Source organism: Hippopotamus amphibius, chromosome 16, assembly GCF_030028045.1.
Source record: "Hippopotamus amphibius kiboko isolate mHipAmp2 chromosome 16, mHipAmp2.hap2, whole genome shotgun sequence".
In the NCBI taxonomy this organism is placed as follows: domain Eukaryota; kingdom Metazoa; phylum Chordata; class Mammalia; order Artiodactyla; family Hippopotamidae; genus Hippopotamus; species Hippopotamus amphibius.
The window spans coordinates 60,731,094-60,802,628 of NC_080201.1; the positions used below are offsets into that span (position 1 = coordinate 60,731,094).

The 71,535-nt window shown below is 45.2% G+C and overlaps 2 protein-coding genes across 2 annotated transcripts; both read left to right on the top strand.

The window, feature by feature from the left end:
* Positions 1 to 7,515: 7,515 nt before the first annotated feature.
* LOC130838441 (vomeronasal type-1 receptor 4-like) lies at positions 7,516 to 8,535 on the top strand. The gene has a single exon (XM_057711524.1). It carries the CDS (start codon positions 7,594 to 7,596, stop codon positions 8,533 to 8,535), a length of 942 nt encoding a protein of 313 aa, XP_057567507.1. The 5' UTR covers positions 7,516 to 7,593.
* Positions 8,536 to 17,502: 8,967 nt separating this feature from the next.
* PPP2R1A (protein phosphatase 2 scaffold subunit Aalpha) lies at positions 17,503 to 52,293 on the top strand. The gene is made up of 15 exons (XM_057711508.1): positions 17,503 to 17,773; positions 30,561 to 30,651; positions 33,524 to 33,624; positions 38,440 to 38,672; positions 39,668 to 39,815; positions 39,933 to 40,088; positions 42,260 to 42,374; positions 42,484 to 42,554; positions 42,986 to 43,120; positions 46,793 to 46,966; positions 47,307 to 47,367; positions 48,083 to 48,237; positions 49,076 to 49,218; positions 51,597 to 51,688; positions 51,844 to 52,293. Exons 1-15 carry the CDS (start codon positions 17,696 to 17,698, stop codon positions 51,858 to 51,860), a joined length of 1,770 nt encoding a protein of 589 aa, XP_057567491.1. The 5' UTR covers positions 17,503 to 17,695; the 3' UTR covers positions 51,861 to 52,293.
* Positions 52,294 to 71,535: the final 19,242 nt, after the last annotated feature.

Genomic DNA, 71,535 nt, shown 5'->3' on the forward strand with positions numbered 1-71,535 from the left:
ACAAAAATAAACTCCAAATGGATTAAAGACCTACATGTAAGGCCAGACACTGTAAAACTCCTAGAGGAAAACATAGGCAGAACACTCTATGACATCCATCAAAGCAAGATCCTTTTTGACCCACCTCCTAGAATCATGGAAATAAAATCAAGAATAAACAAATGGGACCTCATGAAACTTCAAAGCTTTTGCACAGTGAAAGAAAACATAAACAAGACTAGAAGGCAACCCTCAGAATGGGAAAAAATAGTTGCCAACGAAACAATGGACAAAGGCTTAACCTCCACAATATACAAGCAGCTCATGCAGCTTAATACCAAAAAGGCAAATAACCCAATCCACAAATGAGTGGAAGACCTAAATAGACATTTCTCCAAAGAAGACATACAGATGGCCAACACACACATGAAAAGATGCTCAACATCACTAATCATCAGAGAAATGCAAGTCAAAGCCACAATGAGGTATCACCTCACACCGATCAGAATGGCCATCATCACAAAATCTGGAAACCACAAATGTTGGAGAGGGTGTGGAGAAAAGGGAACTCTCCTGCACTGTTGGTGGGAATGTAAGTTGGTACAGCCACTATGGAAAACAGTTTGGAGGTTCCTTAAAAAACTACAAATAGAACTACCATATGATCCAGTAATCCCACTACTGGGCATGTACCCAGAGAAAACCATAATTCCAAAAGAAAAATGTACCATAATGTTTATTGCAGCACTATTTACAATAGCCAGAACATGGAATCAACCTAAATGTTCTATTGTTTTAGGTTGCACATTGAAGTGCTATCATATAGTATTTATTTTTCTCTGTTTGATTGATTTCACTACACATAACCTCCAGGTCCATCCATGTTCTTTCTTTTTTTTTTATATAAATTTATTTATTTATTTATTTTATTGGCTGTGTTGGGTCTTTTTTGCTGTGCGCAGGCTTTCTTTTTAGTTGTGGTGAGTGGGGGCTGCTCTTCATTGTGGTGCACAGGCTCTTCATTGCCATGGCTTCTTTTGTTGCAGAGCATGGGCTCTAGGTACGTGGGCTTCAGTAGTTGCAGCATGTCGGCTCAATAGTTGTGGCTCACGGGCTCTAGAGAGCAGGCTCAATAGCTGTGGCGCACGGGTTTAGCTGTTCCACGGCATGTGGGATCTTCCTGGAGCAGGGATCAAACCCATGTTCCCTGCGTTGGCAGGCAGATTCTCAACCACTGCACCACCTAGGAAGCCCCATGCATGTTCTTTCAGTGGGAAAATTTCTTTCTGTTTAATGGCTGAATGGTAGTCTATTGTACATATGCCACCTTTTCTTTATCCATTCATCTGTTGGTAACTCAGTTTGTGTCTATATCTTGGTTATTATCGAAAATGCTGCTGTGAGCATTGGGGTGCATGTTACATTTTGTTGTTGTTCCAGCCAGTGGGTTCCTTAGTTGTGGCTCATGGGCTCCCTAGTTGCCGCTCGCCAGCTCCTTAGTTGTGGCATGCAGGCTCTTAGCTACGGCACGCACATGAGATCTAGCTTCCTGACCAGGGATCAAACCTGGGCCCCATGCATTGGGAGCTTGGAGGCTTAACCACTGTGCCATCAGGCAAGTCCCTCTGCATGTTAATTTTTGAATTAGTGTTGGTTTTTGTTGTTGTTTTGTTTTTGGTTTTTGGTTTTTATTTTGCTTTTTTTTTTAGATGTATATTCAGATGTGGAATTGCTGAATCATATAGTAGTTCCATTTTGAGTGCTTTTAAAGAACTTACATACTGTTTTCCATAGTGGCTACACCAATTTACATTCCCACCAACAGTGTAGAAGGGTTCCCTTTTCTGTACAAACTGGCCAGCATTTCTGTTTGCCAGTTTTTTGATGATAGCCATTCTGACAGGTATGAGGTGATATCTCATTGTTTTGATCTGCATTATTGATGATTAGTGAGGCTGAGTGTCTTTTCATGTGCTTGTTATCCATAGGTAGGTCTTTGGAAAAACATCTACTCAGGTCTTCTGCTGATTTTTTGTTTCAGCTGTTTGTTTTTTTGACATTGAGTTATATGAGCTGCTCATATCTTTTGGATAGTAATCCCTCATCAGTCATATCATTTGCAAATATTTTCTTTCATTGCATAGGTTGTCTTTTATTTTGTCAGTGATTTCCTTTGCTGTGCGATAGTTTTTAAGTTTAATTAGCTGTCCTGTATGTTTATCGTTGCTTTTATTACTTTTGCCTTAGGAGATACATCCCCCCAAAAAAAATTGCTGCCATTGATGTCAGAGAAAGTTCTTCCTATGATCTCTTCTAGGTGCTGGGTTTTTTTTTTCCCTTGCTATTCATTCTCTTTGTCCACAGAAATATAAGCTACACAAGGGTAGGAAACATGTGTGCCTTGTCTGTAGGGTTCTCTCCACCGGCAGCGAAGTGCTTGACACAGCAAGTAAAATATGTTCAGTGTATTTTATGGAAGAAATAGATTAACTCCTCCAGTGCTTGTTGAGGTTCTTTGTACCATCTTAGTGTCACTGTGATGTACTTTCTCGTTCGCCTTCTCCGTTTTCTAGTCATCTTTGTAAATATTACAGTCTGTTTTGTAGTTGTTATTTTCCTACCATTGTTTCAATGAAGTGTTTTTATTGAGGGGTTTTTATGGTGGTTTCATCACGTGGGATCATTGATTAAGTCATTGGCCATTGGGGATTAAACTCAATCTCCAGCCCCTCCTCCCTCTCTGGAGCGCAGAGGGTAAGCCTGAAAATTTGAACCCTCTAGTCACATGGTTGGTTTCTCTGGCAACCGGTTCCCATCCTGAAGCTCTCTAGGGGCGCACCAAGAGTCATCTCATTAACAAAAACTCAGGTATGGTTGAAAGGGGCTTGTGATAAGTAACAAAAGGTGCTCCTTTCACCTGTATCACTCAGTAACTTCCAGGAGTTTTAGCAGGTCTATGTCAGAAACCAGACACAAAATCCAAATGTATATTTCTTACTGTATCACAGCTTCCATGACGAAAGTATATTTCGGTTTATCCTTTTATGTTCTGTTTTGTGTGTGTGCAGTACCTTAGACTTCAGCAAGCTGACTTTCCCTGGACCTCAGACTTTTCCCTCCTCCTACCCTCTCCTGCACCATGGAGAACCTTGCTTAAAACCAGCAATGCTGTGGGGACAGGATGCTCTGAACCCACACCAGGTCCTCTGTAGGTCGTGGTCATTGGAAATACCACTTGAAACTGTTTCTTGTCCCTTTCTGGGGCTGAGACAGGCAGGGCCAGCAGTTCTGTCTAGGTGATGGTGTCCAAGTCCCTGTTTCTCCCCTTGGGGGCCCTTGCTGAGTCTGTACTTGCCCATCCTTCTTCATGCACCAGCTCTAGTCCATGTTCAGGGAACTTCAGCAGGGCCTCCTAGGTAGACCTCCTAGGTTGTGGGAGGGTGCCTGACAGGCTGGTCCCTCCCACTGACTGATAGGAACAGTACTTATTTCTCAGAGTCACATGATATTGTTACTGACCGCGTTCACAGACAGAATGGTGCTGACACACCGATTTTCGAAGTCTTACGTTGTTTATATTGACAGGCGCCCCACAGAAAACCATATCTCAAGTGCCCTGTGCGTCCTAAATGTAGCTCTTTGTGTCTGTGTGCGCATGTGCGTGCGTGTATTTTTTAAGCCCCTACGGGGTAGAATACATTCATTGTTGGCTTTCCTTAGCCTGGGCTCCTACACTCGGTAACAGAGCTTGTTACCAAAGGATGACATTTCTAAAAATGTTTAATTACTATTCGTAGTATTTTTTTGTTGTTGCATCATACAGCATACGGGGTCTTTGTTCCCCAACCAGGGATCGAACCCGTGCCCTCGCAGTGAAAGCACAGAGTCCTAACCAGTGGACCACCAGGGAATTCCCTGTTTTTGTCTTCCAAAGCCAGGTTTCCAAGGCCATCCTCGAGGTCAGTGATTCATAGAAGCACTCCCAAGAGTCCTTCAGAAACAGTTAGACTCAAGGTTACACTTTATTACAGTGACAGGGTGCGGTGTAGAATCAGCAAAGGGAAAAGGTGCCTGGGGCGCAGTCCACAAGAAACCAGGCTTAACATTCTACATGTCCTTACCCAGGGGAGTGAGCTGGAGATGTTCACAGCACATTTTAGGTGCTGGGCATTATAGTAAACATGGTGCGTGTGATTGTTGCAGCATTGAAAGGACTGTAAAGTGTGGCAAGGCTAGTGTTTTTAGGCATCTAAAAGTTTGAAGATAAAACTGTTCTTCCGTGTAAGATTAGGTCATTGATGTCCATGCATGGTGACTGCTTTTATGAAACAGTGTAATTCACAGTTGATGTGAGTGTGTATATTTATGAGTGTTTGTATATATGAGAGGGAGTTTTCACATGTTCAGTGTGTGCATTAATGGTTGTGAGTGTGCAGCTGTAATTGTAGGAGTTCGTGAGTGATTGTGTATGTGCTTACGGATGTGAATGTGTGGGAATATGTGTTTGAGTGGGTGACAGTCCCTGCATGTATGTTTGTATGTGCAGGTAAATGAGTGTGTGTGTGTGCGTGTGCGTGTGTATGTGTGTACATAGGATGGTTTGTCCTGCATTAAGGCTCTAACAACTAACTTGACAATTGGGAGTAACGTATAGTGAATCTCAATCAAAGAGTTGATTTGTGTGTAGGAAAACCTGAAGAATTAAGTTCAATTCATATAAATGTTTTTTTCTTGACCCATTGGAAATGTATTTCTAAATTAAAAACACAATCTTGATTACTTAATGAAAAATTTGAACAAAAGTAAGTGTACAGGGCTGTGTTGACCTCTTGATAGTGTTGGATTAAATGCATAGCATAGGCTTATCTGACACAGGAATAGTATAATCTCCTTGTTAAACCATCTGATCCTGCGGCTTTGATTTGCAAGGGTCTCTTTTAACCTTCTCTCTTTCTTCTATCCATAGTATCTACTTCTGCTTCCAAAACTACTGAAGGTCAATATCAGTAAAGTTTATTTTCCTAACAATTTAGATATTCGCTGATACTGAGTTGTACAAATGAGTGCAGTGATATCTAATGTAGATTGTTGACATCATGTTCTTCTTGTTACTTGTATGTGTTTCGAAAACCTTCTCAGATATTTGGGCAAATTCCATTTCTTTGCTCTTTGCTTAATTGATGGTGCAGCTCCGTGTATGATATTAGGAAAGAACTGTCCTGGGTAGCATTTCTCAGTGAGGCAGACCCTCCATTGAGACACACACTTGCAGCCAGTCCCTCATGTGTCAATCCTGAGTTCTTCCTGCTCCCTGCACATGAGCCCTGTCTGCCCCAAGGGATCATGGAAAAGTAAGCATCTCTCACAAACACTCAAATAGTCTCTTAAGACATATTATCCAGAAACTTATAATTGTCCTTGGTAATTAGTAACTGTTTTTTCAAAAATAATCACAGCTGCCAAGCCTGTTCCTGCCAGGTGACTTGATAATTGCAGTTTTTTCGGGAGGTGAGGTCACAGGATCACAAACTCATATCTCAGGGTAGGGCTACCCCTCTTGCACATGTTCTCATTGCTTTGACCTTGACATTGAGCCCACCATTCAGGCAGCAGCAAAAACTCAATTGTTTTCTCTGTATTCTTTGGTGAAGTAGAATCTATAAAGGAAGGATTTGTATCAGAAATCTGGTAAGTGAACATATTGGGCGAAGGAATTTCTCATGTATGAACCTGGTCCAGCACCATGCAGGAGGGTGGGGTAAGTCCTGAGGCCTGAGCTGAGATAGTAAATTGAGACGGGGTCCTAGACCTTCACCAACCCTGATGTCTCCTGATGGAGTGTATGTAATCCTGGCTGAGTGATGGTTGTGGTTTAATACAGTGATAATGAAATCAGATTTTTTCATGTGCTTAAGGACTGTAGTTCCCCAGTTAATATTATGTTCATGAACCTGGTGTACCCCCCAAAAAAATAAAAAAAAAATATTATGTTCAGTCTACTTTGCAGGAATCATAGACATGAATTTCAGGTTTCAGTGCTGAGCACATAATAAATACTCCATACTTGTAACAGAGAGTAGGATGAATCTACAGGAATCATCTGACCCTGTGCAGTAACACTGTCTGGCAGCCATTGCTGGAAGAAAATATTTCCTCTAACTCTCAGTGTATGAAGTGCTGAGACGATTTAATATTTGTGGCTCTGTTGATTATGGAGAGAGTCTTCGCGCTTAAAGATAGGGAACCAGCATGTAAGAAAAATAGAACTTCATACATTTCAGATACCATTTTTAGGCTCAAATGTATCTTATGACATTTCTGCTGCTTTTAAATAGTATAATTCGCATCCAGAAAATGTATGTCTTTTATACAGTACACAAGTTGTTCGCCTTAACATTCTATTCTACGTGTGTCTTGTATTTTCATATCTTACAAATCTTGGTCACTGCTAATACGTTCATTTGACTCAGGTCTTTATGATCTGAAAGTAGTAATAATTTCATTTCTACGTGCACTATTAATCAAGCCTCAGTGTTTCCTGTCCCATAGTTCCTGTGACTTGTGCCATTGTACTTTTGTCCTTGAATGAAAGTAAATGAGTCTCTCGGTTTCCATCCTAATATCAAGACATTCTTGTATTCATTAAATCCAACTTGATAAGGGTAGGTACCAGCAGTTTTATATTGCAGGCAGTACATTTATATATATATTTTTTAATTTTTATTTTTTTGGCACACGGGCTTAGTTGCTCCGTGGCACGTGGGATCTTCCTGGAGCTGGGATCGAACCCGTGACCTCTGCATTGTCAGGCGGATTCTTAACCACTGCACCACCTAGGAAGCCCCACATTTATATTTTTTTAAAAATTTTGGCTGCACTTCAAAGCATGTGAGATTTTAGTTCTTCAGGGATCGAACCTGCCCCCCTGCGGTGGAAGCTTGGAGTTTAAACACTAGGACACCAGGGGAGTCCTAAGTGCATCTACATCTAATTAAGATCTCTAAAGCTTTATTTGAAATTTGTATTTGTGTATAGAATAAGTCTTCATAAATAAGTGGAAATTTGCCAGTACCTACATTTTAAAATAAAACACCAGCAATCTAAATTAAAATTAGAAGGTACAGAAGCAAAACTAAATTTTGATCTGGTCTATTGGAAGAACCCAGGTGACTAGCATTTGAGTATATTCTGGATTAAGTGCACTGTTGTCATTACCAAGCCCAGCCGGGTTCAAATCCCCACTAGCCATCTGCCCCCAACCGCTGAGTGAATTTAGACCAAACATTCATGTCTCTGTGTTGATGTCGTCCTCATCTTTATAAGGAAAATAATAGTGTCTGCTGCATGAATTTGTGAGGAATAAAGGTGTTAACACATGTGAGGCTTTCATAGCAGGGATTCAAACATTCCAAGTGTTCTTTACTGGTTATGCGTGCAACCCTTGGAAGCCTTGACATGACAGGAAAACTTTAAATAATTATTTCAAAGTAGGAAGTATTGGTAAGGGGAGAATGTTGTATTTCTGTTGACCTGATATCTGTGGTCCACGCCTCATCTTCCCATTCAGGATCCTCTAGCTCAGAAGACAACCATCCGTCATTAAGCCCTGATAGCATGGCTGCCGGAAATTTAGCAATCAGAACAGTCTTCTTATCACAGACTCTTCTTGGAATCCTGGGGAATTTCTCTCTTCTTTACCATTATCTCTTCCTGTATTGCACTGGGTATAGGCTGAAGACCATAGATTTGATTGTCAAGAACCTGATTGTAGCCAACATCTTGGTGCTGTTCTCTAGCAGATTTCACACTACAATGACAAATTTGGGGTGCTACCACATGGACAGTGGATTTGTATGCAGGTTTTTCCAGAATGTTCGTGGAGTGGGCAGGGGAGTGTCCATTGGCACCACCTGCCTCTTGAGTGTCTTCCAGGCCATCACCATCAGTCCCCGGACCTCCAGGTGTGCAGAGCTCAAAGTGAAAGCTCTGCAGTTGGTTTTCCCTTCAGTCATCCTGTGCTGGATGGTGAACATGCTGCTAAATGTCGTGTATCCTCTGTACATGACCGGGAATTTGAACAACAAAAACATCACAAACAGAAAAGCTTTTGGACACTGTTCTGCTGTTCGTCATGACCAAACCAGAGACTCATTATATGCAGCGTTGATATCATTCCCTGATGTCTTATGTTTTGTGGTCATGATCTTGGCCAGTGGATGCACAGTTTTCACCCTGTACAGACACAAGCAGAGGGTCCAAAACATTCACAGGATCAACGTCTCCTCCATCTCCTCCCCTGAGTCCAGAGCTGCCAAAACTGTCCTTCTTGTGGTGAGCACCTTTATCTACTTCAACACCCTTTCCTCCACCTGCTATATTATTTTGGGTCTTGTGAACAATCCTAGTTTGTTCATTTCAAACATGTCTTCAGTAATCACTTCATGTTTCCCAACTATCAGCCCCTTTCTGATTATGAGTCATGACTCCAGAATAGCCAGGCTCTGCTTTGCTTGGAAAAGGAATACAAACTCCCATACCCTTAGGAGAAAGATGTAAATTGTATATATTTTCACTATATTTATTTGCTTATTCACTCACTTACCTCAGAGTCCTAGGTAAAATTGGGAGTGGCTTACCTGAGGGTGGTAAACAGGTCACGGTATCATCTTCACTAAAGTAAACTATATTATAATAGTAACTGTAGTGAAATACATATAATTATCATGTAAATTCTTATGCAATGGAAGTTTTACTAGTTCTTGCATTGGAGAAGTTCAGAATTTATGCAATAATTAACGAGTTCCTGGAACAATCCGAATATTATGGAGAAGTGTAGGAGTATGTAACTTAAATGTATCACGTATATTTCTGAAAAATGATGTTGACGTGGAATATTACAAAAAGGTCTGTGAAAATGGAACAGCATGTGGCAGGTCACTACTGAAGCTGAAGACAATAGGGCTGGAGGGGAAGTTCAGTCCTTGAGTAAAGCTTCTGGGAATTGGTCCTAAGTTTTGTCCATTATGTTCTTAGACGGCACCAATGTATTTGAAATGCGATGCTATATAGGGAGATAAGCATGTTTAAACATTTTCAGGTAGAAATGGCCAGACTGAACTGGAGTCAGGCAAAGGAGAGCATAAAATTACATTTTACCATATTTTGAAACAATATCAGGTGATTGTGACGATTGAAAAAGATGCAAATTGCATGGAATTGGAATCTGTAGAAGGCATATTTTTCTCTTTTTGAAGATGACTTGGGCAAGTTGTCAAGAAAAAGGTTCAGAGGTTTTGCTCATTTCCCTAATGCGATGAAATTAGTTTGCGGTGGAGACTTCCATTAAATCCAGAGTCCCACAGGAAGAGCCAGTTGAAAGGGAAAGACATGGATCCATTCTGTGTATGTGGAGTTTGGAGTTTGGAGCTCCTTGATTTTTTTTTTTTTCTGGCTGTGCCACAGTTTGTGGGATCTTTGTTCTCTAGCCAGGTATTGAACCCAGGCCCCGTGCAGTGGACATGAGGAGTCCTAACCACAGAGTCGCCAGGGAATTCCCTGGGTTTCCTTAATTTTCAATGAACAATGTGGATATGCCTCAAATTTAGCAGAGAGTTTTATATGGTTTTCTCTGTAATGACATTCTGAAGCCAATGAAAGTATTGAGAACTCCACAGTTTGAAAAGCAAAAAATTTATTTTCACCCAGTTGATATATAGATTGATTCTTGTATCACAAAGAGAAATCAATGTTTTTATCTCACATGAGACACTTAAATAGTTGCCAGAAACTAGATCACAAAGGAAGAAGAAGAAAAAAATATAGGTACACACATACTTACAAATGTGTATATATGTCTGTGTGATCCGTGTGTATATATGTAATATCTTATGGAAAATCCTGAACGAACTTTTTGGCCAACCCTATATATATTTATACATATAAAGTCAGTCATGTTTGTCATCCATCAGTCACTGTATTAGAAAGTTATACGCTAAGAAAAATTTACAATAGCATTAATTACAAGTCTCAAAGTGTATATTATCTGAGGAGTATATTGCCATGCTAGTTGCTTCTTAAAACTCCATGAAATGTTTTTTCATTTTCCTACTTTAATTCTATTATTAGAATTATGGCCATATTTCTTGAAAAAACATTCAATGAATATAGTAAAAATTTTCAATTAAAAAAATTAATCTATGTAAATTTAATATAATATTGATACATTTGCTATTAGTAGAGCATTTTCTTATTTTATCTATGTTAACTTCTTTTCTATTTTTAAATATAATTTAGATTATAATTCATATCTTTTCTTTGAAAAGTTGTGTACTCATTATTTGTTAGCTTTTACCTAGAAATTACAGCATATATTTAAAAGCTAATCACAGCATCATTGTATCTAATACTATTAAACCCCATCTTTACAATATGAGGATGTTGCGATAATAATCTATGTTCTGTATCCCATCTTTTTTTTCCCACAAGGCTCTAAAGAAGGATTTATTTATTTACTCATTATTTGTGTATTTACTTGTTTACTTTTGTTTCCACTTTTAATTTTTACTTTTTAATTTTAATTTTTTAAAATTGAGATATACCTGTTCACAATATCATGTAAGTTTCAGGTCTACAACATAATGATGCACAATATTTAAAGGTTATACTCCAGTTATCACTATTATAAAATATTGGCTATATTTCCTGTGCTGTACAATATATCCCTGTACCTTATTTATTTTATACAAAATTGTATGTAACTCTTAATCCCCGACCCTATGTCCCCTTACCTCTCCCCATTGGTAACCTCTAGTTTGTTTTCTATATCTTTTGAGTTGTTTCTTTTTGCTATATTCACTAGTTTGTTCTATAGTTTAGATTCCAAATATGCAATCTCATGTAGTATTTGTCTTTCTCTAACATATTTACTAAGCATAATAACCTCCAAGTCCATCCACATTGTTGCAAATGGCAAAATTTCGTTATTTTTTATTGCTGAGTAGTATTCCATTGTGTGTGTGTGTACACATATGTATCTGTATACATATCACATATTCATTATCCTTTCATCTGTTGGTGACTCAATTTGCTTCCGTATCTTGGCTATTATAAATAATGCTCCTATGAACATTGAGGTGCATGTATCTTTTTTGTTTTGGTTGCATCGGGTGTTAGTTATGGCATATGGGATCTTTGTTGAGGCATACAGGATCTTTTGTTGCGGCATGCAGGCTTCTCTCTAGTTGTGGCGTGTGGGTTTTTTTTTTTTTTCTCTTCTCTAGTTGTGGTGCGCAGGCTCCAGGGCACAAGGGCTCTGTAGTTTGTGGCACACAGCTTCTCTAGTTGAGGTCCACAAGCTCAGTAGTTGTGGAGCATAGGCTTAGTGGCCCTGCAGCAGTGGGATCTTAGTTCCCCCACCAGATATTGAACCCGCCTCCCCTCCTTTGGATGGCAGATTCTGTTCTACTGGACCATCAGGGAAGAATCAAGGGCATGTATCTTTTTAAATTAGTGTTTTCATTTTCTTCAGATATGTACCCAGGAGTGGTCTTTTTGTTGATGGTCATTCTGACAGTGTATCCCATCTTTTTGATTGGCGATATGTATTTAAAAAATTTAAAGGCACATGCACAAGTTATACTTCAGAGCTCAATGAAAATTCACAGAGTGAACGCATTTCTGTTCTAAATACCTAGGTCAGTAAATTGAATATTGTCAGGCCCCCAGGATCCCCCTGCTGTTTCTTCCTATTCAGCATTCCTCAGGGTAACCACTGCTCTGACATCCAACATCATAAATCACTTTAGCCTGTTTGAATTTTATGTAAAGTAAGTAATGGAGCATGAACTTTTTTTGTATTTGGCTTTTGTCATTTCTCATGTTGTTTGTGAATTTCTTGCCTGGTGTTGTTATTGATCATTTGTTTGCATTGCTTTGTAGGATTCTATCATGTGAATATAAAACAATTACTTTAATCATTCCACTGTCAGTTGGCATATGGGTTATTTTCAGTTTGGGACTATTAGGAATAGTTCTGGTATGTAAATTAAGAACATGTTTTGATGAGACACATACTAATTTCCTTTTTTTAAAAAATATTTTTTTAAAAAATTTATTTGGCTGCACTGGGTCTTAGTTGTGGCATGTGGGATCTTAGTTGTGGCATGTGGGATCTTAGTTGCGGCATGTGGGATCCTGACCAGGGGTAGAACCCAGGCCCCCTGCATTGGGAGCATGGAGTTTTAACCACTGGACCGCCAGGGGAGTTCCAACACGTATTAATTTCTGTTGGCTATATATGTAATAACAGAATTGTTGGGTGACAGATTTACATCTTTACCTTTTAGAGACAGTGCCAGAGGTTTGGAGAGTGTTTGCACTGATGTCCGCACTCACCAGCAGTGCAGGAGAGTCTTGGTTTACCCACATCCTTGTCAACACTTTCATTTTTTTTTTTTAATTTTTATTTTGGACTTCTGATTCGTATGTGATGGTATCAAGTAGTGATTTCTTTGATTATTATGGAAGTTGAGCATATTTTCACATATTTATCTTTATTGGGAAACCACTTTTTGAGGTATGTATTTATTTTATCTATTTTTTTCTATTGTACTGCCTTTTTCCTATTGATTTGTATTAGTTCTATATATCTGCTGAACATGATGCCATTCTTGGTTTCCTTTATCTCATGCTTTGTCTGTCTCTGTCTTTGTGTGTGTGTGAGAGAGAGAGAGGAGAAACTGTTAATTTTAATGTCACTTAATATTTCCTCCTTTATAGATGTTTATTCTGTTTAAGAAATATTTCCCCATTCTAAGAATGTAGAGATGTTTGCCTTTGTTTTATTTTAAAATTTTTATTTAGCTTTAAAATTTAGATCAGCAATAAATCAGCTTGATTTAATAGGTATCTATAGGACATTACATCCAAAAACATCAGATTACACGTTCTTCTCAAGTGCACATGGAACATTCTCCAGGACAGATCACATTTTGGGTCATAAATCAAGCGTTGGTAAATTCAAGAAAATTGAAATCGTATCAAGCATCTTTTCCCACTACAACGCTATGAGATTAGAAATCAATTACTGGAAAAAAACTAAAAAACACAAACACATGGAGGCTAAACAATATACTACTAAGTAACCAAGAGATCACTGAAGAAATCAAAGAGGAAATCAACAAATACCTAGAGACAAATGACAATGAAAACACAATCCAAAACCTATGGGATGCAGCAAAGGCAGTTCTAAGAGAGACGTTTATAGCAATACAATCCTACCTCAAGAAACAAGAAAAATCCCAAATAAACAATCTAACCTTACACCTAAAGAAACTAGAGAAAGAAGAGCAAACAAAACCCAAAGTTAGTAGACGGGGAGAAATCATAAAGATCAGAGCAGAAATAAATGAAATAGAAACAAAGAAAACAATAGCAAAAATCAATAAAACTAAAAGCTGGTTCTTTGAAACTGGGACATTTGTAGAGACATGGATGGACCTAGAGACTGTCATACAGAGTGAACTGAGAAAGAGAAAAACAAATATCGTATATTAACACATATATGTGGAGAAAAATGGTACAAATCAACTAGTTTGCAAGGCAGAAATAGAGACACAGATGTAGAGAACAAACATATGGACACCAAGTGGGGAAAGCAGGGAGGGTTGGAGGGGAATGAATTGGGAGATTGGGATACCAAATTGTATACTCTAAATATATGCTGTTTATTGTCTGTTAACCATATCTCGATAAAAGTTCTTAAAAAAAAATTTAGATCAGGAACCCACCCAAAATTGACTTGTATGTGTGCATAGTGAATTATATATTTTTTTGATAAGCTAACAAATTTCAGTCATTGAGAATATGTGACATTATTCTTTTTTTTCATTTGCTCTCACCTCTCACTGCTCTCCCAGGTTAATATCACCTCACTCATGAAGTCTCCTGATAAATCTGTCTCTTCCTGCCTCCTCCAGTCTTTTAACAATCACACAGCACCACACACCAATGTTAGTTTGGTAGCAAAAATCTTAAATGTATCTTTTTACTCAGTTACTCCCAAAAGTTGAAGGGATAGGTGTACCTTATTGGGAGACAGTTCTCCATGAGCCTCTCAGTTTTTGTGTTTTTTTTTTCATGACTTATATCAGCTTCTGTTCTGGACTACTTTGAAAGGATTTTTGTATAACTTCCTTGGAAGATGGCAATTGTGTCTGTTTTGGGGACAAGGGTAGATTCATTATCTAACAAATATAATAAAGAGAATGCCTTCCTTGGAGGCAAAGGTTGGTAAATTTATAATCCACATTAAAAGATAAGGATTTCTTAAGCATAATGTTCTCCATCTGTGACACAAACCCCACTATGTGTGCGGCGTCCACCTGGACCTGTTTGCATGGCACCTGTGGGGCTTGTGGGAGCAATGGGAGCAGGTGTGAACCTGAAGCTCTTGCTGCCTGTTGTGCCACAAATAATAATGTCTTCTATCTCAATCCTAGGCGTCTCACGTCTTGTGCCAGCATCCGTGAAACTGGCAAGGTAACTTGGTTTGCAAATGGGGTAAAATCTTACACCCTTTACATTTCTTGACAGTCTTGGCAATGAAGATGGGGTAGTGACTGAACCATACTCTGAAGAGCCTTCGTGTGTTATCACAATAGCAGAGGGAAGCTACAGTGATGAGGTACTTGGGGGCCTCAGTCTGTTTGGGCTGCTATAAAAAGGTCCACAGACTGGGTCGCTCATAAACATCAATTTATATCTCCTAGGGGCTAGAAGTCTGAGATCAGGGTGCCAGCATGGTCAGGTGAGGGCCCTTTTCTGGGTTGCATACTTCTTGTTGTATCTTCACAAGGCAGAAGGCGGCAAGGGAGATCACTCAGGCCTCTTTTGAAAGGTTATTATAATCCCACTAATCACCTCCCAAAGGCTCCACCTCCTAATACCATCACCTTGGGGGTTAGGTTTCAGTGTATGAATTTTGAGTACAAACAGACCATAGTAGGATCCTTTGGAAAAATGCAACATGCTACATCAGAATATATCAGGAATTGTTGTGTTATATGCTTATGTTTCCCCATCCCACAAGGGCCAGAGGTGAGTATTCCAATAAGGGTGAGATGCAGGTAGACAGTGTTAGTGAGACAAACTACCTGTTACTTGCCACCAGAGAGTGGGTAAGGATTTTGATCAAGTGTCACTAACCTCTGATGTGTAGTTTTCATTATATAAATGATTTTCTCTTTGTTGGCAAGTTAGAGGCCCTAGTGTCCATAGCCCTGTCTAACTTGTCATCACATCTCTGCCAGTTGGGGCAGCTGATATAACCTGACCAAATTCAAGTCCTGTTTTCCAGCAAAAGTTTGGGACTTTATGGGCAGATTACAATACTCAATCCTTCCAGCAGTGAAGGAAAAACTGTTGTCTCTTTGACTCCCCATTACCCAAAGGAGGCTCAGCCCTTACTAAACTCCAGGGACAATGTCCTAATGATTTTATCAGTTAGAGCCTCTGACAAAGAGATGCAGCCTCCACCTGAAAGTCCCCATTGCTTTATGAACTCATAGCCGCCCTGTCACTTCTAAGAGGTGCACTGCTTTTAAAAAGCAGTAATTAGCTTTCTAGTCAGTGTACCTCAAAACTGAAGCCTGACCCATAGAAGTCTTGTGACCCTCTGGCTTGATATTCCAGATTTGGGGATGAATCAATTTGGACCCCACTACCAACAAGGTAGGATGGGCCCCCAACGTCCTGCACCTCATGGAAAGCACTTGTTCAAGAATGAACCCAGACTGGCTCCAGCAACATCCTGGCTTTACAGGAATAAGTGGTACCTATCCCTTTGGGGGAGATTTTAAGCTCTACACTGTGGCCAGAGCCACTGGCACTGCACTACCAACCCTCAGCCCTCTGAGACTTCCCTAAATGCATGGTCTGCTGACACTAATGGTTTAGGTAAGCTGAAACCTAATGGTGTCCCCTGGGCTACTGTGGCTGCTCCGTCTTAGTGCCAGCTCTGCAAAAATAGAAAGCAGATGTGCTTGTTCTCATCCCTGGTCAGATACCTGGACTGCTGCCAGTGTGTCCAAGTGGCACACGAGTGTTTAGTGCACCACTTGGACATCCCTCTTTTAGGATGTGAACTGTGGAAACAGACTGCAGTGCTGAGAGAAGTGTCTGGGTCACTCATTTAGATGCTCATGGTCAGGGCCTGCTCTTTGAAGAGCCTGACTGGAACCGAGCTGCTGACTGCATCTGTCCCATGCACAGACTATCTCTGCCTGACACACGTGGGACTCTTTTTTTTGGGGGGGGGGGGGCGGGGAGAGGGGTGCTTTATTGAAGTATAACTGACAAATAAAAGTATAACATATTTAAAGTGCATCCTGGGACTTCCTGGGGGTCCAGCGGTTAAGACTTCCCCTTCCAGTGCAAGGGGTGTGGGTTTGATCCCTGGTCAGGGAGCTAAGATCCCACATGCCTTGCGGCCAAAAAACCAAAAAGACATAAAACAGAAGCAGTATTGTAAGAAATTCAATAAAGACTTTTAAAAAATGGTCGACATCAAAAAAATAAAGTGCATCCTTAGCTGAGGAGATCCTGGGGATACGGAGGGCAAGGATTGAAATACGCAACGTCCCCCCCCTCCACCCCCTTTCATAGGGAGTAGCTTCCTAACTGGAGCGGGTAAGCGGTTTTTGGAAAGGATGCTTGGGCCTGTCCACGAGCCCTAGTTCAGCTGTGCCCTTGATGTGGCACAATAAAGGGGGAAAGTGCATCCCAGCCCTCCCCATCCCCCAAATCTGTTAGCGTGGTTCTAAAACTGCGGGTGAGGGGCAGTATTGAGGCTGGGAATAGATGACCCCGATGAGAGGGAGAGGCGCATTCTCTGGCTGTGGGGGCTTGGGGCTTGAGGACGGAGCCTTAGAGAGGACGGGAAAGGAGGATATTTACGTAGAGATCTGACAATTTAATAGGAACTGCTCTCCAAATAGAAGGTACGGTTTTGGCATGGGAAAAGCTTGATGTACTCAGGCAGCTAATTTTCCAGAATTGCTGAAGAGTAAAAAGGGGAGGTGGGAGGACGTGCGTTCAGTAAGGAGATCCCATACCAGCCCGAGGGGCGTCGGTCTTATCCAGAAAGTAAGGCAAGTCGCCACCCTTCTCTGGGCCTCGGCATAATAAGGCATAAATCAGACTCTCTCCTCCTCCCGCACAAAGGCTTTGGGAGTCCCCCCCGCCAGCCAGAGGGGCCACTGCCTCGCAAGCCAAAACCTACAGGCTATTCTGGTGCCCCCTCCATGACGTAATGCATTCCTAGCGACGCACGCGCAGAAGCTTCACCTCAACCCTGCCCCTCATTGGCTAGAAATAACGGCTCATCTAGGCCGTTGTTAGCAGCGACGTAGGCGGGCACAATCTTGGTCGCTAAGATACTACGTACTTCCGTTTCCTCCTCCCCCCTCTCCTAGGCTCCGGCAAACTTAATCTCGTCCCTTCGACCAATGGCAAATGGGCGATAGGCGGGACCTCATTCGTTCGGACCAAAGAAACGCAGGCTTGGCCCGGCGTAGCGCGGCCAATGACTGTGGGGCAGCCCCTGTAAAGTGGCTTGGGCGCCCCCACGCCCTCCTTTTCTCCTCCCAGCCCAGCCCCTCCCTACCCCTGTTTTAGCACCGCGCTGGCCGCAGTCTGACAGAAAGAGGACGGAGTCAAGATGGCGGCGGCCGACGGTGACGACTCGCTCTATCCCATCGCGGTGCTCATAGACGAGCTCCGCAACGAGGATGTTCAGGTCTGGAGGCAACGGGGGACTCGGGGAAGACGGGAAGGGGGACCTGGGGGCACGGGCGTCCCTCGCGGAGAAGGTTCAGTGTTCGCAGGGAGTGGCGGAAGGGGGCGGCGGCCAATCAGTGTTCCGCTCTCATCTCTCCGGGTCCCTGGACTCGATGGGACAGCGCCCGGGATTGGGTGTCGGCTCAGCGGAGGGCGGGAGCGAGGGCGAGCTTGGTGGGTCCCGGGCCTGCCAAGTGCACGCGGCGGCCGCGGGTCTCGGAGGCAGCGGCCCGGGAATGGGTCGGCCGGCCGGGCTGGGGAGAGGCGAGGGCAGGGCTCGGTGATTGGCGGCGGACCTTGAATGGCCCTTGGGGATGGGGTGGGTGGGGGAGGGGCCGCCTGGTTGATGGGGACCCGGGTAGGTTTTCTCCTTGCTGGTGCTCAGCGCCGCGGGGTAAACTCCCCAAATGGGGGCTGAGGTGTGAAAGCTGACTCTGATTCCTGCCCTCCCACCCCGCCTCTAGTTGTGTAGACCTCCATAGGGGAGGGAAGGCGAAAAGCCCATTCCCAGCGGGGGACCTGGCTACATTCAGGAGCGAATTATGAGGTGGAAACTAGCCCCTCTTCTGGACCCTCCTTTTGCCGGGGCGGGGGGGGGGTGTGTTGGGCAGTGTACTAAACGGGTTAACATTTCTGATAAGGGGAAGCGAGGGATTCAGGGCCCTGAGGCCGGCTGGCGAGGAATTGAGAAGAGCTAGGATTCTGGGATTTGCCCATCCCAGCCCCACCTCTCACCCACCGAGTGACCTTGTGCCGATTTCTACACGGATCTGGGCCTCTGTTTTCCATAAACTGTGGTCTAATAATAGTCCCGGTCTCATTGGGTGGTTGTGAGGGACTGAACGAGTTAATAATAGGAGGTCTATGGAACGGCGCCTGGTCCGTTGTAAGGGCCCAATAAATGTTAGCTGTAATTATGGGGAGTGGTGATTGAAGAGTTCCCGTCCTCCCTGTGGGCCTCAATTTCCCCATTTATAAAATTAAGCGGGTTGCATTGGCCCAGTCTCTGAGGTTGCGGCTCTGTGACTCTGGTTCAGGAGTCAGACAGGCTGCGGGTGTGCTGGCTCTTCCACTTCTTGCAGATTGACATAGGCAAGTTTAAGTTAATCTCCCGAAGCCTCGGTTTCCTCTTCTCAAATAGGGCTGTTGTAAGAATTCATTTGTTCAGTAGACACCTGCCACATGCCAGGTATGGTGCTGAGGATGTGATGATGATGCCAGTTGTTATACGAGAGACAGATGTGAAACAGAACCGAATACATTAACACAAAAGATGTGGGCAGGAAACAGCAGGATGTGATAGTGAGTCAGTAAATATTATTGGGCCTCTGCTATGCGTTGGGCACTATTCTAGGCACAGGTATACAACAGGGAACAAGTCAAACAAGACCTGGCCTTGTGGAGCTTACCTTGTAGTGAGGGGAAGGAGACAATAAACAAGACAATAAGAATATATACTATGTTAGATGGGAATAAGTACTATGGAGAAAATTAAAGGAAGAGAGGTGGAGGATGCGGTTTCAGAGTGGTCATTGCAGGCCTTACTTAGAAAGTGATGTTTGAGCAAAGATCTGAAGGAGGCAGGGGAAAGAGCCTTGCGGCTCTCTGGGCAGAGTACCTAGCCAGCGTGGAGCGGGGTGGGGAAGATTCATTTTAAGAAGGTCAGTCAGGGAAAGCCCCTGTGAGGATGCAGAGTTTAAGACCAGAAGAAGGAGAGTGAGCTCCCAAAAGAAGATGGGGAAGTGCCTTCCAGGAAGAGAGAGGAGACAAATAATGGCAGTAGTTCTCAATGCAGGGTGATTGTTGCCCACGAGGGCACATTGGCAATGTCTGGAGACATTTTTGGTTGTCACAGCTGGGGAAGTGCTACTGGCATCTAGTGGGTGGAGGTCAGGGATCTGCTAAACCTGCAATGCATAGGACAGCACGCACAGCAAAGGATTATCCACCCAAAGTGTCCATCGCGATGAGATTGCAAGAAGCTCTCTGTGGGAAAGTCCTGAGCTAAATGTAGTGGTTTAAAAGAACACAAATTTATTATCTTACAGTTTTGGAGGTCAGTGGTCTGACACGCGTCTCACTGGGCTAAAATCACAGTGTTGGCAGGATTATAGTCCTTTCTGGAGTCTGGAAGAGAATCCGTGTCTTTACTCTTTTTCCAGGTTCTGGAGGCTGCCCTCATTTCTTGGTTTGTGGTACCTTTGTCCATCTCTAAAACCAGCAGTGTTGCATCTCTGTGACCATTCTACTATAGTCACATCGGCCTCTGAACAGCCGGAGACGGTCTCTGATGTTAAGGATCCGTGTGATTAAATTGGGTCCACCTAGGTAATCCAGGTTACACTCCCCATCTCGAGGTCCTTAACCTGATCACACCTGTGAAGTGTCTGTTGCCATGTAAGGTGACACATCTTCTAGGGCTCAGGATATGGACATCTTTGGGAGGCCATTCTGCATACCATAGTTGCTGGGTTGGAAGGTAGAGATTGAGAGGGAAAGTGGTAGGTTTTTGAGGATGGTGGTGAAGTGCGTTGTTTGGTTTTGGTTTTTTAATATTTTCAAGTAATTTAATTTTTCTTTTTGTTTGTTACTTTTATAGTATTGAAGTCTGAAGGAGAATTATTTCTTCAAGAAATATCTAAGGAGTGCCAGGTGTGTGCTGGCTCCCTGAGATGGGAGCTTGCTCATTGAGTTTAGAGAACAGCAGGGCCATTGTGGTGGCTGCAGCACAGTGAATGGCAAAGTGGTGGCAGGTGAGGACTAATCCAGGCCTACATCACATGAGGCCTGTGGACCAGCAGGGCAAAGGCTTTAGTTGGTGAGGCGGGGGGAGCCAGTGCAAGGCTTTGAGTAAAGGAATGACACATTCTGACTTGTGGCTGTCAAGTAGAGGCTGGGCAGGAGCAGGTAGACCTATCAGCTTGCCATTGCAGAGCAGCCAGGTAGGGGAAAGTGGTGAGATTGGGGGTATCTTGAAAAGGAGGGTTGTTGAGATTTGCTGATGGACTGGATGCACTGTGGTGAGTGATGTAGAAGAAGGAGTCTGGAGGATGGAGGTTTGAATCCACCCACCTCTGCTGGTTTGCTCCCTGTGTGCCCTGGAGCAGAGCCTTCCCCCTTTTGGGGTCCAGATTCCTCATCTGAAGAAATAATGATGAGGAAGCAGCATCTACCTGGTTGGAAAGTTGTGGTGGAATTGGCATGTTAAGTGGCTGCCTCAGAGAAGGTGTACAGTAAGACATGACCTCTTTCAGTTGTCATGGTAGCTTATGGTTTTATACTTAGGTAAGTGAGATGGAAAGAGATTGCCTCCCCAGCCAGTATGAGGCAGCGGCTGGATTGCATTATCTAAGGGGTGTTTCGGGCACCATATTTTTTAAAATGTGGTCTACTGGTTGAGAGGCCAGGTTTCTTTGTTACTATAAAATGTGAATAGGGGATTCCCTGGTGGTCCAGTGATTGGGACTCAAAACTTTCACTGCCGTGGGCCCGGATTCAATCTCTGGTTGGGGAACTAGGATCCTGCAAGCTGTCTGACATGGCCAAACAAAAAAAAGAAAGAAAAAAAAATGGGAATAATTTTTAATTTAGCAGTTCAGGATTAAATAGGTTAGTACATGGAAAATGCTTAACAGTGCTTGACGTAAGTGTTCGTTCAATGTCTGCCAGTGGTGGTGGTGAAATAGTGGGGGCTTCAGTTGTCAAAGGTGAGGTGCTTCAGGCACTTTTAAAAACTTCTTTTAATAGTTACTCTAGAGCAGCGGTTTTTACCAGGGGACAAATGTCTGGTGGTATTTTGGTTGTCACGACTGGGTGACAACCAAAGGGTGGGGGGAGTGCTGCTGGCAGCTAGTGGGGGAGAGACCAGGGATGCTGCCCAACATTGTGCACAGCCCAGGCCCTTCCCTGCCACAGAGGATGGCCCAGCCCCAGAGGTCAGTGGTGCCAAGGTTGAGGAACCCTGCTGTGTGCCAGCCTGCTGAGTGCTTTGTGTGTGTTCGTTGAGTCCTCACAAAAGATATCTGAGATAGGTGCTAGTTTTCTTCCCATTAAACATTTTTGATTGTCGAAATTCAAGAGAAAATAGTACCAAATCCAGATTCAGCAATTTTTAAAAAAAAATTGCCACATTTTTTCACCTGTTTCTTCTCCTCCTCCTCCTTTTTTTTTTTTGCTGAAGTATTTAAAAAATAAATCCCAGGCCCCAGATATCTTCTGCTACATACTTCATTATGCACCTCTAAACAACGGACATTTTAATAACCACAATGCCATTATTATACTTAACAGAGTTTTTACAGTGATCCTTTGGTATCATCTAATTGTCAGTTAATAATCAGATTTCCCTGATTGTTCCAGAAGTGTCCTTTTACAAATAGCTTGTTTAACTCAGGTTTTGAATTTGACTGAATCTTCAGTCTAAAATTCTTCCCATTTTTTACATAAGGATACTCAATCATTGTCACACCACCCAGGAAGTACTGAGACTAGGACTTAGCCAAGGGCGCTGGGTTTCAGGGCAGTACTCTTCACCACCAGGCTGGGCCCCATGTGGGGAGAGAGTGTAGGCCCAGAGGTGACGCAGAGGAGGGCGTGCCATGGGGGGAGGCAGACCAGGGTTTCAAATCCTGGTCTGGCCACTTTATGAGTTACTCAACTCTTCTGGGCCTTGATTTTCTTGTTAAATGAGAAAAAGGGTGGAAGACACATCTGGCAGGGCTGTTGTGAGGATTAAATGAGATAAAACTATGTCGAGACAGCAGGTACTCGCTACAGTCTAAGACATTGTGGCAACATGCCCATATGTCCTCATCTTAGAAGTATGACAGCACAGGCTCTGACTTCTTTTCACAGCGTACGTGGGGATTTGATGCAGAATTTAGAAATAAGGTTGCCCTCTGAGAGGCTGGTACAGGGTGACGGTGAAGAACATGAGTTCAAGTTCCACGCTCTGCCATGCCTTCACTGGGTGACCTGCATTTTTAAAAACGTGAAAAATATTCATGTTTGCTTTTTGACGTGCCCATCCCTGTACCAGGTTCAGGAGTCACCAGTTGGTAGCAGTCATTACCCTTCTTCACCCCAGAAACAAGTCACCTTCCAAATATGGGAACAGGCACACCCATAAGTTATAACACCAGGCGGACTGCTCCAGAAGTATTCATTTGTGCTGCAGGTTCCAAGGAGGCGGGGAGATGACTTTTCTTTCTGTTTCAGTTTACCTTTTTCTTTCCCCTGCTCAAGAACTACAAATACATGAGAAATAATGATAAGAATGGTGGTTAGCACTTGCGTGCTTGCTATGTGCCAGGCTCCGACTCTGTGTCTTCCTTATTTGATTATCCCAGCAATCCTGTGAGATAGACATTGTTGTAATAACCATCCTACAGTGAGGAAACTGAAGCTCTGAGGTGTCCAGAATTTACCTGGGGACCCTTAGCTAATTGGTGAAGCCAGAATACATGCTCATTCATTACTTAAAAAAAAAAAAAATCAGATACTCCCGAAACAGTGATTGTGGTGCCCATTTCACTCTGGTGATGCACAGCTTTTCACACCCATGCACACCCACACAAATCATGTTCATTTAAAAACATGCTTCTTCATGGAATGTGGTGGAAGGATGTTTAGGGCTTTATAGGCGGTGAAGAGGCACCTGTGTCACTCATCAGGCATTTTCCTGGGCTGAGGCTCGCTGTTACAGCACCCATGTTGCAGACCCCACCACCCAGCTCATTATCAGCCACCAGCTCTTCCAAACAGTAGCAGTTTGGAGCATATTCCTCCAGATTCTTTTTTTCTCTGCCTATACTAACATTTGTATAATCTTCACTTAGAAAAATTAATCCAGCAGATATTTTATCACACTCTTTCTGTGCCAGGTGCTGTCCTAGGATTTTGGGGCACAGAAGACAGAGTCCCTGCCTTTGTGAAGCCCACATTCTAGTGGGGAAGGAGAAACAGTGAACAAAGAAGTACAGCTGACCCTTGAACAACATGGGTTTGAACTGTGCGGGCCCACTTCTGTGTGGATTGTTTTCAGTGGTAAATAAGTACTATGGTACTACATGGTCTGCGGTTGGTTGTAGCCACAGACGGGAAACTTCAGATACAGAGGGCCGACTATAAGTTATACTCAGTTTTCAACTGCACGGAGGGTAGCCACCCCCAGCCTCAGTTGTTCAAGGGTCAGCTACCTACGTCAGAAGTGATAGGAGTTAAGATGTCTAGAGAGTGATGGGGGCGTGCTGGTTTGCCCAGGGTAGTCATTGGTGAGGGTTGAGCAGGGGCCTGAATGCAGTGAGGGGGTATCTAGGGGGAAGGGTGTCTCAGGCTGAGGAAACAGCAGGTCAGCAAGTATGAAGGCCTGGGCTGACAGTGGCGTTTGCATTTTAGTTACGGTCAAGGGAGCCACTGTGACAGGAACCCAGGAAGCAAGGGGAGGGCGTGGGAAGTGAGAATGGATCCGTGGGCAGGAGCCAGGTCACGTTAGGCCTCGTAGTCCATAGGAGGCCCTTTGGGTTTTACTCAGCTTGTGAAGGGAAGATGTACCAACGTAGGATCATACTTTACGTGGTCATGTCAGGGGAGCTCTGTGGATTAAACGTGAAGTGGGTTTCAAAAAGTGAGTAGCATTTCTATGTGGATTTAGTAGTGGGAAGGGAGATTTTATTATTTATTTTGTCTCATATACTAGGCTGAGGGCTGCTGTGGATGCAGACAGCCCCAGCCCATGGTGATAAGTGTGGCCTTGGAACCATAGGTGAGCAGTGTGGTAGGTCTTGGTGGGGACACGCTTGGGAACAGTGCACAGTGAAGTCTTATAGCTATGATGTGATGAAGGGACAGTCAAGGTTTCTTATTGATTTTAATAGTTGCACTCTCAGGAATGTTCCAGAGAACTCAGCCAACAGTCTCTTAAATAGGGTTCATTTTTTCCTCATATAACAAGTTCAGCAACTCAAGAATAACACAAAATTGGGTCAGAGTGTGCCATTCTTTTTACCTGCTTTGTGTGGTCATGAGATTGCTGCATCATTTGCTGTCTCTATGTCCTCGCGGAACCAAACCAAAAGCAGGGGCCGACCTGGGACAGAGAGGTGGTTCTTGTTCTCCCTTTTATCAAAGAAGAAAATCTTTCCTGGAAGCTCCTTGGCGGACTTGTTTTTATGTCTTTGTGTCCAGAACTAGGTCATTACTGGGTTAGTTGAGATTAAGGTTGGCTGTAAATAATAGGAAAACTCTATAAAGAAATGAGACTTAAGTGAGCTTGAAGCTTATTTCTGACTTACAGTCAAAAAGTCTGGTGGCAGTCCAAGCTGGTGTGGCACTCTGTGGTGTTAGGGTCCCAGGCTGTTACACACTCAACTGTTTGCATGTCCTCCATCCTGCCCTCCCCATTCCCAGGTTACCTCGAGGCCCCAAGATGGCTGCTGAAGCCCCAGCTATCATAGCCCCATTCCAAACAGGAAGGAAGGATGAAGGGTGTGACCCCCATCTCCCCATAAGGACACTGCCTAGAAGTCACACACCATTCCCACTTGTATTTCACTGTCCAGAAATTAGTCTCATGGTCATATCAAATGCGAAGGTGATTCAGAAATGTCTTTACCAGGGGTTCACATGCATAGATGAGTGGCAGTATAGCCCAGGGCAGGAGCTCTTAATCTAGGGCCCATCTAGAATTTGGGACAGGTCCATGAATTTGGTCAGGAAAAGTAACATCTTTATTTTCACCAGTCCCTAACTCAAAGTTAATTTTTCTTCTATTACGAATTATAGTATTACAATAGTATATTATAACTAGTATTAGCAAAACCTGTGACTGTCACCTTTGGTAATCATGACTCTCTTTGGAGCTTATTTCAGCTGTCATAGATACTTCGTGGTGTTTGTGCTCACGTCTATTTCAAAATTGTCATTTTTTTTAAAATTAATTTTTAAAATAAATTTATTTATTTATGTATTTATTTACTGACTGCATTGTGTCTTGTTGCATGCAGGCTTTCTTTAGTTGCGGCAAGTGGGGACTACTCTTCCTTGCGGTGCACATGCTTCTCATTGCGGTGGCTTCTCTTGTTTTGGAGCACCGGCTCTAGGTGCTCGGGCTTCAGTAGTTGTGGCACATGGGCTTAGTTGCTTCTTGGCCTGTGGGATCTTCCCAGACCAGTGGTCAAACCCGTGTCCCCTGCATTGTCAGGTGGATTCTTTTTTTTTTTTTTTTTTTTTTTTTTTTTTTTTTTTTTTTTTTGGGGGGGGGGGTACACCAGGTTCAATCAACTGCTTTTACACACATATCCCCATATTCCCTCCCTTCCTTGACGCCCCCCCCTCGAGTCCCCCCCACCCTCCCTGCCCCAGTCCTCTAAGGCATCCTCCATCCTCGAGTTGGGCTCCCTTTGTTATACAACAACTTCCCACTGACTATTTTACAGTTGGTACTATATATATGTCTGTGCTACTCTCTCGCTTCTTCTCAGTTTCCCCTTCACCCCCCGCCCCCTCCCATACCTCGAGTTCTCCAGTCCATTCTCTGTATCTGCTTCCTTGTTCTTGTCACTGAGTTCATCAGTACCATTTTTAGATTCCGTATATGTGAGTTAGCATACAATATTTGTCCTTCTCTTTCTGACTTACTTCACTATGTATGACAGATTGTAGTTCTATCCAGTCAGGTGGATTCTTAACCACTGTACCACCAGGGAAGTTCCTGTGGTCATTTTTAAACCTGCTATGGGGTCCATGGTGCACCCCCAAACTGCGATAAAATGGGTGATCCTATATTTACCTCACAAAGTTGTTGTGAGGATCAAATGAGTGAAAACATTAAAGCACCTAGAACACTGCCTGGCACATAGTAAGTACCATGGAAATGTTTGTAGTTATTATTCTGTCACTGTGAGAGAAAGGAAAAGAGACATCGGTGGATAGCTAGCTCGCTGCCACACGTGTCCTTGATACTAGAACAAAATCAGGATGCCTGTCAACCAAGTGAGGTTGCCACAGCTGCCATTACTGGTGTGAGAGCGTTCCCAGTATCATGTCACTTTGTACTCACATTAACCTTTTGAGGTTAGGTAGTAGAGTCCCCCATTCCACAGATGAGAAAATTGAGACTCAAAAAGGTACAAAGTGTGGCCCAGGATCCCACAGCTAATATGTAGAGCAGCTTAGCCTTGAACCCAGATTGTGCACCTAAAGCACCACCCTGTGCTGCCTTTCTCAAGTGTTCATGGTGCCATTTGTGCTGAAGCAACCAGCAGATATTCTTAAAAAAAACCAAAACCACAATCTCCAAAGACAGTAGTGGAAGGAAGGGGGCTCTCCACCGTGGCAGAGTTGGCCTGATTCTCCTGGGCCAGTTCCCTGGGCATTGTTGCTAAATGACGATGTGATGTTGAGATTAATAAGTCAGGGCACCTGGTTTCTGGAGACGGCACTGCACCTTCCCATTAAGTGATTTTTCTGCACATCCGCATTCTCACCTTTAAAAGGGAGGATTCTAGTACTAATACCAACCTCAGAGCCCAGGTCTAAGGAGTAAATGTGTTAATTATCCATGTCAAGCGCTTGAATGCTGCCAAGCACGTAGTAAGCGATTAATGTTAGCGGCTGGTGTTATTGCCATTGTGATTCTCCCCTGCCCTGCATCCTGCGCCCTGGCCCAGGTGTACTTTTCCCCACAGCCCAGCTGAGAGAAGAACTCAGAGATCCAACTTGGAGGTGACAGAGAAATTTTCTCATGGAAAATTTCAAACCAACAGAACATTGAAGGACTAGTACAGGGCCAGAAAACTACAACCCGTGGGCCAGATTCTGCCCACGGCCTTTTGCAGATGTAGTTTTATTGGAACACAGTCATGCCTACTTGCTTACCTATTGTCTGGGCCTTTGGGTATTTTTGTGCTACAGAGACATAGTTGAGTAGTTGGGACAGAGACCTAGTGGCCTGCAAAGCTGAAAGTACTTACTTTCTGACGATTTACAGGAAAAGTCTACTGACCTCCAGACTGGTCCAGTGAGCACCTATGTGCTTACCACTCAGATTTACTGACTGTTCGTATTCACCATGTTTACTTATCTGTTTTTATATGTCTGTCTCTATATACATTTAATTATTGGCTAAAAATAAGATGCAAGGCTTGTAACACTTAATCTTAATATCCTTTTACTACCAAGGAGGTGAATGTTTGGACCACTTCAAGCCCAGGTGGTCCAAAAACCCAGTGACGTTGTGTGAAGAGTGTGGTATGTGTGTTTTTCTGAGGCAAGGCCACCGTAGCGTTTCTTGAGGTTCTTATCGTTGTGATTCCCAAAGAGTCTTATCCCCTTAAACCAGAGAGGATGCAGGACCCCAGTCACTCGCAGACCTCTTTGCAGCTGCACGGGGCCCAGGGAAGAGCGGGCTGAGAGAGCCCTTGCTGCTCCCCTCACCCTGGTCCCTCCTTGTTCTGCACCTCCTTCTGGGAAGAGGCTTCCCACTTGGGCTGGCCGGCTTACTCACCCTCAAGGGTGTCGCACACAGGAGCTCACTGTGTTCTGGCCGCAGCCCTGGGAACTTGGTGGGAGTGGCCCGCTGTCAGGATGGAGACACAGGAGGGGAGGTTTCCCAGTCGACTGTGCAGCTGGAGTTGGATCCTGACCTGCTCAGTGCTCACTCAAGCAAGTGTCTGTACCTCCAAGCCTGCCTGCGCAGTGGTGGAAAGGTGGCACTAGTCGTGCTACCTGGGACAATAGGCTCAGATGACGAGGTCCTAACACCAACATGCTGAGCCTGAAACCCACTGTATTAGGGGAGTATGTGATGCAGAGGGTCGCCATGACAAAGTATCACAACATTGGTGGCTTAAAAGAACAGAGAGTGTTCTCTCTCACAGTTCTGGAGGCCAGAAGTCTGAGATCAAAGTGTCAGCAGTATTGGTTCCTTCAAGAGGCTCTGAGAAGAGCTGTTGGAGCCTCTGCCCGAGCTTCTAGTGGCTGCCAGCCATTCTTGACAAATTCCTTGGCTTGTGGATGCAGCCCCTGCTCTCTCCCTCAGTCTTCACACTACCTTCCCCTCTGTGTCTCTATTTCTTCTCCTCTCCCGTCTGTTACAGGGCCACTGTCATTGGATTTCAGGCTGTGTCTCTCCTTTCCTCTCACACTCCTCCCACACTTAGCGCTTCTGACACCAGATGGGTTTTCCCCCTACATCAAGCAGTTCTCCGCAACACCAGCTGGATGTCCTGTGATTCAGTTCAGTTCTGACACTAACTGGAGTTGGTGCAAAGCCCACAGGTTAAGGGCTCAGTTCCACAGCCTGTCTTCCTGCTTCAGACACCAGTCACAAGTAGGAGGTTCCCAGGTTACCCACAGCTTCTTTCTGACTTGGCTACAAATCAGGCCCCTCTCCGTGGATTCCATCATTTGCTAGAACAGCTCACAGAACTTGAGGAAATGCTTATATTTACCAGTTTATTATAAAGGATATGATAAAGGATACAGGTGAACAGCCGCTTGAAGAGATATACATCTCAGGGCAAGGTCCTGAAAGATTCTGAGTGCAGAAGGTTCTGTGCCCCTGAGGTTGGGGTGCATCACCCTCATGGTATGCGGGTGTGTTCACCAACCTGAAAGCTCCGCAAACCCCATACTCTGGGGATTTTTATGAAGGCTTCTTCACATAGACATGATTGATCATTAAGTCAGTGGTCCCTCTCCAGGGAATGGGGCTGAAATTTCCCAGCTTCTGATCATGGCTTGGTCCTTCTGGTGACCTGCCGCCATCCAGGAGTCCACCGAGAGTCACTTCATTAGAACAAAAGACCATCATCCAGGAAATTCCAAGGTATTTTGGAGCTCAGGAACCAGGATCAAAAATCAAATATTAGAAAAAAAGATGCTCCTTGTGCTCTTATCACTTAGGAAAATAACAAGGATTTTAGGAGCCCAGAACTGGGGACACACACACACACACACACACACACACACACACACACACACACTTTTCTGTTGTTTCACAGCCCTCCCTCATCCCCCCAAATTCAGGATGATCTCATCTTGAAGGGCTTACTTAATTACATTTGCGTATTTCACATTAACGAATGGTGGGAGTGGGGACTGAGACTTACCTTTTGAGGGTCACTTATTCAACCCACTATACTAGTGGTGTTATTGCTACTGCTAATGGTAGACCTGTTTTTATAGCAGTGTTATTATAATATTGTTTGCTCTGTTATCATCACTGTTAGTTGACGGTCCTGGGTTAGAATCCCTGCTCCATGCCATCTGAGCTGTGTGACCCTTGGAAGGGACTTTCACTCCCTGAGTCCATTTCCTCTTCTGTGAGGCAGGGCTTGTAGCCCTCTGCCCTCAGCTTGTCGTGAGAGTTAAATGAGACAGTGTGAGTGAGTGCTTGGCCTGGGACTGGGCCCAGAGTAAGCTGGGAAGGTGGCTGCCGCTGTTAGAGGACAAGGTGCAGGGTGTTAGCCAGTGCTGAGCAGTGGGGAGGCAGACACAGTGGCGGACAGAGTAGTCCTGAAAGTGCCACGAGGGGTGTTGGCTCAGTTAAGCCTGACGGCTGCTTTTGCTGAGGCTGCCGCTGCCATTATAATTTAGTGACTCAAGGTCACAGAGTCACTTGGTAGGCTTGCCAGGTTATTACTCAGCACCCCACACGTGCTTAGTGAGGCTTCCAGGGGCTGACTGGGTCAGACTCCCTTAAGTCTAGCTAACACTCTCCCGTCCTTTTCTTGTTCTCTCATCAGCTTCGCCTCAACAGCATCAAGAAGCTGTCCACCATCGCCTTGGCCCTCGGAGTCGAAAGGACCCGCAGTGAGCTTCTGCCCTTCCTTACAGGTACAGGGGACTCGTGGGGCCCAGGTCGAGTGGGGGCTCCCGGGGATGGTTCCCACCAGATGAGAGAGAAACTTCTCTGTGGATTTAACAAATTGTAAGTGCCCTGTGCGGGGGGGTGGGGCAGGGACTGGTGAAAAGGGGTCTGGAGGCAGGTAGAGCCTGGTTTGAATCACAGCTCCAACAGTTAGAAGCTGGCGACTTTAGATGAGTCTTAACTTCACTGTTTTGTAGAGTTTTTATGTATTAATTGGGCATAGTCATCGTGTGCTGTAGCATTGATGTGAACGTTTAATAATAATAATATAATAATAATGGCTGACACTTACTATATACCTACCATGCGCCAGGCAGTGTTCTAAACCCTTTCTTGTGAGGATTGAGTTCGTTCACATAGAGCTGTGCTCGGTAAATGTGCGCTACCATCATTGTCCAAGTTAATCTCACAGTAACTCCTTAAGGTAGGTAAGACTAATGCCCCCATTTTATAGATGAGGAAACTGAGGTGTGGAGAGGTGAGGTAACTCATTTGGTCATACAGTTAGGAGGTGACCCAGAGGGGATATTTATCAAGTCACGCTGGCTCCAAACTCGACAGTGTTGATTAGTGACTAACAGCACAGACTTGGATCCCAAACCTGGGCTCAAATCCTAGCTCTACCACTTTCTAGCTGTGTGACCTTGGGCGAGATACTTCACATCTGCCTGCCTCCAGTTCTTCACGTGTGAAAAGGGCATTCATAGTACAACCTAATATGAAGATTAAATAAGATCACACGTGAAGTGCTCAGCACGTGGTGAGTGCTGCTCAAGTCTTAGCCATTAGACTGTTTCTTTGCTCTCCTGTCTGTGAAGATGTACTTAAAGCGCTTGGCACAATGTCCGACACAGACTGGATCACCAATTAATGGTAAATCCTCTGTTCCCATCATTCTTATTATGACTTCATACTTTATATTAATTAAAATCGCAAGTAAAGGCTCACAGTTAGCTGTGCTTTGTCCCTAATGAAACTCTTTCATGTGTGATTCTCTCACTTGGGCCTAGTGATGGTGCTGAGGAGGAGGGAGGCGGGGAGTCTAACCCCCTCGTCATTTCACTCTGGGGGGAGTTGAGGCCTAGGGAGACTTGCAGGGACTTGCCCACAGTCGCAGCTGATGACTGAGGAGCTCAGGGGTGTCTGCTTCTGAACGCCACACGGGAAGGAGGTGCCTGCGCATGCGACGTTGAGCAGATGACCTCGAACCAGTGGCTTCCACTGGTGAACTGCTGGAGAGACTTGAAGGCTTTGGAACACTGAGACCAGGGCAGCCTCGGGGGCAGGGGGTATAGAGTGTGGCACAGCAGTGTAACGCAGTGGCTAAAAAGTTGTAGAGAAAAAGGGACCTGGGTTTGAAACCCAGCAGTGTCACCAACCTGCTGGGCACACCTGGGTAAGCCATTCCACCTCTCCCAGCCTCAGCCCCCTTCTCTGCAGCGGGGGATAGAGCAGGACCTAACTCACACGGTGGTTGGGAGGATTCACTGCTCCACAGGAAACACAGTACGTGCTCCTGGTGGTGCGGAAGGCCCCCTGGGAGGGAAACTGGCAGGAGTGAATGGCAGACGTAGGCAGGATTGAACGTGGTGGTCGCAGGATGAAGGCTGCAGGGAGAGATGCAGGGGTGACGTTAGGATGGAGGTTGTCAGGTCTGGGTCAGAGAGGGTGGGAGGAGACTGAGAGGACAGAGAGGCTGGGAAGGCAGGTCTGTAGAGGTGGGAAGGGTGAAAGTACAAAGCGCTGGCAGTTCCTGTATATTTGGCTTTCCGGGATGCAGCTTGGCCCAGGAGTCTGGACGGGAGGTTGAGCTGAGGATATGCTTAAGGTCTCCAGAAAAGGAACAGAGCAGGGGTGACCTGGACTGTGCACAGAGGGAGCCCAAGAGTGGCGCACGCCAGAGCCATGATGGCCAGAGTTTACTGGGCCCACGCAGAGCTTTTCACAGAAAGCAGTTATTTCCCTTCACAGTCTCAGAACAACCCTGTTGTTGTGGTTTGGGGGGATGAGAGAAGAGTCTCAGAGAGGCGAAGTGAATTGCCACACACCCAGCCAACGATAGAACAGGATTTGAACCCACCACAAGATGGGGTGTTAGGCCTTGCGGTAAACTCAGAAAGTTGAGATTCCAGCCTAGACACCCTAACCCTAACTCTAACCCTCAGCGAAGAGAGGAAGGAGCTTGAGGAGGACCTTTGGATTTAGGCGTTAGGACAGAGCAGTTCCCTCCATGCACAGTCATCCCTTCTTTCAGCAAAGTTGAGCAGGTTGAGCGCCCGCGGTGCTCATCTCTGGCAGAAGCTGGGGCACACAGGCTATGGCCTCAGGTAGCCATAGCCCGCAATGAGGTCTCTGATAAGGGTGGCCTGGTTGGGCTGTGAGCCTAGAGAAGGGACCTGACCTGTCCAGGTGGCATCCTGGAAATCTTCCAGGAAGCAGTAGCTGAACCAAGTGTTGAAGGACAGAGAAGACTTTCTTAGGCTGAAGAGAGCGAAGTTTCTGACAGAGGGAACAGTGCTGAGGATAGAAGCAAAAAAGCTCCTGTTTACCAGGCTCTGAGCTCATACACATGGTCTTATTTGCTCCTCATTCTGTCACCATTTTACAGGTGCAGAAGCTGGGACCCAGGGAGGTGGTCTCACTTCCTCAGTGTCCCACACCTAGTCAGGGGTGCTCTGTCACCCGACCCCAGCCTCTGTCTTCATCTCTGCCCACCCAGTGGAGGGTGGCTGCCAGGTTGAGGAAGCAGAGTGGAGCCTGCTTGTTTCCAGCTTGGGTTACTGCAGGGTGGGGTCAGACTTGGGATGGGACTATAACCCAGTCTGTCTTGTCCCACAGACACCATCTACGATGAGGATGAGGTCCTCTTGGCCCTGGCGGAACAGCTGGGCACCTTCACCACTCTGGTCGGAGGCCCCGAGTACGTGCACTGCCTGCTGGTGAGTCTGGAAGGTGACAAAGTCCCCTGCCAGCCCCTGGCGGGATCAGACCCATGGTCCTGGCAGCTAGGGCAGGGAGGGGAGAGTGCAAGAGAGGCTAGGGTCATCTTCTTGGGACACACGGGCCTTGGACATTCACTTTCATCTGGCAGGCCAGCAGTGGCATCAGTACGAAAACTCAGGTGTTTACTTACTGTTGACTGGGTGTGCCTGCCAGCTCCAGGCCCCGCCTGGCACTACACATGGGAGGCTTTCAGTTTGGAGTCAGGCTGGGTTCTTCCACTTGTTTGCTGTGTCACTTGTAAGTTACTTAACCTCTCTGTGCTGTACTTTCCTCATCTGTAGAGGGGGAGTCATTAAAACTTACCTTGAAAATTGACTCAGGAAGCCCTTAGCACAGTACTTGGCATGTAGTAAGTACTCACAGATCTTCACTCTGTTGTCATTAATGCCATATATTATGAGGTCATGTCCACCCTTTGGGGTATAGACAGCTACCTGGAGCACCGAGAGGTGAAGTGTCTTGTCCAAGGTTGCATGGCTAGTGAATGGCAGAGCTGGGATTCCAGGCGTGTCCGTTTGACTGTCACCCAGCCCCCACCCACTTTTTGATGGCTGGGGACAGAGATGGTCAGATACTGGTAGTAACTGCTATTTGGGAGAAGAGAAGGGAGGAAGTGCTCTAGTCCTGTGAGCTGGGTCGAAAGAACCTTGGAGGTTGCTCCGTTTTCACTGTTCCTCAGAGCTGTAGAACAGCTCGGCGACCCTTTTTTCCTCCCCAGTAGTTCTGTCTTTCATGGTTGCCAGAGACATGTTTTCATATTTTGGCATCTGCGCTCGATAGTGTTTTACAGTTACTGTCAGCAGGCTTTCTTCCTTTTAGTGGTATATGAAATAAGGTGCTTCTTATTATTGGGGTCTTAGATTTGAGCAAATGTAATTTGTTTTCTTCCAAACATGCACTAAGCATTAACTCTAAGAAAATTTGATAATTATCATGAGATTCTGGTATCCTGTCTCTCATCTGAAGTCTACATGTATGATCTGTATATGTACACACAGAAAAATGTATCCAAGGTGATTTCATACATTTTACACAGAATAGGACTGTTTAACACCAGGAACGTAATGAGGTCCCTGGACCTGCCTGAAAGGGGTCCCTTGAACTCCATGGAACTATATGCAGCCCCTGGTGTTTATCAGTTTTTCTGAGGAGAGAACTCATAGCTTTCAGCAGCTTCTCAGAGGACTCAGGAGTGGAGAATACCATTGAGAACCCCATGGCTTCAGCCAGGGCCCCAGGCCTGCAGACAGTCGGGACCAGGACTGGAACCTGGGGTCCTTCCCCTCCCAAGTCAGGGTCTTCCCTCTGAGCATTCCCAGCGAGGGAAACCCCAATCGCACCTTGCTTCCTTTTGGGGAGTAGTCACGTGTGACCTCTGGGACTGGTGTCTGAGAGGCCCTCTGGGCCAGGCAACACTGGGAACCCACAGGCGGGTCAAGTCAGGATGCTGGAGCTCACTCAGTACCCACAGCGTGTGTTCAGAGTACCTTATGTACAGTGACCCATCATGTCCTGCAGTGACCCATCATGTCCTGCAGCAACCCTATGAGACTCCTGCTAGTGTCAGTTCACAGATGAAACTGAAGCACAAGCTGGGAAGAGGCAGAGCCAGGATTTGAACTCAGGCCCCCAGCTGCTCACCACTGCCACTCTCTGTACTATCTTCAGAGGGCTCCTGGTTGCCCCACAGGCTGATCAGAGCTGGGAAAAAGGGAAACCAGGAGCCCTTAGAGTCCAGAGGAGGTGGCAAATCCGGTTTAGATGGAATGGGGGGAGCTGTCAAGGAGGACCTCCTGGAGGAGGTGGCAGTTAACCTGGATTTTGACAAGTTATGGGAAATGGCTATTTTGCAATCTGTTCATTCCACAAACATGAGCAGGGACTGTGGGAACCCAGAGGCGTGTCAGACCCGACCCCAGCCCTCACTCTCTGTAGTGGTGAGTAAGATGGAATTTCACAGAGACTCGTGTAGTTACAGTATGAGGATTATTTCTGTGTCAGCAGCTCTTAACCCTTTTGAAAACTCTGGACCCTCTCCTAAAACAAGTATAGATGATTTTAGGAGGTTCACGCCTTTCCCCTCCCCAAGTTTGAGAACCCTACCTTCCATCACACAGAGGCCTCATGGCAGTGGGTCTTAATTACGCAAAAGCATCACTTGAAGTTTCGTAAATGTGCACCTTCCTGGGCCCTGCCCCCAGAGTCTGATTCTTTAGGTCTTTGCTGGGAGAGGCCTCCTGGGTGATCCTGCCGTGGATGGTCTGGGAACTGCACTGTGAGAACCTCTCCCTGCAGTAACCCACTGTGGCAGAGACCCTTGGGTGATGTAACTACTGCTCAGCCTTGGTCCCCAGGCCTCTGTTATCATGACAGGTTACCGCAAGTTCCACTTACAGTCACTTGGTAAGTGTTAATCATTACTCAGTGTTTACCAAATGACTGTAAGTGGAAGATTGAGTGCCTCCCGTGTGCCAGCCTGGGTAGTGGGAAAACAAGGAAATAAGGGGTACCTGGTCCCTGCAGTTCCCCTGACACCACACCTACAACAGCCCTCCGTGAGCCAATCCTGCACCCAGAACCCTATGGTAGCATGTCTCTGTGACACAGGCTGCATGCTGAGGGTCCCCAGGCAGGCATGGCATTTGTTTTCCTTTGGAATCATTGCCGCCTTTTAAAAGTAGGGTTTTTAAAAATTTGTTTTTGACGTTTTTTTATCATGATAAATTATAAATATTAACATTTTAACCATTTTTAAGTGGACTCTTCCATGACATTAAGTACATTCACATTGTGGAGCAGCCATCACTACCACTCATCTCCAGAACTTTCTCACCTTCCCCAAAGAAACTCTGTAATTATTAACCAGTAACCCCGCAAGCTCCTCACCCCAGCACCCAGCAACCACCATTCCACTTTCTGTCTCTGTGAATCTGACTACAGACATACCTCAGAGATATTGTGGGTTTGGTCCCAGACTACTGTAATAAAGTGAATATTGTAATAAGATGAGTCACATGTTCTTTTTGTTTCCTAGTACATATAAAAGTTATGGTTGCACTTTACTGTAGTCTATTAAATGTGCAGTAGCATTCTGTCAGAAAAAGAAAGGTACATACATTAGTTAAAAAATACTTTCCACAGGCGTAGAGAGCAAACGTGTGGACATCAAGAGGGGAAGGGGGTGGAATGAATGGGGAGATTGGGATTGACATATACACACTAATATGTATAAAACAGATAACTAATGAGAACCTGCTGTATAGCACAGGGACCTCTACTTCGCTGTACAGTAGAAACTAATGCAACATTGTAAAACAACTATAGCCCAGTTTAAAAAAAAAAATTTCTTGCTAATAAATACTAACCATCATCTGAGCCTTCAGTGAGTTGTAGTCTTTTTGCAATAGTAATGTCAAAGATCACTGATAGCAGGTCACCATAACCAGTACATTAATAATGAAAAAGTTTGAAATATTGGAAGAATTACCAACATGTGACACAGACTCGAAGTGAGCAAATGCTGTTGAAAAAATGGTATTGATAGACTTGGTTGACGCAGGGTTGCCACAGACTTTGTTTGTAAAACAGTGCAGTATCTGCAAAGTGCGATAAAGTGAAGCACAATAAAATGAGGTGTGCCTCACATGAAGGAGTCATGCAGTACATAGTCTTTTGTGACTGGCTGAATTTCACTTAGCATAATGTCTTCAAGGTTCATCCGTGTTGGAGCATGTGTTAAATAAATGAGATTTTTTTCACATATAAGAACCTGGCCCTTTTGGCTGCTTTTGGGAAAGCAGATTTGCTTTTACGAGTCACACTCGCCCGTGGTGACAGTTCACGGAGCTGGAAAGCAGCTGTACTCCATAGACTGTACGCTCTCCAGTTTGCTCCTGTCTCTGCCTTGGTTGTCCCCACCTATCACCTTTGCCTGTTGTTTCATTCTGTTCCCTGCATGGGCCTGGAAGCATTTCCACTTATGATTTCTTTCTGCTTTCTTTACCTGCCAGGCCAGGTTGGACTTCACACCACAGACCTCCGCATCTTTATTTGAACAGATTAGGATAAACTGAGTCTCCCTTCATTAGGTCAGTAATTCCCGAGTTCCTGCCCTGTGCCAAGAGGTCTGCTGGGCTCAGGTGTCAGATGTCCCTAAAGGAACACGGTCACTCCGGGCCTCACAGTAACCAGTGAGAGTCCCCAGCCTCAGGGTCCCTCAGTATCGTGAGATCCTGATGCAATTGCCTGTCAGAAACCATACCTGTGCTTTGCAGTCCTTTGGAGGTTCTGGAGCCAGCCAGCCCAGTTTAGAATCCTGGCTTATAGCTGTCACGCTTGGGCAAGTTACTTAGCCTTTCTGTGCTTCAGTTTCCTCCTCTTTAAAGTGAAGACAGTAACAGGACCTGCTTTATAGGATTCAGTGAGTCAGAACCTTCACCCCCTGGAGTTGTGGCCCTGCTTAGGACACATAATAAATAGATATTCCAGTCAATATCAGTGATCATCACTGCACTTTGAGAAGCCAATAACAGTTGTGGCCCTCTCCTCAGAAAGCGATGTGCATAATTTTGAGGTTTGTGGATCCTGTTAAAGTGCCTTCACGCACCTGTGAATGAGGTTCTTCATTAAGGTTCTTCAGGGAAGGCACACTGGGTGCAGGTTGGCGTGGGTGATCCGAGAAGGCCTGTCTGAGGAGCGGGGTTGGGGTGGGGGGAGGGAGCTGTGCGGTGACCTCGCGTTCTGCCCCACAGCCACCCCTGGAGTCGCTGGCCACGGTGGAGGAGACCGTGGTGCGGGACAAGGCAGTGGAGTCCCTGCGGGCCATCTCGCATGAGCACTCACCCTCCGACCTTGAGGCCCACTTCGTGCCGCTCGTGAAGCGGCTGGCGGGCGGCGACTGGTTCACCTCCCGCACGTCGGCCTGCGGCCTCTTCTCTGTGTGCTACCCCCGCGTGTCCAGTGCCGTCAAGGCGGAACTTCGACAGTGAGTCCCTGGCCTCTGGCCCCTGACAAGACCCAGCCTCCCCCCTCTGCTTGGTCCCCTTCTTTCAAGCGTCAGCCCCCTTTAGGTTCATCCAGGGCCCAAAAGCCCCTGAACCCTACCAGCCCCTGCTCCCCTCTGTCCACCCCTCAGCAAAGACATGGCCGGGTGTACATCCAGGCACTGTCTTGTGCTCATTTAAGAAATGGAGATAATGGTAGTTTTTCCCCCCATTGGTTATTGTGGGGATTTAAAAGAATTACTACATACAAAGTGCTTAAAACAGAATCTGATACATAAAAGCTCTCAACAAGTGATGTGTGATGCCATCTTATGCCTGTCTCAGGTCTGCAGATAGGAGGCCTCCTCTTCCACCACCCTCCTCCCTTTGGCTTGATACCCCAGGGAATTGCTTGCATGTAAGATGACTTCCAGAAGAATCAGTGAAGATATTTTTAATTGGATTAAAATTTTCCATTTATGTGTATTTCTTCCCCTCTCTCTGGACTTCTGTTCGTCCTCCATCTTCATGAACCATTGAGCAGCAAGCCCAGCCCCTGAGCCATCACTCCTGCCAGAGTACTGGTTTACAGCTGCCCGCAGGCACTTAGAGGGCTGCATGTGCCCCCTCGCATCTCTGACTGGAGCAAGTGCTGCTGGAAAGGAAAGTCTTTGAGTAGCCCCAGCCCAGCACCTTAGCTAAGCAATTTTCTGTGGTCATAATAATACAGTCAGCACCTATGATTCACTGTAGACTTATGTGCAGAGAGGCTGCTGAGTGTCTCACACACATTATCTCATTTAAACCTCACAACAGTGCCTACCCAGTAGGTACTGTTAGCAGCTCCATTAGGTAGGGTTTGGAAGACTCAGAGGTCGTCACTCACCCAGGGTCACCTAGGCGAAACCAGGAGCTGCGTGACTAGAGTCTGTGCTGGCTCCTCAGTGGCGTTGCCTGCTGCCTTGGGATCCCAGGGATTCCCCATCCCAACCCCCAGGTACTTCCGGAACCTGTGCTCAGATGACACCCCCATGGTGCGGCGGGCCGCAGCCTCCAAGCTGGGGGAGTTCGCCAAGGTACTGGAGCTGGACAATGTCAAGAGCGAGATCATCCCCATGTTCTCCAACCTGGCCTCTGATGAGCAGGTGGGGTCTGCTCCCCGCCCCCTCCCCCATCTCCCACCGACAGACCCCGAGTCTGAAAGGGAGTCCCAGGGCTGATGGGGCCTCTGCTGCCCTCTCGTGTTCCCACCCCTTCCCCAGGACTCAGTGCGGCTGCTAGCGGTGGAGGCCTGCGTGAACATCGCCCAGCTCCTGCCCCAGGAGGATCTGGAGGCCCTGGTGATGCCCACCCTGCGCCAGGCTGCTGAGGACAAGTCCTGGCGCGTCCGATACATGGTGGCCGACAAGTTCACAGAGGTACACGAGGGGCTGTTGACAGCATCTCACAGATGCGGAGACCGAGGCCTCGGGGGAAGGGGTGGGGCCACATGTAGGAGCTGGGTTTTGGTGAAGCCCAGTGGAATCATCGGGTGTTTAAGCGGTAAGATCTCTGTAGTCATCTGATTGGATCTCACTTCACTTGCCAACCCTGGTTGATGCGTAGAGGCAGCTTCAAGTGCTGTGTTGAGAACGGTTCAGAGGTCAACTTAAGGTTCCTGGGGAGAGAGCCACAGCAGCAGAGAAGGGTAGCGTGCATGTGTTCCTGACCTAATCACACTTTATCTCTTTTTGCAGAAGGGAAGGCATAGTCTGTCTGGGGCTGGGGATGCTGTGGCAGAGTACCACAGACTGGGTGGTGGTTTATTTCCCCACCATTCTGGAGGCTAGAAGTCCGAAATCAAAGTGTCAGCAGGGATGTTTTTTCTGAGACTTCTTTCCTTGCTGGTAGATGGCTGTCTTCTCCCCCTATCTTTACCTGTATGTGTGTGTTCTCATCTTCCTTTCTTAGAAGGATTCTAGTCATTTTGGATTAGGGCTCACTAATGACCTTATTTTATCTTATTACCTCTTTAAAGACCCTGTCTTCAAGTACAGTCATGTTCTGAGGTTCCCGGGAAGTGGGGTGTGTTAGGACTTCAATGTATGAATTTCAGGGGGGATACAGTTTAGCCCCATAACACAGCCCAAAGGTTTGACTGGTCAGAGTGACACCACCAGGCAGGCAGAACAGGGACAAGATGCCCCGTCTTCCAGAGCAGTGCTTTTCCCACACAGATCTCAGTTTGCTTGTCCCACAAACGTTTGTTGAGCACCAGCTCATTGCTGGGCGTTGGGGATACAGTGAATTCAGCACATCCCCAGCCTTCAAGGAGCAGGCAGCCTGAACGGGGAGGTCAGCTGAGACAGAGGAAAATGTAACAGTGCTGTGACAGGTGCGGGGCCGGCAGGTGTTCCTGGGCGTGGAAGCACTGAGGAGAGGAGGTGGTGCTCCAGCAGGTTCTAGAAGGTGAGTGGGTGAGAGCTGGGGTAGGAACTGCATCTGGTATGTGCAGTGGACCCTGGGCAGTGAGAGCAAGTGCAGGCAAGAACATTTGGGACTGGCTCTTGGGGCGGGAGGATCCTGGAGAGATGAGTGTCAGGCCCCTCAAGGTCTTCACTTCTTCCCTTAGCATCCGCTCCGCCTCCTCCCAGGTCCCCCAAGAAGCAGCGTGGCAGCAGAACCATGGTCTTTTCTTGCCTGGTGTCATGAGAGGGGGAAGACCTAGCATGCCTGCTTCCCTCTTGACCTTTATTATTTTATTTCAATTACAAAAGTAACAGGGGCTCTGGTAGCCAATCTTAAAAAAACACAGAAGTATATAAATCAAAAAGTGAGAGCCACCTCCTATCATTAGACTGTTTTTGGATCAGGTAGCAGAAAACCCAACCCTGAATAGCCTGATCAGTAAGGAGATCTGTTGTTATTGTTGTTTTTAATTTTATTTATTTATTGGCTGTGTTGGGCCTTCGTTGCTGCACACGGGCTTTCTCTAGTTGCTGCAAGCGGGGGCTACTCTTCATTGTGGTGGCTTCTCTTGTCGTGGAGCAGGGGCTCTAGGCATCTGGGCTTCAGTAGTTGCGGCACACGGGCTCAATAGTTGTGGCGCATGGGCTTAGTTGCTCCGTGGCATGTGGAATATTCCCAGAGCAGGGCTCAAACCCATGTCCCCTGTATTGGCAGGCGGATTACCAACCACTGCGCCACCCAGGAAGTCCTGTTGTTATTTTTAATGCAGACGACAATAGTATGCATAGGTGCCCTTGTGCTTTGAGGAAACAGAGGCTCAGAGACATACAGGGACTCATCCAAGGTCACACAGATGATAAGTAAGAGTAAGAATCTGAGCCAGGGAGCTGGACTCCAGTGCCATGCTTGTGATCACTGTACTACCTAGCCCAACTGAGCACCACACAGCGAGCAAACCGAGGCTCAGAGAGGCTCAGGCTTGGCTGAGGTCACCCCCATGGCACTGGCATTACATCTCAGCAGTGATTCCAAGGGCTGTTTTTGCCCCAATCCTGGTTCCTTTATGAATGAGAATTTTGTTCTCATTCGTCTAGAGTACCTGCGAAAGCTTCTCACTGCCCCCAACCTTCCCTTTCTGCAGCTCCAGAAAGCAGTAGGGCCTGAGATCACCAAGACAGACCTGGTCCCTGCCTTCCAGAACCTGATGAAAGACTGTGAGGCTGAGGTGAGGGCCGCAGCCTCCCACAAGGTCAAAGGTTGGTGCTGGCGACCAGGATGCAGCAAGCGGGTGGGTGTCTGAGAGGCTGAAGGCAAAACCAGGACATCGGATCTTACCTCTCACCACCTCCCTTTCCCTGCCCACAGAATTCTGTGAAAATCTCTCAGCTGACTGTCGGGAGAACGTGATCATGACCCAGATCTTGCCCTGCATCAAGGTAACGGGATTTGGTGGGAGGAATAGAGCAGATCTGAGCCTTCTGGAAAGAAGGGATGGAGATTGGGCGTTAGGGGCAGCCTGGTGCAAACTGAGTTCTCAGCCTTTTAGGACCAGGCAGTCTTGGGTCTGGAGCAGTTAGGAGCCCTGAATGCAGGCAGAATCTGAGGCTCGGGGCTGAGCGAGGAGGGGGGTGTGCTTCCCCCTCAAAGGTCCCTGGGTTTCCTCATCCAAAGAGCTTTGGGATTGGGGTGGAGGCTGCTGGGAGCAGGGGTCATTGAACTCGCTGCACATGTACGGGACTGCAATTCCCCATGTACGCTAAGCCTGCCATGGATTGAGAGGGCAAAAACAGGCTGTGTCTCGAGGCTTAGGAGTTGGAGTCTCCTTGGTCACTGACCCCGTGGCTCCTCTGATCCTTCTCCCTCCCAGGAGCTAGTGTCAGATGCCAACCAGCATGTCAAGTCGGCCCTGGCCTCAGTCATCATGGGCCTCTCTCCCATCCTGGGCAAAGACAACACCATCGAACACCTCCTGCCCCTCTTCCTGGCTCAGCTGAAGGATGAGGTAAGGGTACCTGGAAGGCTCTTGCTCTGGCTGTGGCAGGTGGGCAGCTGCTTTCCCAGGTTCGCCAGGATCTTCAGCAAACACCCAGGTCATGAATGAGTTGAACGTTTGTGGGCATGATGGACTGCACGTTAGCGTATTCGTTTATTAGGCGTTTGTTTTGCATGCCCTTATTCTGTACTAGTCCTTTTTTTCTGGGCACTGGGGGTACCAAGAAAAAAAAACAAGACACTTGATTCTCAAGAACCTTCAGAGACTGGCAGTGGGGAGGAACCAATGGGCATTCCCATGATACCCTGATCATACAGGTGCTGTGATACATTCATGGTCATCAGAGTCAGGCTAAGATGCTGTAATAGAGACTCCAAAATATAGGGGCTTAAATAAGGTAGAGAATTATTTCTCTCACAGCAGTCCAGAGGTGGGGTGGACCTACACTAGGGGGTTGGCACTGCTGACCTCAGCACTCTGTGGGTCTGATGTGGCTGTTTTGATTCTTACTGTCTCCCAGCCAGCGTGGAGGGAGAGGGCACCAACCAGCAGCAGGCCCAGTCTTCTCGAGACTAAGACCCCCGAAGAGGGCACCCATCCCATCTGTTTATACCCCATTGGCCAGAGCCAGTCACACAACTAACCACACCTAGCTGTATGTTTAGCCTGGAGCACAGAAGATGAGAGTGAGCGCCGGGTGACGGCTAAAGAGGTCATGGGGTGACAGCCAGGGAAGGAGTGTGGACTTGAGTCTGAGGTGGAGGAGGTGGGTCACATCTGGGTGTTAGGAAGGAACCCTGCGGCTAGTGTCAAAGAAAGATGCAAGTGCTGCAGCCAGAAGGGGTGCAGGGAGACCACACGGGAGGCTGCTGCCGGAGTCTGGGAGAGGGGGTGAGGCTGCAGAGGTGTGGCTGGTGTTGAGAGGTAGGAGGGGCCGTGCAGGGGCAGGGGGAGCAGAATGCACAGGCTCCCTGGTGTTTTCCTTGCTGGTAACTGGGCAGGTAGTGAGACCGCGGGCTGGTGTGTGACGTGTTAGTGTAACTTCTGTGTTCCCAGAGGCCTCAGTCCCTTCTTTCCCTGACATACATGCATACACACACACACACACACGAGTGCAAGCATGCCACACACGTGCACAGGCGCACACACACAGGGTACACATAAGAAAGTTGGAGGGAACGTTGTAACAGAGTTTATTTCATCACATTTGTAAGCTTAAAATTAAATCATTTATGTTTATGTTATTTATGTAAACAATGTTTCATGAACATTTGCAGCAGCTGTATTTAGTGAAGATCCAAATGAAGGTAACAGAAAAGTGAAACTAGCAAGTGGATTAGTGTTGGGACATTTCCTTCCCTCTCCCTGAGTCTCCTTGGCTTTAGGGAAGAAACGCATTAATCCAGTGTGGGGAGGGAAGTTGTGTTGGTTCTGAACTTCTTCTTTAGCTATTAGACTAGCTAGTAGGAAATTGGCTGTCTTTCATTCCTAAAGGAGACGTGTTATTTTTGAAAAGATGGACTTATATGCTTTTCTCAAAGGATTTGTTGGAGAGGCCTTTTGGGGAATTTCACTTTGCAGCCAGCAGCTGAGGCTGCCTTGTCTTTCCAGTGGTTGCCATTACCCTTCTTCATTGCTTGCTGGGTCTTAGTCCCCATGGCCACCTTTAGGTCCAATGCTTTGCCAGAACAACCCTTGGAATTCAGAAAAGCTGTTATACTCATGGTTGTTGTTGATTACAGTGAAAGGATACAGGTTAATATCAGCAAAAGAAAAAGGTGCATGAGACCAGGTGCCAATTTCCAGTTATCTTTTCGCAGTGGAGTTATACATACTGCACTTAATTCTCCCAGCACCAACATGTGACAGCACATAAGGAGACAGCCAAATAGGGCAGCTTACTGAGCCTTGTTTTCCAGGGGTTTTATTGGGAGTTGGTCGTGTAGGCCTGAAATGGCACCATTTGCGTGGCTGACCTTAGGTTAGTCTGTCTGCAGCCCCTGTAGAGGTCAGGTTGATGCCACATGGCCCAGAGTCCTCACCATAAATCACATTATTAGCATAATCTATCTGGCATGGCCCAAAGTCCCCAGGTAAATGAAGACTTTTTTATCAGGCTGGATATTCCTGGTGCTTAGAGATCATCCCCCAGAAGCTGGTCAAGGGCCAGTCCTTTGTTTGGAATGTGCCAAGTTTGAACAGCCTAGACCTGTCCAGTTAGCCCTTTACTGCATCCTTGCTTATTTGGTTCATTGATTCATTTCAGTGATTGCTTCCTCACCCCACAGCTCCTGGAGGGAAATGTAGAAAAAACTAACTATGGTGTCTGCCATCCAGGAGTATATGATGTTGGAGAAGGAATTAATTGTGTGCATGTGCCTTTTTTTTTTTTTTTTTTTTCAAGAAAATGCTTAATTATTTATTTTTCAACCAGGGGTTTCTCTGGACTATACTCAACCAGGTATTATTACTTACTGTTATGGACTGAATTGTGTGCCTCCCCCTGGCCCCAAATTTTTCTGTTGAAGGCCTAACCACCTATGTAAATATATTTGGAGATTTGGTCCTCTTGGGAGGTAATTAAGGCTGAATGAGGTCGTAAGGAAGGTGTCCTAATTTGATAAGTGCCCTGGTGAGAAGAGAAAGAGATATCACTTCTCTTTCTCTCTCTCTCTCTCTCTGCCATGTGAGAACAGTGAGAAAAAAGCCACCTGTGAGCCAGGAATAGGACCCTCACCAAACACTTAATTTACAGATATAGCTGTGCCTTTTCTTTTAAGTTGCTTCAAAGGTTTTTGGAAGCAGATAGGGGTACAGGTTTCCCCACTGCATTCCTATAAACCTGTCATAAGTCGAAATGACGTAAAGCAAAGAATCAATTTTTTCTTTTGTAAAAGCAAAAATCCTCTTTGGGTTTCTTCAGTTAGCAAAAGCAGGCACCAGCATAGGTCTTTCATAAACTCAGAGTGGTATGAAGCGAACTTTGAAAAAGTGAGGGATACCTGTGTGTGTGAACATGCTGTAAGAGCTCATAATGTTGGTAGTCTCCTAGTGGTTCAAAAATATTTCTATTATTCCTTCGTTTTTTCTTTCAGCTGATGTAGTGAGCACCTACTGTGGTCCAGAAACTGCTGGGCACTGGGGACATAAGGATAAATGAGACGTGCTCCTTGCAGAGCTCAAAGACTAGCAGAGAGAATAAAAGTAACAAAATGATACAAGTGATAAGCTCGCACACACCAAGCGCTTTGTGGATCAGGCAGTTCAGTAGCCTAAGCCACGCTTTGGGATTAGGTGGATGTTTCCATGTCACAGATTGATACCCAGAAATGTTAAGTCCCCTGCCGAAGGGCTCCCAGCTAGCGAACGGCAGAGCTGGGATTGTTATCTTGTCTTTTTTTCCCCAGGGTGCCATGTTTTTTGCACTGTGATTCCTGCAGATTCTTCAAAATGGCTAAATGTTTTTTGTACTGCTGTTACGAGATTTGAAAAGCTGCTCCATTTAGTAATCCATGTTGCTTGCTTTGCGTGTGCCTCTAATGCAGGGGAGCTGGGCTTAGGCTGGGGTAATCTGCTGTCCGGAGATGTTTATTATGTGAAGTAGGTACAGTTGAGCTCTTTTTGCCTTGCCCTGGGTTCTGTGTGCATTGCCTTCTCAGAACCCACGTGTCCTCTCCTCAGTGCCCGGAGGTGCGGCTGAACATCATCTCCAACCTGGACTGCGTGAACGAGGTGATCGGCATCCGGCAGCTGTCCCAGTCCCTGCTCCCCGCCATCGTGGAGCTGGCTGAGGATGCCAAGTGGCGGGTGCGGCTGGCCATCATTGAGTACATGCCTCTGCTGGCTGGACAGCTGGTGAGTGCGGAGGCCCGGGGCCAGGCACGCTCCCAACCCCTCCCACCCCGGCGAGGCGGACTGTGGAGTCCAGTCGCAGTGCAGTGTGTCCAGGGCTGTGCCGCGGGACCTGGGGGCCATGAGGGCTCAGTGGAAGGGTTGAGGACTGTCTGAGGAGTCAGAGAATGGTACACAGGAAATAGGGCCTTATAAGAAGGAAAGAATTAAATGAGAGGAGAGAAAAGAGCCCCTCAGGTGAAGTGGAGGAGTGTCCCGGCTGTTCAGGATGGTTGTGGTTTCCCTGGGGTTCACTGGAAACTACCCAGTCTCCCTTGATCCCTTACTTCCTTGTCTCCTGCAGGGGGTGGAGTTCTTTGATGAGAAACTCAACTCCTTGTGCATGGCCTGGCTTGTGGATCATGGTGAGTACCTCTAGTATCTCTAGGAGGAGATTGGGGCCCCGGGAAGGATGCACAGGTGGTTTGTCTGAGCAAGTGAGAGGAGTAGGGGAGGCTGGAGTCAGTCTCCCATGCTGTCAGATAGATGCTCAGGTGGACCAGCTCCCTTGCTTTTTGGAGTCCCAGAGGAGAGCAGGGTAAGAGGCGGACGTAACAAGTCACCCAGGGGCTGCCTGGTACACTGTCGGAGGACTGCCAAGTATGAGGACTGTCAAGCAGACAGCCTGGTTTTGAATCCCACCTCCTGGCTGTCAAACCTTAAGCAAGTCATATGCCATCTTTCAGCCCACATTCACTCTGCGGAGTGTGGGACTTCTCATCCTGGTCTCTCAAGGCCGTTGTGAGAACTGCTCATCGTTCTCACTAAGAGTGGCAAAAATAAAAGTTAAAATTTGTAACAGGCTCCATTCCATGTGCTAAGTACTACATCATTTGCTTGGGCAAATCACTTCTCAGAGCCTCCGTCTGCCCATCTGAGTTCATGAGAAAGTGCTGCATGGAAAGAAAACTCTACATTTAGCATACAGTGAGCCATTTCTTTCTCTTGGAGTTTATTGGTTCATATGTGGTCTGGTACCTAGAGCTGCTTGGGAGGCAGTAGTGAGTGTGACTGTGACTTCCCATCCACATCCGTCCTTCACCTCTGAATCACCACCCCCTCTCCCTCATCCTTCTCCAGTCTATGCCATCCGTGAGGCGGCCACCAGCAACTTGAAGAAGCTGGTGGAGAAGTTTGGGAAGGAGTGGGCCCATGCCACTATCATCCCCAAGGTCTTGGCCATGTCTGGGGACCCCAACTACCTGCACCGCATGACTACGCTCTTCTGCATCAATGTGAGGACCCCCACCAGCCCCCGCTGGTCCCTGGGGGGCGGGGAGTACCTTGGAGATGAGGAATGGCAGGGGTCCTCAAGGGAGAAACCTGCCTTGGGAGTGAGGAAGTGATGGGATCTGGGGTCGCAGAGGTGAGTCCTTGGGGAACTGCAGGCCACAGGTTGGGGCTCCCTGGTCAGAATCATAGGGCCTCTAGAGGTGGGGGCCTGCATGGTGGGAGACCCAGGACTAGGGGGACTTGGCCTGTCGGAACAGTGACTGCCAAACCTTTCTGAGCAGGCCTCTCCTTCCCCACAATATGTCTGTGTATTTATTTATGATATAATGGTTAAATGTGCAGTTTCTAGAATCAGACCTCCTTTTTATTTCTAGCTCTGCCATATCTCAGCTATGTTTAATCACTTAAATAAACCGTACACATAACTAGAAATTAAAGGACAGGATTTGAAAACTAACGTAACTAAGTGTTGTGATAATTTCTTCCCATGCCTCACTTTGGAAACCACTGCACTAAGGAGGGGATCCCAGGGGTCAGGAATAAAGTCCCATCCCCAGAGGATGAAGGGAAGTCTGAGGATGAGGAGATGGAATGGGCCAGTGCGGGCTGGGAGTTTCCAGGGCAGGGAGACAGTGGTGTTGGGAGGGTGTTATGGGAAATGGGAGCTTCCGGAGAATAAGCTGCCCTGAGGGTGGGTGAATCTGGGCTCCGAGTTCCCCTTGTTGCTCAGCTTCACCCTCAGGCCTGACGATCACCAGAGTGGCCTGGTCAGAGGGAGGGGAAAATGGGAGTTAGCCATGGACTTTGGGTAGTCACCCTCTGCTACTCACTGACCTCCAGGTGCTGTCTGAAGTCTGTGGGCAGGACATCACCACCAAGCACATGCTGCCCACAGTGCTACGCATGGCTGGGGACCCTGTCGCCAATGTCCGCTTCAACGTGGCCAAGTCCCTACAGAAGATAGGGCCCATCCTGGACAACAGGTGAGGCCTGGACCCTCCTTCACATACCAGCAGCTCTGGTTTGGGGCATCTTAATCTGTGACCTTTGAAGGTAGAGCTTAGGATTTGAGGCCCAACACTGCTCTGTGCTTGCTGTGTAACCTTGAGGTCTTAGTTTCCTCAAATATATTTGAGAAAATAGAATGAGAATTCATATGGCCTACCTTACATAGTGGGAGGGGGTGAGAGGGTGGCAGTTCTGTATAATAGCAACAAGTCATTAGAAAATAACAAGTGTGTGTGTGTGTGTGTGTGTGTGTAATTTACAGTTGCACCACAGGCATCAAATACTAAGGAATAAATTTAATGAAAGATGTGTAATACCCTTAGTGAAAACTATGAAACGTTGCTTTGAGAAATTAAAGAAGACCTACATAACATTCATGGATGCAGTGGTTCCCCAGAATCATCTATAAGTTTAGTGTAATCTCAGTCAATCTCAGCAGGTTCTTTAGTGAAAAATTGACAAGCTGATTCTGGAATTAACATGAAAATGTAGAGGTCTGGAATAAGCAGGGTGATCCTAAAGAGTAACAGACTTGGAAGACTTATCCTCCCAGATACCAAGACTTACTGTGATGCCACAATAATTAAAAAGTGCGGTGTTGGTACAACAATATTCGAATAAGCTCCATGGCATAGAATCGAGGGCAAAGAAACAGACCCTCGTGTATACCACAGCAGCTGTTACTGCAGTTCAGTGGGGGAAATGGATCGCTGGGTCAGAATGGCTAAACTTAAAAAAGCTCAGTGGCACAAGTGTTGGTGAAGAACACTCTGGTGTTGGTAGATAGCTGGAACTCTCATATAGTGCCGGTGTCTGTAAGTAATAAATGGGCCCAATCACTGAAAATTGGTAGAGTCGAGTGAAGCTAATCAGACATACACCACAGGAGCTGGCATGTCCTCTCCCAGGGGTATATCCAAGGGAAAGGAGTGCTTGTTGGGTTTTTTGGTTGCTGGGTTTTTTTTAATAAATTTCTTTATATATATTTATATATTTATTGACTGTGTTGGGTCTTTGTTGTTACGCAGGGGCTTTTCTCTAGCTGCGGTGAGCGGGGGCTACTCTTTGTTGCAGTGCTCAGGCTTCTTATTGTGGTGGCTTCTTTTGTTGTGGAGCATGGGCTCTAGGCATGCAGGCTTCAGTAGTTGTGGCATGTGGGCTCAGTAGTTGTGGCTCTAGAGCACAGGCTCAGTAGTTGTCACACAGGGGCTTGCTTAGTTGCTCCGAGGCATGTAGGATCTTCCCGGGCCAGGGATCAAACTCATGTCCCCTGCATTGGCAGGCAGATTCTTAACCACTGCACCACCAAGGAAGTCCCGAGTGCTTGTTTTTAACAAAAGACTGTTCATGGTAGCTTTATTCGTATCATCCATGAAGTAGAAACAGCGCAGGTGCCCGTCAACAGTATAGTGGGTAAGCTGTGATTTATTCATATAGTGGGAGAATGTATTTAGCAGTGAAAAGACTCCTGCCATCTGCAGCAACCTAGGGGACTCTCAGAGACTCACCTGTGTTGAGAAGCCAAGCCCAAGAAAACCTATCCAGAGATTCCATTTATATCGACTTCAAAAACAGATAAAGGGGGCTTCCTAGGTGGCACAGTGGTTGAGAATCCGCCTGCCAATGCGGAGGACACGGTTCAATCCCTGCTCCAGGAAGATCCCACATGCCACGGAGCAGCTAAGCCCGTGTGCCAAAAAAAAAAAAAAACCAACAGATAAAGGGAGGTGTAGGTGATAGAAGTGAGACTAGTGGTTATATGGGGGGGGGGGGGGGTGCTGTCTGTCAGCTGGAAGGGGACATGTGATGCCTGCACCTCTCATGTCTGTCTCTGTCCACGACACAGCTTCATACCTTTAGTTTCTCTCTGGTCCGCCTTCGTTTCCCCAAACACCTGCCTGTTGATACAGACGCTTCCCCACCGGGCCCCTGCGGGCCAAGCCCTCCACTTTGGCGCTCGCCTCTCCTTTTCCTCATCGTCAGCTTGGTCTGTGTCTCCCTCGCAGCCCAAGCTCCGTGTGGGTGAGAGTCAAGAGGGTGGGATTTTCTTCCATGTTCACACCTGATACACAGTAGCCCTCAGTAAATATGTTAAATGAATGGAAGGCGTCTGATTGCCAAGGCTTAGAGGCTGTGGGTTCTAGATTCTTGCCTCACTTTTCCAGACCATCTGACCTCCCTGTACCTGTTCTGGGCCCCAGAGGCCTCTGTCCTGGTTTGTCAGACTTCCAGCCTTCAAAGCAATTGTTTCTCTGGCTCCTGAGACTCTTAATTCATGCATGTCACTGTCTGTGCGCACCTTGTGCTCCCAGCCCCACCTGGCTGACCCCTTGCCCTCCTCTTCTCCTCCCAGCACACTGCAGAGTGAAGTCAAGCCCATCCTAGAGAAGCTGACCCAGGACCAGGACGTGGATGTCAAGTACTTTGCCCAGGAGGCTCTGACTGGTAAGGTGTTGAGAACTCCAGGACCCCAGCAGGAGGGTGGTCTGCAAGGACGGCACTAGGCCTGGGAGTGGGTGCTCCCCACGGGGAGCTGCAGGAGCAGCTGTGGGCCAAGGGCTAGCTACTGTTCTGACTCCCACCTATTCCTGTTCCCCCAGTTCTGTCTCTCGCCTGATGCTGGAAGAGGAGCCAACGCCGGCCTCTGGTGTCCACCCCTCCCCTGCCAAGTCCCTCCCTTGGGGAGACAGTGGGGGGCCTTTGGCTGTCACTTCCTGTGCATGGTCTGACCCCAGGCCCCTCCCCCAGCATGGTTCCTCCTCTCCACAGCCTGGGAATCCGACTTCTCACTGTCCACCTCCCAAGGGGCTGGGGGAGGGCAAGGTGGGACAGGGTAGGGACCCTGGGAGGAAGGGGCCACTCCCACCTGCACTGGGGGAGAGATGTGAGCATCCCAGGTGTCTGGCTTCTGCTGCTGTATTGGGGGCCCCCTCCCCCATCTACTTCTCCACTTCCCTTCCTTCCCCTCAGTGGTTTTTTTGTGTCAGCTGTGTCATTTTTATTTTATTCCTTTTTTTCCCTTTTCACAGAGAAATAAAGGTCTAGAAATAGCTGGTACTCTGGTCTTAGTCACTAGCATGGAGAAGAGGGCACCACCTCAGGGCCACAGTCTTGCCCTTCTCTTGGGAGGACCTAATTACTGGGCTCGCCACACCCATGTCCTGCGGGTGAGAAGGATTCTCTGGGAAGCTGACGGAAGTGCAGCTGGCTCACAGGATTCAAGGTCCACGAAGTGTCTCTGGCCGGCAGAGTCCTGAGGTGCAGTTCAGTTTCACAGATGTTGGCTGAGTACGTAGTGGTTAAGAGCAAGTGCCTTGGAGCCAGACTGCCTGCATCCAAATCCCAGTTCTTTCAGTCCATAGCTGTGTGGCCTTGAATAGGTTGCCCAGTCTCTCTGAACTCAGACTACAAGATTGTAAAATGGGGATAACAGTAGAATCTAGACTGAGGGGCCAGGCGTGAAGACCAAATGAGTTAATACACGTAAAGTGGGTAATGATCCGTGGGGCATGAGAGGAGCCAGTCAGGGGAGCTGTAACTTGCTGGAGAGCCCCCATAGGTCGGGAGGTCTCAGGTCACAGGGCTGTCTGTGACAAGGAGCAGGCCAGGGACTGTCACTAGACAGAACCGGTTATCCCTCAATATGTGTCCGCCTGTTTCTTTGCTAAGATGGAAGCCCTGATTTTGAACTGGGCACATGACTGCCTGGATTCAAGGCATTTTCCAAGGGTCTCTTGAAATTTGGTGTGGCATTGCCACTGAATTCTCGCCAGTAACATGTGAACAGAAAGTGGTATGTGCAGCTCTTAGGACGTGTTCCTAAGTGGGGAGATATGCTCTGCTTCCTTCCCTCCTTCTGTGCTCTGGAATGTGGACCAGATGGCCAGAGTGGGAGCAGCCATCTTGGGCCGGGAAGTGATCCTACAAGTGTAGGTCCATCAAGGCAGCAGAACATGATAGGCAGAGCCTGGGTTCCTGATGCTGTCAAGACCCACACAAGTTACCAGTCAGTCACCTGGGAGAGGTACGCTGTTTAAGTGACTGTTTGGGGTTTCATCACTTGCAGGTCACCCGGATTCTAACTGATCCTGGGGCCAAAGAGCCCCAGAGAGAGGAGCAGCAGATGTAGTGGATGATGGTGTATGTGAGGTTTCACGGAGGACATGCTACCTGAGTGAAGTCTGGCTCTGCAGGATGGAGGGGAAGTGGGTGTTGGGTGGCAAGGTGCTTTCACCAGCTAAGCCCTCATGTTACGGAGTCCCTCCCGTTTGTTAGACCAAACTGAACCCTGGTGGGGGAATTAGGGTGGAGGAAACTCTGTTCCTCCTATTGGTAGCTTACGTTCATTTCCTAAGGACAGTGCCTGTGGTTTAAACTCAGTCCCCCCACCCCCACCCAACACAAATGTACCTTTCCTGGGTTATAAATATTTGAAGGACTGGATGAGTGAAGAATTCGTGAGGTGGGGAGGTGAGCAGTGTAATAATCACTTGCAGCATGATGTTGAATTCTCAAGCTTAGCACCCTGCCGATGACAGTTGAAGGAACGTTCAAGTGAATGATCGGTGGTGTCCCACTTACATTTTACTGCATGACAACCCAACCCCTCGAACTTGGTGACTTAAAACAGTGAAATGTATTAACCCTGATAGTTCTGTAGTCTTTGCTTGGCTCAGTTGGAAACTTCTGCTCTGTGTGGTGTCTGCTGGGGCTGCAATGTTCAAGATGACTTCTTCCTTCCCCAAACCTCTGTGGTTGCTTCTGCTTTCCAGGATAAAGCTTCAGTCTTCAGCCTGCTCCAAGTGCTCCAAAATACTCTATATGCCCTGCAGTCAGCCTCATCTCCGTATGCTGTTGATGCCTATGCAGGTCAGCAGCTGGACCACACATGGTAGGACTGTTGCATTGGCAGCCTGCAGTGGATCACACTCCAGGGCTCACATCTTGAGTGGTCCCCTCCCACACTGACTCTGGGCTTGGCCACATGACTTGTTTTGGCAAAGGAGTGACAGCATCATAATTGAAGAGGGGAGACTTGAGGCTGAGACACCCAGGAGGATTCTGGTCTAAGTGAGCTGGAGCTGGTAGAGTTGGGGAGGTGGCAGGTAACAGGGGTAATGGGAAGATTCCCAAGGAGGGAGATTGAGCTGTGGAGACACCGTCATTAGGGGAGTAAAGGGAAGGCTGCAGTCACCTTGGCACCCAGAATTCAGGATTCCCAGTCTTGCCACCCACCACTCCCTGGGAAACATGCTTGGTTCCTGCAAACGCACACATGCTTCAACATCTCCAGCCTTTTTGCCTGTAACGTGAACCTCTACCCAGAAAGTTTTTCCTCCTCCTCACTCATCAGGAAGTCAAGTAATTCAGTATGGGGAGTGGGGAAGTGAGATGGAGGGGCACAGTGAGCCTGGGGGAGTATGTAGGGACCAGATCCTGAGGAGCCTTTAAATAGCAGGATGCAGGGCTTGAACTTGGCCCTGAGGGATGGGGTCCAGTAAGACTTGGGGAGATCCTTCTGGTGTCAGAAAAGGCCAGGAGGCCAGGGATGATGCTGGGATGATGATCCTGGAGGGCGAGGACCTCAGCTGGGCAGTGGTTGAGGACAGAGGGCGGAGAGAATGAGGAGGTGGACCTGATGCAACTTCTCTTTTTCATACCCACAAGAAATTACACAAGGAGCAGCCCGAAGGAAGGCCCCGTCTCTCTTCTGTCTTTGGCTCTCATCAGAATATCTGAAGTCTCAGCACATGCCTGTCATCAGCCCTCCTGTGTGGAGGAAATCCCCACTCCAGCCACTCCCTTCAGTTCTCCCCTGTCCAGCTGTGTTTTCCAGATGGGAACAGACCCAGAGTGTGTTGGGTGTGTGATGTGGGCTCTAATGACCAACCAAACCAGAATGCCACAAATGTCCCAGAAGAAAGAAAATGCCTTAATTTCCTCTGGAAGCTTAAAATTCTCTTCAGCTGAGCCAGAGAAGGAAGCTGGCCCTGCAAGCTAGACAAGGAAGAGCAGGGCATGGCTGGTTTAGTAGCCCTACAGGAATATGGGTCCTGATCTCTTAGCCATGATGCACGTTGCAGAAAGCCTTTTTAATGAGTCACTGGGGGCAAAACCTGAACTGACCTGAGTTACCCTAGGGACAAAACCTGACTTAGACTGTTATGTAGTTTGATCCCTTTTCTATGGAATATAAAGCACAGCAGAAATGTTCTTGTGTTTGGAATATACTGAATTAGTAGTCAAAAAAATTAGCCACAAAGAGAAGCCTGGGCCTAGGTGGCTTCACTGAATTCTACCAAAACATTTAAAAAATGAATACCAGTTCTTCACAAACTCTTCCAAAAAATAGAAGGTAAGGAAACACTTCCCAGCTTATTTTGAAGCCAGTATTGCTCTGATACCTAAAACCAGACAAAAACACAAGAGAAGTCTGCAGACCGTTATCTCTTAGGAACATAGATGTGAAAATGCTCAAAAATACTGACAGTCTGAATTCAGCAACACATAAAAAGAATTATACACCATAACCAAATGGAATTTATCCCAAGCATTGAAGGTTAGTTTAACATCAGAAAAATCAATGTAATACACCATATCAGTAGAATAAAGTGCAAAACCACATGATCACCTCAGTTGACACAGAGAAAGCATTTGACAAAATCAAACATCTTTTTGTGATAAAAACACTCAACAAATTGGGAATAGATTGGAACTTCCTTAACCTGATAAAAGGCATCTCCAAAACGCCACAGCAAACAGTACTTAATGGTGAAAGACTGGGTACTTTCCACTTAAGATCAGAAACAAGACAGTCTTACCATTTCTACTCAACATTGTACTGGAAGTTCTTGCCAGAATACTTAGTCATGAAGCAGCAAAGGCTTGCAGATTGGGAAGGAAGAAGTAAAACTAATAGCAGATGACATGATCTTGTATATAGGAAATCCTAAGGAATCCACTAAAAAAAATTGAGCTACTAAACATGCTTAGCAAGATGGCAGGATACAAGATCAACACAAAAATCATATGTATTATTCAGACAATAATAAGTGGTAAGGATGTGGAGATACTGGAACCCTCATACACTGCTGGTGAGAATGTAGAATGGTGGACCCACTTTGGAAAACATTATCAAGCAATTCCACTGCTAGGTATATACTCCCAAGAATTGAAAACATGGCCACACGATGGCTTGTACACAAATGTTGGTAACAGCATTGTTCACAGGAGCCAAAATGTGGAACCCACTCGGATATTTATCAGCTTATGGATGGACAAATAAAATGTGTTGGGTTCCTATGAATGGAGTAGTGACGTGCTATAACATGGATGAACCTGGAGAAAAAAAAAATGTGCTAAGTGAAAGGAACTGGACGCAAAAGGCCGTATATTGTGTGCTTTCATTTACATGAAATGACCAGATAGGCAAATCTATAGAGACAAAGTAGATAAGTGGCTGGGGTAGGGGCGGGGGGTGGGGATGGGGGTGGGGGGTGGCGATGGAAAGTGACTCCTTAATGGGTATCAGGTTTCTTTTTGGGGTGATGAAATGTCCTGGAATTAGTGGAGATGGTTTCACAACTTTGTAAATATACTAAAACCCATGCACCTGTACATTGTAAAAGGGTGAATTTTATGGTACATGGATTACATCTCAATGAAAAACAACCACCACCAAGCCCTATCTGGGCAGCAGGCTAGAGTTGGCCCACTGGCTACCCCGGTCTAGGTGAGTAGGTTTATAAGAATAAAACAGGATTTTCTCTCTTCTCCACAACGTTAATACTATAGTTGGCCCTCTGCATCCTTGGGTTCCACACTCAGGTTAAAACATTTTTGGGGGGAAAAAAAAAATTCCAGGGAGTTCCAAACATCAGAACTTGAACTGGCTGCATGCTGGTGACTATTTACATAGTGTTTACATTGCATTCGTTATTATAAGTAATCGAGATGATTTAAAGTATACAAGAGGATGTGCATTGGTTATGTGCAATTCCTGCATCTTTTTATGTAAGGGGCTTGAACTTTCATGGATTTTGATATCGGTGGGGTGTTCTGGGGCCAACCTGCATATACGAAGGGATGACTGTTCCAGGTGCTGTTTAGAAGAGGATTTTCTAACTTATATTTGCTGTCAGTTTCTGTCTGCACTATGATTAGAGAATATGTTTGGTATTTTTAAAATCCTTTGATAACAGCTGAGACTGACTTATGGGCCCGGTATATGGTCAAGTTTTGTAACTCTCTGTGTCGTTGAGTAGGATGTGTAGTCAGCAGATGTGAGCAACATTCTACAAAGTCCAAAAGACCAAGTTTATTGTTTGTAGGCAGACCTGCCTGCTGTTCGTTTCTAAATTCAGCTTTTAACAAATTAATACTAAGAAAATTGCTAAACTCCCACTTTAATTGTAGAATTGCCTGCTCTTTAGTTTTGTAAATTTTTACTTTATGTATTTTGAAGCCATGTTTATAGAGGCGTTTTAAAATGAAGCCTTTATGTTTTGGTGAATTCAGTCTTTTATCATTATGAAGTCACTTCTTTACATTGAGCAGGACCTTTTCATGTCAAGTCTTATTTCTCTGTTATAGATGCATCAACTTTCTTTTGATTAGTTTTTTTCTTGGTATGCTTTTTCCATCCTTTTACTTTCAAACTTTCTACATCCTTAGGTTTTATATATAGCAATTGTAAATGGCATATTTTTAGAAAATCCAGTCTGATGATCTTTGTTAACTGGTATTTAGTTCCATTTATACTTAATGTCGTTAACTACTATATTTGCTCCTAAATCTGCCACCTTCCTTTATGCTTTCTATTTCTTCTGTTCTTCCGTGTTTCTTTTTCTCATTGCCTCTTTGTGAATTGACTTAGGATTTATTTTACCAATTCACTTCTCCCCTCTTCCTGGTTTGGAATCCACAGACTTTTTTTTTGGGCACACGGGCTTAGTTGCTCCATGGCATGTGGGATCTTCCTGGAGCAGGGATCGAACCCATGTCCTCTGCATTGGCAGGCAGATTCTTAACCACTGCTCCACCTAGGAAGCCCCCACAGACTGTTTTTATTCTTTTAGTGGTTCCCCTAGAACCGTGTTTCCCCACCTGAGTACTATTGATATTTTCAGCCTGATCATATCTTGTAGGGGCTGTGCTTTAGGAAGTTTATCAGCATTCCTAGCTTCCACTCACTAGATAGCAGTAACACCTCCCCACCTCCTCCATGACCAGAAATGTCTCCAGTGTTGCATATATGCACTCGAAGGCAAAATCCCTCCCAGCTGAGAACTGCCGCCCTAGAAATTACCGCATGCATAACCAACATATCAACATTAATCTAACATTAGTCTAACATTAATCAAAACCTTCATCCTCCTGGTTAACGTCAGAACCTTAAAATCTTGTTAACTCAGAATGCGGGATGGACCAACAGCCCCAGCATCCCCTGGGAGCTTGTTAGAAATGCAGAAAGTCTGATCACAACCTAGACCTGTTTGATTTTATATTTATATTACTTCTTTTGCCTTTTATGCTGAAAATCATAGTTTTTAATGACATTAACATAATCGTTTGTTTTATCCACATTGCTGGGTATGTATATAATTATATACTTATATTACATTTTAAGATATTTGGAAACAATTATATAAAATATATACGTATAGAGTATATGTTACATAATTACACTTTCCATATATCAGGAAGGCACATAAAATATTTGTAATAGTTCCAAAATGACTATCAGATTTACTAGTATTCTACTGAGTATAGCTTAATGTTTCTCTACGGCTTTTTTTTTTTTTTAAGAACTATCGCACTTAATGTGACCTGATGTCAGTCACACAGCCCTCTCATCCACCCACTCTCACTTGTTGAGATGTGCTTCAGCCATGGAGTATATGAAAGGGTAACTGACTGGAGGGTGACTTGGCGTGTATGAACTTCAAGTTGGGAGAATGAAATAAAATGATGAATATGTGATGTTAAGTGTATTGTTATGAGCAGCACCCCCAGGCCCAGGCTTTGCTTGCTGTGTAAGTCTGGCCCTTTCTGTAAGAGCTGAAGTTTGCTGCTCCAGGTCCTTGATCCCTGTCAGAGTGAAGAGACCAGGGTGGAGCCAGGATGAATTACGTGGCCCTAATTTCTCATTCCCGCGGGCCTAAACCAGCAGTGGTGCATCACTTGCCTCCAGTGGCCTCTTCCATGACACCGTTCATGAGAACCCCCACCCCATACTAACATTGTCTCCCTTTTTGTTGACTCCACTTCTTTGGCTGGGTTTTTTCCCCCCACCAGCTTCTCCATTCAGTCCTTCAGCTGCTTCGAACTAGATGACCTGGAATTGGATGAGTTTGAGGAGCTATTTGATACCTTTGGCTGCTTTAGCTTCAATAGTTTGAGTAGAGCTTCTAGCAGAGCCCTGGAATCACTATGGTCTCATGAGGTCCACCTGTGGTGCATGAAATGCTGGTGTCCCTAGAAAATTACCATGACGGCCCAAGCAGATAAGGGCCCCAAGGGGGCGCTCTGTTCATGATGAGCAGGCTTCCCTCTAAGGACAAGATCCTGCATATTGTCATCAAGTATGGATGGAAGGAAGGCACCTGGTTCATCTTCCCAGATGAGTGATGACAGGCCTGAAAACATCTCAGGCGTCTTTGTGCTTAAAGACAAGTTCCATGCACACTCCTGCAAGGATGCATCAGTGTGGTCTAGAGTTCATCACTGAGCCACAAGGACATGGGACCTGGATCTGTTTGTGTATATGGGTGGGTGGTAAAGATAAAGATGATGGGGGTGTTTTCACTCATTCCCATCAAACTGGCTATTCTTTGCACCCATCATTCATTTCTTACTCATTCTACCTCAGCCTCTTTCTCACCCTTTGCTTCATTTTCCCTAAGGCAGCATGTGGTTACCTCATGAACACTCCCACCATTACTGGAGAATATCTTTGCAGCGCAGTGAAGTCATCAAGAAGGGCATGTAGGGCTTCCTAGGTGGCGCAGTGGTTAAGAATCCGCCTGCCAATGCAGAGGACACGGGTTTGATCCCTGCTCCAGGAAGATCCCACATGCCGTGGAGCAACTAAGCCCATGCGCCAAAAAAAAAAAAAAAAAAAAAAAAAAAGAAGGGCATGTAGCCTCCACAGGGAGGGTCTCTTCTTTCTCATGGTGAGGTCAGTGTCAAGTTCATTTTGTTTCCAGATGGAGTAACATCATAAGGCAAACCCTGATGTATTTCTGGGCCTTGCCTGCTGTTCCCAGGATCCACATTAATTAAAAAAAAAACAAACAAAACTCCAAATAGGTACCTCCCCCTAGTACCCTTCCAGTATCACTTCTTGTGGACACTAATTATATTTTCTAAACTGCAACAACAGCAATGCCGTTGATTCTGGGAGAATATTCCTGTCCCTGTCCCTGAATGTCTTTGGAGTGGTGCTGCCTTGTACAGGGAGGGAATGGGGAGAATTTGCCCAAGTCAGGGGTCAGTTTCTATGTCCCTAGCTTGGAAGCGATTTCCATCCAGTGGCTGGAGAGATACTTGAGTGCTGCTTGAAAATATGAAAAGATTTCTTGCCCAGCCCTGCACAATAGCATGTCTTCTTTCCCTTCCAATTTTTTAAGGCCTGGCCTCTGCTCATTCATTTCCTGGCCAGTGTCCAACAGTCAAATAGCCAGGGCTACTACAGACATATTCATGAGTCATTACCCTTCTTATAAAACTGGCCAGACTCTAGGTAGAGATAGGAAGGGCAGGGCAGTAATCTCTCAACACTTTTCATTTGCGACAGGGAGTTAAACAAGGCCAACAGCAGGGTTCCTAATAGCTCCCCTGCTTCCCCACACTTGAAGCTGGAAGCTCTGTTTTTCCTAATACTCTAGAGTATATACATACAGGATAGGGGAACAGCAGAATGGGAACTGCTCTACATTTTAATTAAGGCTAAACTACAGGGTGGGGAGTAGATTCCAGCTCCTCGGTCTCCATTGGGAAAGTAAGGTGCTCTTGGGGGCAAGGGGCAGCTACTTGCCATGAAGAATGTCAGGGTCACAGGTTTCTCTCCACCCCTCTGTAGTCAGAGTCTAGCCAACTCAGACTTACAGTTTCTAATTTTGTGACATGTGGAGCTACTTTTCTTTCACCCTCCTGGAGGCTGAGTGGGGAAAATTCGGCTCTACAAGGCCTGTAGCCCCACTTACCCACAGGTATGTGATGTCTAAAACATTGAGGGAGCAGCAGGAAGGGCTGCTTGAGCCAGTCCTGGGGCGGGGGGGAGGGGGTCTTTATTAGATTTTTTCATTTTAACAAAGTCCCTGGATTTTTTTTTTCAATTTTTAGAAATGGTTGTAAAAGTATGCATAAAATTTGCCACCTTAACTCTTTTAAATTGTAAAGATCAGTGGTATTAAATACACCCATAAGATAGTGCAACAATCACCACCACCCAGCTCCATAACTCATTTCATCTTGTAAAACTGAAGCTATACCAAATCGTATCAAGCATCTTTTCTGACCACAACGCTATGAGATTAGAGATCAATTACAGGAAAAAAACTGTAAAAAACACAAACACATGGAGGCTAAACAATATGCTACTAAATAGCCAACAGATCACTGATGAAATCAAAGAGGAAATCAAAAAATACCTAGAGACAAATGACAAGGAAAACACAACTATCCAAAACCTATGGGATGCAGCAAAGGCAGTTCTAAGAGGGAAGTTTATAGCAATACAATCCTACCTCAAAAAAACAAGAAAAATCCCAAATAAACAATCTAACCTTACACCTAAAGAAACTAGAGAAAGAAGAGCAAACAAAACTGAAGCTATACCAATTAAACAATAACTCAGTAACTTCTCATTCCCTCCTTTCCTCAGTCCCTGGAAACCACCACTCATACTTTCTGTCTTCTGTGAATTTGACTACTGTAAGTGTCTCACATGGAATCATACAGTATTTGTCCTTTTGTTGAGTGGCTTATTTCACTTAGCATAATGCTTTTGTTCACCTAAAACAGCCAGTCATTCTACCAGCAAAATGGGTTTATGCAAGAGCAGCAAAGAATTACAATTTGGGACATGAAACTTGGTGAAACACATATAAGTCGGTTAAAGAAAAGAGGAAAGTTTTATAGAGGAGAAGGGGTGGTTGGTTGGAGCTGTCATATACAAAAAGTCCATTGGAGGAAACTGGGAGTTCAAAGTACAGTGGCTTTTTGTTGAGTTGTGACAGTCTCTCATCAACTGAGCTGTTGCCAAGCAAGGAGAAAATCTTTCTTCCTCTTGGTAGTGGAAGTAAAGTAGTGTCACTTCCTGCTAGAGATGCAGGGTAACATCTCTTCCTGCTGTGTTCTGTATTGAGATCCCGCGGTAAATGTGTGAGCGCTCCCCCTGCTGGTTTCCCAACACCGTTTTAGTGAGGCTTCTCTCTCTCTCTCTTTTTTTTTTTTTTAAGCTCTTTATTGGAAAATAATTGCGTTACACACTTGTACCAGCTTTTGGGGTGCACCAAAGCGAATCAGCTGTATTTATACGCATATCCCCATATCCCCTCCCTCCTGCGACTCCCTCCCGGCTCTCCCTGTCCTGGCCCTCTAAGGCATCACCCATCATCGAGTTGATCTCCCTTTGTTATACAGCAGCTTCCCACTAGCTATCTATTTTACAGTTGTTAGCGTATATATGTCTATGTTACTCTCTCACTTCGTCCCAGCTTCCCCTTCGCCCCCCGCCTCCCCAGTCCTCCAGTCCATTCTTTGCATCTGCATCCTTATTCTTGCCCTGTCACTGGGTTCATCAGTACCATTTTTTTTTTTTTTTTTAAGATTCCATATATATGAGTTAGCATACAGTTTTTGTTTTTCTCTTTCTGGCTTACTTCACTCTGTATGACAGACTCTAGGTCTTTTCTCTTTATTAACGTCCTTACTAATGTTTATTAGCCTCAATATTCATTCATGTTCTGTTATACTGCAGAATTCCTTTCTTTTAAGGCTGAGTAATATTGCATTTTATGTATATACTGTATTTTACTTATCTGTCCTTCTGTTGATGGACAGTTGGGTTGCTTCTGTATTTTAACTACCAAATATCTCTTTGAGACCCAGCTTTCAATTATTTTGTATAGCTAGCTAGACATGGAATTGCTGGATCACATAGTAATTCTGTTTTTTAACTTGCTGAGGAGCTGCCATCATGTTTTCCAGCGGCTGTGCCATCTTACATTCCTACCAACAGTGCATAGAATTCCAATTTCTCCACATTCTTGCCATCACATGTTTTCTATTATTTGGATAGTAGCCATCCTAATGGCTATAAGATAGTTTTTCATTGTAGTTTTGATTTGCATTCCCCTAATGAATAGTGATGTTGAGCATCTTTTCATTTGCTTATCTGTCATTTGTATATCTTCTATGGAAAAATGTCTATTCACGTCCTTTGCCAATTTTTAAGTTGGGTTATTTCTGGAGTTGTTTTTTTGTCTGTTTTGTTTTGAGTTTTAAGAGTTCTCTCTATATTTCAGATATTAGTCTTTTATCAGGTATATGATTTTCAAATATTTTCTCCCATTTGGTGGGTCGTCTTTTACTCTGGTGATTCTGTCTTTTGATGCACAAAATTTTATGAAGTTCAGTTTGTCTTACCTGTGCCTTTGATGTCAAATCCAAAGGTATCATTGCCAAGTCTAATGTTGCAAATCTTTTGCCCTGTGTTTTCTTCTAAGAGTTTTATATTTTTAGGTCTTACATTTAGGTCTTTGATCCATTTTGAGTTTATTTTTGTGTGAGGTGTTAAGTAAGGGTCAAAATTCCTTCTTTTGCATGCAGATATCCAATTTTCCCAGCATCATTTGTTGAAAGAACTGTCCTTTTCCCATTTTTCCCAGAACTTGGGTGAGAACATTTCCACTTGATATGGCATCCTCATATCACTTAACCAGGATTGTGAAGGGTCTTTGTAATTTTCTTTTTGAGAAAGTCATGTCATCCTCATCATCATGACCTTAAATAATGTGAAGAAATGTCTTAGATTTTACCCTCCATGCAAGATAACAAATTATCCTGTCAACTTCATGAATGCTGTCAGAAGGCATGAGACTCCTGTGTCTGAGAAAAAAAGTTTTGTTATTTATGACATAGTAAACAGCAAGACCTTAATGTTTGCATTTGTTCTTCTTGTCTACCTCAAGTTCCTCAGAGGTGATACAAACAGGCCCAGGTGGATACATCACAAGTGAGGATGTCAAGGTTAAGAAATCCAAATATTTTAAAGTTGGTCACAAACAAAACTGCCCAAATTTTGCCTAAGAAGGTGGCATTATTTTTATTATGTTGGTCAAGTAATTCATCTGTTTTTTTCCCTGGAGGAGATGCTGCAGACATTATCTGAAGCCAATTGTTATACAAAAAAAATCCTTGAAAAAATAATTTAGGACAGAAGCTGATACAAGCTGTGAAAAAACATGAGACCAAAAATTGTCTCTCAACACCGTGCAACTTTCCCTTTAAAACATGAGAAGAATCAATCCTCTAAACAAAAAGGTCCACTGAAGATTTCCGGTGCCAAGACCTACCTTGATTGTGTGGCACACTGGGGTTGTAAAGATTGAAGGAGACAAGAAGAGACAGTATCACCAGGACACTTGACAGAAAATCAGCTCCAAGGGTGAGGTGATGTCAAACTGGATGAGGCAATGATAGATGACAGCAAATAAAAAGGAAGGCAAACACAACATTTTCAGAATAAATGGAAGTGTGTTATCTTGATGGATAAAAAGACGTAAGTCACTACCAACACATATAACAAATTATTCTGAATAGATTGCTGATGTAAATTTTAAAGGTTTATTATAAAATGATGTTTTTAGAAGAAAGCAAAGGAGAACATTTCTGAGATCTTATAATAAGAAAAGACTTCTTAAACAGCACAAAAATACTATAAAGGAGGACATCACAAATGTATTGAAGTTAAGAGCTTCTACTCATCAAAAGACAACAAGATAGAAAAACAGATAGAGGTAAAGAGAGATAAAGCCAATAAAGGCTTCCTATTTAGTGTATATAGAGGACTTTTTAAAATTCAGTAAGAAAAGGACAGAAAACGCACACAAAAAATGACAAAGCAACAGACAAGAAAGAAGTACCTAGTCCTCTTGATCAAAGTGGCAAAGTAAGAGGACATGGAGCTCACCCCCACACACACAAACACATCAAAAATACATCTACATGTGGGACAATTCTCACTGGAAAGTAACTGGAAACTGGGAGAGGGGCTCCTGTACAGCCAAGGCTATAAGAAAGATACACGTGTAATCAAGTAGGAAGGGAAGAAAAGCAATTGGGTCAGGACCTGTGTCCCACAGTGCGCTTTAAACAGAATGCGTTCTTCAACCCCTGTGTACATTTTAACCCTCTACACTCTCTCTCATCCTGCACTTTCTTCCCCAGTCCCCATGCTCCGTGCATCTCTGCAACCTTGCTCTTTTAACCTTTCCCTGTGCCCTCCTTCTTACCACCTTGCTTTATCACACCTATTCTCAGTCATACCCCACTAACTCCAATTTTCTCATCAAACTCCCCCTGCCCTCACCTCTTGTGGCAGGACTCAAAGACTTTTTTTCTAGTTTTTTTATTATGGTAAATAAAAAATAAAATTTTTACAAGCTTAACTCTTTTTAAGTGTACAGTTTAGTGGTCCAATACATTCATATTTTTATCCAACCTAATTACCACTATCCATCTCTAGAACTCTTTTCATCTTGCAAAACTGAAACTGTAACTCCCCATTTCTCCTTCCCCAGTACCCCGACAACTACCTTCCTACTTTTATTGCTATGATTTCTATTACTATAAATATCTCATAAAAGTGGAATTGTACAGTATTTGTCTTTTTGCATAATGTTGTGGCACATGTCATTATTTCCTCCTCTTTAAGCCTAAATAATATTCTGTTGTATGTATATACCACTTTTTGTGTATGGTGTGAGAAGTTATTCCAGTTTGGTTGTTTTGCCTGTAGCTGTCCAGTTTCCCAGCACCATTTATTGAAGAGGCTGTCTTTGCCCTATTGCATCTGCTTGCCTCCTTTGTCATAGATTAATTGACCATGTAAGTGTGTCATGTGGGTTTATTTCTGTTCTATTTATTCTGTTCCATTGATCTGTATGTTGTTTGATCGTGTGTCAGTACCACACTGTTTTGATGCCCATCGCTTTGTAGTGTAGTTTGAAATCAGGGAGCATGATACCCCCAGCTTTGTTCTTCCTTCTTAAGATTGTTTTGGCTATTTGAGGTCTTCTGTGATTCCATACAAACTTTATAATTATTTGCTCTAGTCTGTGAAAAATGCCATTGGTATTTTTATAGGGATTGCATTGAACCTATACATTGTCTTGGGGACTATGATATTTAATAATACTAATGCCTCCAATCCATGAATACAGTATTTCTTTCTATTTATTTGTGCTGTCTTCAATTTCTTTCATTGGGCTTATAGTTTTTAAAGTGCAGTCTCTTACCTTCTTGGTTAGATTATTTCTTATGTATCTTATTGGTTTTGTTTTTTTGTTTTTTTGTTTTGTTTTGTTTATTTAATTGGCTGTGTTGGGTCTTCATTGCTGCACATGGGCTTCCTCTAGTTGCAGCGAGCAGGGGCTACTCTTTGTTGCAGTGCGTGGGCTTCTCATTGCAGTGGCCTCTCTTGTTGCAGGGCACAGGCTCTAGGCGCGTGGGCTTCAGTAGTTGCGGCACATGGGCTCAACAGTTGTGGCTCACAGGCTCTAGAGCACAGGCTCAATAGTTGTGACGCATGGGCTTAGTTGCTCTGTGGCATGTCATATCTTCCTGGGGCAGGGATCAAACCTGTGTCCCCTGCATTGGCAGGAGGATCCTTACCCACTGTGCCACCTAGGAAGTCCTATCTTATTGTTTTTAATGCAGTTTTAGATGGCATTATTTTCTTAATTTTACTTTTTGATATTTTATTGCCAATGTAACTTATGAATAATTTTACTTTATTGCTTAACTATTTTACCATTAAAGTTGTTCCTATGTTTTTTACTTTTATATTACCCCAAACACTTACCAAAAACTTAAGCATCTTATTTTATTTTTTATTTTTTATTGAAGTACAGTTGATTTACAATGTTGTGTTAGTTTCTGGTGTACAGCAAAGTGAGTCAGTTATATATGTACACATATATATTTTTTATTATAGGTTATTACAAGATATTGAATATTGTTCCCTATGCTATACACTAGGACCTTGTTGTTTATTTTATATATAGTAGTTTGCATCTGCTAATGCCAAACTCCTAATTTATTCTTCCCCCCACTTTCACCTTTGGTAACTAGAAATTTGTTTTCTAAGTCTATGAGTCTGTTGGTGTTTTGTAAATAAGTTCATTTGTATCATATTTTAAATTCCACATATAAGTGACATTATATGATATTTGTCTTTCTCTGTCTGACTTACTTCACTTAGTATGATAACCTCTAAGTCTGACCATGTTGCTGCAAATGGCATTCTTTTTTTATGGCTGAGGAGTATTCCATTGTGTATATATACCACATCTTCTTTATCCATTCATCTGTTGATGGACATTTAGGTTGCTTCCATGTCTTGATGATTGTAAATAGTGCTGCTATGAACATTGGGGTGCATTATCTTTTCAAATTATGGTTGTCTACAAATATATGCCCTGGAGTGGGATTGCTATGGTAACCCTACTTTTAGTTTTTTAAGGAACCTACATACTGTTTTCCACAGTGGCTGCACCAATTTATATTCCCACCAACAGTGTAGGAGGGTTCCCTTTTCACCACACCCTCTCCAGCATTTATTGTTTGTGGACTTTTTAATAATGGCCATTCTATACAGTGTCAGGTGATATCTCATTGTAGTTTGGATTTGCATGTCTCTGATAATTAGAGATTTTAAGCATCTTTTCATGTGCCTGTTGCCCATCTGTATGCCTTCTTTGGAGGAATGTCTATTTAGGCCTTCTGCCCATTTTTTGATTTTTTTTTTTTATATTGAGCTGTATGAGCTGTTTGAATCTTTTGGAAATGTGACCTTGTCAGTCACATCATTTGCAAATATTTTCACCCAGTCTGTAGATTGTCTTTTCATTTTGTTTACGGTTTCTTTTGTTGTGCAAAAGCTTATTTTGATTAGGTCCCATTTGTTTAATTTTGCTTCTATTTCTTTTGCTTTGGGAGACCGATCTAAGAAAACATTGCTACAATTTATGTCAGAGAATGTTTTGCCTATGTTCTCGTCTAGGAGTTTTATGGTGTCCTGTCTTATATTTAAGTCTTTAAGCAATTCTGAGTTTATTTTTGTGTATGGTGTGAGGGAGTTTTCTAACTTCATTGATTTACATGAGGCTAAACAGCCTTTTTTGTGTGACCCTCAGAAGTCACATCCTTTTGGTGGTTCCCCAAGTGAAGAGTGAAATGCTATTATGTTGTTTACCCAAACATTTAGCTTCCATCCTATATTGTATGTTCTATTTAAGCGGTTTTGGGGGCATTTTATATAAGCAGGGTTTTTGCTCACCTGAGCTGAAATGAGAAACTATCCATGGCTATTGTGATTTGACCATAAATTGGGGAATTAATGAATGGAAAATCAAATAGTGGCCTCCAATCTGCCCATTGCCACCTCCATCTTTCCCAGTTCCATTCCTCCCCTCCTCTCCCCTGTATTTCCCCTCCCGCAGATACATCTTCCGTGCCTCCACCCTTGTGAGCTGTAGCCATGCACCAAACTCCACTCACTCCTCAACTCCACTCAACTTTTTCAGACTTCTGTATTACATCCTCAACCTCCCTCCTGTCATTTTTTGGACATCCATCCATATGTGACTCCAGTCAGGCCCTCCTCACCTTCCTACCCCCCTGCAAACCACATCATTTGAGCCTTTATTTTCTTACCCTGCATCAACTTCAAAGTCAAATATCTCAGCCCATTCCCTATGTACTCCACACCCACACCATCAAGAACCCCAGTCCCAACTCTTAGGCATCCTCAACTAATTCATAAACCCAATCCATAACCCACAGTCCTTACCACAACCCTATTTCATCCCTAACCCTTTCTCCTGGGCTCCTTGGCTCACTCATGCCCAACATCCTCCCCAGCTTCCTCATTGTCTTGTGCCCATTTTTTTCTCCTCTTGGTTATTATTTCCTCCAGGCTTCATGTCCTTTTTTAGCTATTTCTGCCTTGGTCCACACTATATTTCCAGCATCTGCCTACGCCACATGTATTCCCCTTCCTCCTCTCTCACTATCATCTTAATCCCTCAAAGACAATAAGTCTCTTGGGAGTTTTACCAACCACTGACCTTTAAAATTTTTGCCCCCGAACTCCTAATTCCTTTATTTCCTTCATTCCCACGGAATCCTGCACCTGTGTTTCTCTATACCCATTGTGCCTCATACCCTTCACTTCGCTGCACACTTTGCCCCCTGTACCCTCAAAACCAGCAACGCACTTTAACCACTCTGGGATTTTGCATACTCCTTTCTCTTTATCCTTCTGCCTTTTCTCTTTCCCTGCCCTCTCTCCCACACTCCAGGCTTTCTTCACCATGGTCTTATTTCTGTACCCCCTTTTCTATGCCCTGTCTCTCATTCTGATCTACCACATACCCATTCACTGTCATGTCCCTGAGCACTCTACCTTTCTTACCCCCTGACCCAGCTAAGGGGGTAATGCGCATAGCAGTTTTAAGGCTGCATATAGCAAATATTGTCTGTTGGTTGTTGCAGGGTTGAAAGGATTACAAACAATGGAAAGGACTCCTTTTTCCTGCATCCAGAAGTCTGGAGATACAGCTATTCTTCTGTATATGAACATGTCTTCCAGAGATACATACACAGGGACTGTGTAAGTTAATTTTATAAAAGTGAATGTGACTGTGTGATTTCATATGAATGTGTCATGTGTCTTTATGAATATGATGTGAGTTTATATGTGCTGAACATGTGCATGACTGTGAGTTTGCACCTGTAGTTGTGTAAGTACGTGCCATATGTATATGTATATGTATGTGAGTATATAGGAGTGTGTGAGTGTGAATGCACATGTGTGTTTGCTTCTGCCTGTAAGTGTTTAAATGAGTTCACGTTTGTGTGCAGACTGGTTGACCACCAGTATGGCTTCAACCCCTGACTTAAAAATTGCCAGTGATTGCATCGTGACTGTGAATCAAATGTGGATTTATTTGCAGGGAAACCCAAAAGATTACTGTCAACTCCTAATTTATATTCCTTAATTATCAAAGCATCAAGTGCTCATTGCTGAAAAATAGCACAATTAATTAATGAATTAATTAATGTAGAGCACTCTGCTATTTGATCCCCTTGAATTAAGTAACTGAGCATTGGTTCATCTGATATTTACAAGAATGGTAGAATCTGTCTGTTGAGCCATCAGAGCTAGGTGCTGGTTTGTGAGACACTCTTTTCAAACCTTCTCATTTTTTTCTATGCATATTGTTCTGCATCTAATTCTAATCACTAATGGAGATTAGTAACAGTAAAGTATATTTTCCTGCAACATCTCCATAACTATTGGCTTTGAGTTATGCAGATAAGTCCAATTAATTGACTTTGATTTGTGCAGACATTTTCAATGAGTGATTTATCATATTATTCCTTTTACTTGTATATCTTTGAATATACTTCTCAGGTATTTTGTCTCATTCTATGTCTCTGCCAATACTTTAACTGATGGTTCAGTTCAGTGATTTGAAGATGAGGAAAGCACTAGTTTCAGGGTAGAGAAACATCTCAGGGAAGTGAAGAACCCAGAGGAACACACATCCTTTATGGCAGTCTTTGTGTGATTTAAGAATTTCCAACTCTCCTCCATGTGAGACTCTGTCTGCCTTCAGAGATCATGGAAAAGAAAATGCCTCTTGAAAACACTCCAATTGTTTCCTAAGGGGGCTAACTAGAAACTTGTAATTGTTTTTAGTAATTAACAACTGAGAGAAAAGTTTTCAGAGATGTTCCCAGATCTCAAGCCTACACTCCCATTGCTGCTGCAGGTGAAATGATAATTGTAGTTCCAACGGGAGGGGTGGGGAGGACACAGAAACTCAAACCCATAAATCAGGCTCTGGCTGCCTCCCCCACAAACACATACTGGCTATAATGACCATCACACGGAGCCCACTGTCCTGGCAGCAGCAAGGTGTCAGGTAAGGATGTTCTATTTCAGTGTGAGCAGCAGAGTCTGTAAGAGAGAGACAGGTCAAGAGTCTGGGTAAGTG

Excerpts from the sequence above, each read along its gene's own strand:
- LOC130838441 (XM_057711524.1), top strand. The coding sequence starts at position 7,594 with ATGGCTGCCGGAAATTTAGCAATCAGAACAGTCTTCTTATCACAGACT.
- PPP2R1A (XM_057711508.1), top strand. The coding sequence starts at position 17,696 with ATGGCGGCGGCCGACGGTGACGACTCGCTCTATCCCATCGCGGTGCTC. Across the intron at positions 38,673-39,667 it reads GTCAAGGCGGAACTTCGACA|GTACTTCCGGAACCTGTGCT; the intron begins GTGAGTCCCTGG and ends CCCAACCCCCAG. Across the intron at positions 39,816-39,932 it reads ACCTGGCCTCTGATGAGCAG|GACTCAGTGCGGCTGCTAGC; the intron begins GTGGGGTCTGCT and ends CCCCTTCCCCAG.